Source organism: Diabrotica virgifera, chromosome 5 (assembly GCF_917563875.1).
Source record: "Diabrotica virgifera virgifera chromosome 5, PGI_DIABVI_V3a".
Lineage (NCBI taxonomy): Eukaryota > Metazoa > Arthropoda > Insecta > Coleoptera > Chrysomelidae > Diabrotica > Diabrotica virgifera.
This window is the reverse complement of record NC_065447.1, coordinates 214,273,587-214,345,675: the sequence shown is the minus strand read 5'-3', so window position 1 is coordinate 214,345,675 and position 72,089 is coordinate 214,273,587. Positions and strand designations below refer to the sequence as shown.

General features: G+C 32.9%; 1 long non-coding RNA gene across 1 annotated transcript; it reads left to right on the top strand.

Moving 5' to 3' along the window:
* The first annotated feature begins 52,144 nt into the window (after positions 1–52,144).
* On the top strand, positions 52,145–52,931 carry LOC126885283 (uncharacterized). The gene is made up of 3 exons (XR_007698366.1): positions 52,145–52,545; positions 52,611–52,715; positions 52,772–52,931. It is a non-coding gene; the product is annotated as an uncharacterized LOC126885283 (long non-coding RNA).
* The last annotated feature ends 19,158 nt before the right edge of the window (positions 52,932–72,089 follow it).

Below are 72,089 nucleotides of genomic sequence, written 5' to 3'. Positions count from 1 at the left end.
ACCAAAACCAGAAGTATTTTATAAATATTTTTATATATACAGTGTTCCCATACATCAAAGTTTGTCCGACTAGACACCGTGAATTTTCAGCTTGCTATTAATCAACTTTTTTTTGGTACGCGCGATCCAGGTCTATTATAAAAATAGATGAAATACAGAAATAAAATTAAAAAATTAAAAATTTAAGAAACTATACATATAAAGTATCTACAAACTAAAAACATATTTGTTGTTTTTAGGTAAAATATGTATTATATCACCTTTATACTTTATTAAAATCCAAATTGTATAATTAGTATACTAATCAGTACATTCATTTGTCTTTTTTAGCCTAAAATATGAAATAATTTTTATTTTATTGATTATACACTACAATGTACTGTATAATCAATATTATTACATGTCATATAATAATGTTGTTGTTAATTAATATATTTCGACAAGTAATTAAAATCGATTAATATGATTTATATAGGATAAAAAGGTATATAGTATTTTTACTACAAAAACGTTATTACGTAGGTCAAAATTTTTGACGTAAGGGAACTGTCAAAACATTAGAATGTGACTTTTCATTATTGCCATGTTTATTATAAACATGGCAATAATGAAAAGTCACATTCTAATGTTTTGACAGTTCTCTTACGTCAAAAATTTGGACCTACGTAATAACGTTTTTGTAGTAAAAATACTATAGATATGTTATCTGTATAGTAAGCAAGTACAGTTACAAGTTATAACCTAATAATTAATAATGCATATTATGCAATAATCGAATCCAAAGGGCCGGTACGGTTAACTAACCGGAGTTTAATCGAGAAAATACCGGCCCTAAGAATAACAGACTTCATAAATGGAATTATAATTATTACCTATAATTATAATAATAATTAAAATTGCATTTATTAAGTCTGATATTCTTACGGTCGGTATTTTCTGTCCCGATTAGCTAACCGGGACATAAAGTACAGTACCTAGCCGTGTCACCAAATTAAAATTTGGTAACATGAACACTAATCCACAGCAGCTTAAGAGCCATCGTGCCCGCAAAATTTTCAGAGACGATCCAGTCCTCTGACCGATACAAAGATCCTACCATCGTTGCCACTCACAGAAGTGGTAAATAACGGCGCGGCGGCGCAAGGTAAGGGCACAGTATAAACAGGGAACCTCTATATACTGTGGTAAGGGCGTATTATAATAACGTGCAACCGATTTTACATAAACTCGCTGATATTTTCGTGCTTCTAGTTGGCTATTTTACTGAATTAGGTAGATACTATTAACAAATATTTCTATTTTTAAAAAATATAAATGGAATTATTTCATAGTAGTCATAAAATATTTATTTGCAAATTTTAACTGTTACCAATGGTAACAATGGTTACATGGACGCTTCTCCAGTGCTACATAAATATAGAGGGAGTTCTATGTATGGAATACCTCAATTATGCCAGAAAAAGCTTGCACGATTTTTATAAGTTTTAGTGATTAAGGGTCTTGTGATGCGGCCGATATTATGGTGGTATTTGCATTATTGTCAGATCTTCCGTTTTCTGGAAATCTAATGATATTTCTTATTTAAAATGAGACATACTGTATAATTTTTGCGTTTTGAAGTCCTTAAGAAATACCGATTATTTTTCATGTAATATGTCATATACTTAAATGCCGTACTTTCGGAGTTTTTGCAATATTTATTTAAAAAAAAATTAAATAAACTATAAAAATCAATTTTTTCGGTCAGTGCAGATATTATTTTAGATTCTTTGAATCATTGGGAACAAAAAAGGTATTTTGTAATTTTTTTTAAGTTGATAGATTTCGAGTTTTAAAAAATAATTTAAAACTGGAGAAAAACGGAAAATGATGATTTTCAAGGCTCAAGAACACAAGTAAAAAATATAAATGTTGAAATTACTAGGTGCCTAAATTCATGTTCAAACTTTCTTCTAACAGCTCCCGACAAGAATTTTTGGCATGTTTTATTCTAAAATATTGTTTTTTAATTATTAATGAAAAGGTTATGAGAGGATGGGCAAAAGAGGATTTTTATTAATTAAAAAAGAATGTTTTTCTGAGGCTCTTATCAGCTGTGGATTGTTGTTAAACCAGGAGGAGTAAACTAAAAAGACAGATTCACACCCAATAAAGTGACTAGAAACATCACCAAACACATCTTCTTTTTTGGTTGAGCATGTCAGCCTTCTCCGGTAATGCATAGGTACATATTATATCATACTAATACGTCGCTAAATGGTTCTAAAAACAACTGTTTTTTATATAAAAGTAGACTAAAAATCTAAAAATTAAAGGAATAACGCAGAGACAACAAAAAAAATCGCCGATGTAACTTAATCAACGTATGAAATGTCAGTATGAAGTGTCAAAATTTAATAAAAGTCATTAGTATCAAAATTTCATGACAGTAGAGTAAACTTGCATGATGTTGGACCAATTACAAACAATCATTACGGCGCAGTAAAGAATTACCCCTTTTGGTTTAAAAACAAACCATAGTCTGTTCTTGCCACAGGTCAAAGCCTTTATGGGCGCAGGCGCAAAATTTCGCGCCAATGTGTTTTAAATAGGTACATACATTCATTTACTTCTGAAAACTCTCCTGAAAACTTCTATAAACTTTATTTTAATAAGTTACAAGGGTGAGAAAAAGAGAAAATTTAGTGTGATTTTTAATTTCAAATATCTCATTCAAAAGAAACTTTTTGGTTATTCTAAGGGACTTTCGGCCCTCGGTAATAAGCATTCATTATTAGTGCAGTCACTGAAGGTTTTTACCTCCGATTTCGTTGAACCTCCATCGATTTTCATGAAAATTGGTCAGTAATTAGAGGATACTTCAAGGAACAAAGGTGACATGTGACATGATGCCAACTTGCACTTTTACGCTGGGGGTGGATGCCACCCCTTCTCCGGGGTGAAAATTATTTTATTAAAAATAAAACCATAAGTCGATAGAGGGACTAATTATAAGCAAAATTTGTTATATAAAGTTATTAAAATAAATCAACACTTTTTGAGTTATTAAAGACCAAAGATTTTATTTTTTCGTAAAAAATGCATGTTTTAAATAGGTTTTTCACGTATAAATCAAAAACTATAAGCTTTTACAAAAAATTTATTATTACCGAAATTGAAAGTAATAAAAAACTGAATACATTCCTCATATAAAGAACTAAGATAATGTTAGTTCAAAGTGAGTTATTGGCAATTGAATGTGTATTTTTTTCGACGAGTACTCAAATCTAAGTATTCAAGCTTAAATAACGAGAAAACGATGCAAGGTATAAAATATTCCTGCAAAACATTTGTCAAAGTACTTCGAAATACCTATCAAATGAGCTTCAGAACAAGGTAATAGCGTCAAAATTAAGCAAGTTATAATGAAAATAAAAGAACCGTTTCGAATTTTTTAGGAAAAAGTGAAAAATAAAACATACGCCATTTCCACAAAAATTTAAATTTATAGGATTCCTTACAAAAACTTCTTTATATTAGCATAAGTAATGTTTTCGACAATTTTGATCGGTTTAGAATGCATATTTTTGAAAAAAAGATATAACTTAAAAAAATCATAATTTTTAAAATTATAGTAATTCTCATATTCTTTTGATAATAACTCCAAAAATATTCAATATACGTAAAAAATTATATATAACCCAATTTTAGTTTTTTCTGTGGCAAATATTTTACCGGTTTTACTGTTTCTATAGGGTAAAAATAACCGAGATAGAAACGTTTAAACCTTAAATTTTGCTGTGGGAACCATGCAACCGGGGTCATTTAACCTTTTATTTTTAAAAAAGTAAGTGGTTTAAAAGATTAGGTTTAACGCTCTTAAATAGCACTTGGAATTAACTTTCAAACAGTTTTTAGATGTACTTGATATCGTAAACACGAACGAAGGTTTTAAAAAAAACAATAACATTTTTTGGTAAAATTTTTAAAAGATAAATTTTGAAAAAATTTTGGAGCATAAATTTTAACGTTATAACATGTTCGGGGGCTCATTTATTAGATATTTTTAAGTACTTTGACAAATGTTTAATAAGTTTATGTTATAAAATGCATCAGTTTCCCGTTATTTCAGCTTGAATACTAAGGCATAATACATTAAGGAAACATGAAACGTAAATTACGTTTCATGGAAATAAAACACTGCTAAACAAATATACAACCGGCCATTTATGAAACTCTCCGAAAATAAAAATGTGTCATGAGCATGAATCACACTCGTTTCATTGGTAGACGGACTTTGAGATTTGTTTAGCAGTGTTTTATTTTCATGAAACATGTTTTACGTTTCATGTTTTTCGTTTCATGTTTCTTTGGTGTGCGGCTTGCCTTAGAGTTTTTTACTAGCCGAAAAAAATATACATTCAATTACCTATAACTCACTTTTAGTTAACATTAAAAGGTTTTTGTAGTAAGGTGTTTATTTCATTTTTTATTAGCTTAAATTTTTATAATAATAACTTTTTTGTAAAAACTTACACTTTTTGAGTTATTGATGAAAAATTGGTTAAAAGCATGCATTTTTCTCAAGAAAAATTAAAATCTTTGATCTTTAATAACTCAAAAAGTTTTGATTTATTTTAATAACTTTATATAACAAATTTTGCTTAGAATTTATCCGTCTATCGATTTATGGTATTATTTTTAATAAAATAATTTTCACCCCCGAGAAGGGGTAGCATCCACCCCCAGGGTAAAAGCGTAAGTTGGCACCATGTCACCTTTGTTCCTCGAGATATCCTCTAACCACTGACCAATTTTCATGCAAATCGATGGAGGTTCAATGAAATCGGAGGTAATAGCTCATATCCACCTTCAGTGACTCCACTATATGCGTTTAAATTTTTCAAAAATACTTACGTATTAGTTTTCTCAAGATTCGACAAAAATGCATGCAGTTAATAAACCACATTGCCACGAAATTTTGCGCGTACGCCCTTAAGTTTTAGTGAAAAATTAAAAGTTTATCCGATAAAAAAATCTGTTGTGGCATTCCCTAATAACTTGTATGAATTATATATATAATATAACATATAAAGCAAACCCTCGGTTTTTTAGGTAATCAAAAATTAATATTTTCGTTGCTAATTATAATTCGCAGTTGTTCTGGCGTTTCCGTTACAAAATAATTAAGTCAACATAAGGCCACAAGGGGTACCTAATTTAAAATTCGACAATAAACATCCCAAGCAGATTGGTCGGATATACAGACAGAGACACCCGGTTGGTTTGGTACGTATGAGTAGAGGAGCTGAAATGAAATGGTGCAGTGAGTTTAAGTGTTGAATTATTCGCAACATTTTTGATGGTGCATTTAATTATTACTACAGGGTAACACAGAAATGTATGCAGAATGATAAATGATGATTTTATCTTTTTTGTTTTTATTTCGTAATAGGTACTATTAAATGAGTACCGATGCATGAAAAATCGATGTACGGTGGGAAGGACACGTGGTCCGCATGCATGAGAATAGAATCCCCAGAAAATTGCTGAATGCAAGAATGCAGGGAAGAAGACCTGTTGGAAGACCTAAAAAGAGATGGGAAGACGAAGTCGATGAGGATGCCAGGAACTTCCTGGGAACGCGTTCATGGAAAAGAACAGCGGTAAATCGAAATGATTGGAGAAGCTTGTTGAAGGAGGCCAAGGCTCGATTTGGGCTGTAGTGCCATTGGATGGATGGATGCATGAAAAATATTAATATATGAATAAATAAACGAAGATTCAGGATTCATATTGACGATTTATGTAATTTTAGTAAATTGGATTGTTACTGTTTTGTTTTTTTGACTATTTATAAGCTTTGTCGATAAAATTGTAAAATTTTTCATGGCAATAAAGCATATTTCTATTCTATTCTATTCTAGGAAATAAGGAACATAAAATCAGTAATCGATTACATACTTTGTAAAAAACAAAAAATGCGACAGTTGTATTGACCAAAAATAACAAAAACGATACAAGAAACGAGTAGACACCTTGTTCGATTTAAAAACAGCAAAGGAAGAATAACATATGACATGGGGAACACTTTTTTAAACGCTATTCTGGAAGCAGCAGCATACCAAATAAAAATATAGACAAAGAAGAATAATAACAAAGAAAAGTGTGAATAATAAACGAAATTTTGCTCCTCGCGTAGAACCTCCATCCACAAGAACTCCTTCAGTGAGGGGACACGCGCGAACTCGCAACTTTTAATGACAAACATTTTCAAATTAAAATGTACACCGGCCAATTCGTAACTTTTCTATTACCTGAACCTGCCAACTCGAAACCTTCTACAGGTGAATTCAAAAACATGGATTAAATCTAATACCTCAGGTAGTTAGGTTAAAACTTAAGAAATAAATTTGAACAGTAACAGATTAAGCCAACACGGGGCCTATCGCAAATGTATACCTTTCATTAATGTTTATTGATAAACAAAGCTCCAATTCTATTTTACTTCAACTAATTTTAAATCTATTTCAATAAACTAATCGGTTCATTTTTCAGTTTTCTCTAGTAACTCTTCCAAGAGACAATACATAAATGATGAATACCTTTTACACCACCTTCAAAGAGGTTAATTTATACAGGTACATACCTGGAACACCGGTAGTAGATTATCAACATTACTTAAAAAATGAAAATTACAAATTCACCGGTAGTTAGTGGGTTATCGAAAAATTAGCTGCGCGCCAGAGTTGCCAGTTGGCCTGTAATTAGGATGGGGGATTAAAATAGTTACGAATTAACGAATTCACCGGGACCCCAGTGAGGGTATCGGAACTTACACCAGCCCAAACCTTAACTGAGCCTCTTCGACGGGTTATTCTGTCTGTAGGCAATATTGCATTGGTCAAATCGTTCTTCTTGTCTTCTCCAGATTCTTTCTCGACCGTCTAGTCGTCTAGTGACCTGAAGAAAGACCTGGGCTCATCCGAGAACAAAACATTACTCAAATCTTCTTTATCCTGATCTTCTATTAGTGTAGTTGTTGCTCTCCTACGGCCTGATCCTGACCTTCTGGTGTAGTTGTTGCTCTTCTACGGCCTTATCGTAACCTTCTAGTGTAGTTGCTGTTTTGATTGAATCACTGAATGATATTTGCTGAAGGCTATTTGAACAGCACAACGACTTATACTAGCGCCTGGACGACATAATATTGGCTACGACCGTCTTGCTTACCGCTTATCAGACTTAAATTTTTGACAAAAACATAAATTCCTATTGTTTATAAGAAATGTCATAGGTACACAATTTAAAAATAATGTAGGTATAGCAATTAATGATTGTTAAGATTGAATACATCTTAGATCTAAAGTTTTTGATGCATGCATTATTCCGATATTAACATATGGGGCACAAACATGGACAATCACAAAAAAGAATATGAATATACTCAGAGTCACTCAACACGGAATGGAAAGATCAATGCTAGGCATATCACTTAAGGCTGTTTTATCGGTGCACCAAAACCTAGGGACCGTGTTTTCTCTGTTATTTACCGACAGAATGTCTCGAAATTTGGACACGTTATTCGAAATTATGTTGCCTTTAAAATGATGTGTTTTACTTTTTTTATTTTTTTGAAAATTCTGTTAAAAAATTAGATTATAATGTTTAACGTTCTATTATAACCAAACTTTTTACTCCCATCACTTGAAAAAGTTTTTTTTTCTGTAATCGTTGATTTTTTTTACCTTTCTGTGTCCAGTAATAATCGAGAAAAGCGTGTTCCAACTTTGAAGAAAATTTGCTAAAAATATTGAAATCTAATAATGAAACGTGTTACGTAGCATTGGCGCTTAGTTTCATCGTTATCGCCTTCGTGACGACAAATCTCATGAACGTACGGTCAGTCGGTCAGTTCGCTTGAATTAGAATCCATTTCCAGTTATCAACTTGCTTAGTGTTTACAGTTTACAGTATTCTTAGTTATTTTGAAAACATTAAACTTATTTAGTTTACGGGTATTTTTAAGTACTTAATATATTATATTAGTTTAGTGGTATAAGTTACAAGTTCTTTAGTTTACGCGTATTTTTAAGTATTACATTAGTTTAGTGAATATAAACACATGGATAAGACAAAAAACCAAAGTCACCGATGTGATACAAAAATCATTAAAATTGAAATGGGAATACGCTGGACATGTAGCTAGGAGCGACCTAAACAAATGACACAGAACAATTCTAACCTGGAGATCATACCAACACAAAAGACCCAGAGGCAGATCTCCTATGAGATGGACAGATGACCTGAAACGGACTGCCGGGAAAATTGGCTACAAGTAGCGTACAATAAAAAACAATGGAAAGGAAGACTTGAAGAGACTTATGTTCAGATGTGGACGTGAATGGCTAGACGAAGAAGAAGAAGACTCGACTTGATTGACTTACACTGACAGAAACAACATTTAAGGTTTTTGGATCATGGGATCAAATAACTGGGAATCTGAATTTCAAAAATTTTGATCCAACCATATCCAAGAGCTCAGAGATGTTACTGTTCTTTCAATAGTTGGACTTACAGCAAGAACACAGAAAGCTACAGTCATTTGAAATGTGGTGTTACAGAAATATGTTTAGAACAACATAGACACAGGAGAAAATGAAAACTTAAGTATTGTGAGAAATAGTTAAATAATACGAAATAATGAACACAATAAAAATATTATTACCAATATCTGGGAGATGTACTAATGAGGGGACGGCGATATGAAATGTTAAGATTTTTATTAGGTACAAGGAAAAATAAAGGCGAAAAGAATGAGGAAAGAAAGAGAGTGTCATGGTTGAAGAATTTAAGGAATTTTTTTAAATGCAGTTCAATAGAGCCCTCTGAAGCAGCGGTAAGATAATATGTATCTGATAATGATATCCAACGTCCGATTAGAAAACGAAGACGACACTTAAAGAAGAACATTGAAAGTCTATAATTTCGAAAATTTGAAGAAAAGTCTGCGGCTATGGGTGGGAAGGAAGTCCATAATGAGGAATAATTGAGATCGGTTTAAAAAAATCTGGAATGAACATTAACAATCCACAAGGAAAAAGTTTTCCTCTAGTTGGCTGTATACCATGTAATACAAAAAACAATAAAATCCTTTATAAAAGGTATATATTTACCATATCATTATCTTAAATAATATATACCTTTTATAAAGGATTTTAGTGTTTTTTGAACATTAACAAGTTTCAAAGTCTTTTGTGACGGAAGCGTTGCGTGTGATATACAGGGTGTTTCTAAATAAGTGCGACAAACTTTAAGGGGTAATTCTGCGTGAAAAAATAAGGACCGTTTGCTTTATAATCATATGTCTGCAAACGCTTCGTTTCCGAGATACAGGATATTGAATTTTTTCTTACAAACTGACGGTTTATGCTCTAAAACCGGTAGAGATATGCAAATGAAGTTTTATAGGTTTTCAGAGGTAGTTATTGGTCATTTTGTGACATACAATTAAGAATTTTATATTTACCATTGCGTGATCAGTCATATTACACGTATGCAGTTTTAGAGCAACAAATAAATCGTCAGTTTGTAAGAAAAGATTTAACATCCCATATCTCGGAAACGAAGCCTCCCGAATGAAGTACGTGCCTCCTAGTGGCGGGATACGGGCAACAATACATTGGCTTATAGGGCAGTCCTTACAGTAGGGATCCTGGCCTATACAGAAAAATGCAGGCGGGTGTGGGGTAATACTGCACTTTGGTTGCATTGGTGGTGTATTGGCTAAACGTGCAGGACAGGGCAGGGTATGGTGCTGATAGAAAAGGCATTCAGGCATCAAATATCCAAAAATCTTTTCAGGCCATAATAATGAAAAGACCTTCTCCAAACGAAATAAAAACTTATACTGAAATGATGGCATCTCCTGAGGTAAAATGTTCCGGAAGTAAAATGAGCCTCCATTCGGATCTCCGGGTGAGGACTATCTCAGGGGGAACACCATTGCAGGTTAGAAAAATCAGGATAGGGTCTTGGAATCTTGGTAGTCTTACAGGTAAGAGTCTGGAGTTAGTGGATGCGCTCAAACGAAGAAGAGTTCAAATTGCTTGTATTCAAGAAACTAGGTGGAAAGGACAAAGGGCGAAAGAACTAGGTGATGGATATAAATTGTGGTATGTAGGGAGTAGTAACACTAGAAATGGAGTTGGTATAATTGCTGATAGTGAAATGAAAGATAACGTAGTAGATGTTGTAAGAACGAGTGATAGAATGATGTCAGTGAAATTTGTAATTGATAAAGAGGTATTGAATGTTGTGTGTGTGTATGCTCCTCAAACAGGTCTGGGTGACAATGAAAGAAGAGCTTTCTATGATCAATTGGGAGACATACTGAGTGATATTCCAGCGGAGGAGAAAGTTATAATAGGAGGTGATTTCAATGCACATGTGGGCCAAGCCAAGACAGGATATGAAACAATACATGGGGGATTAGGCTTTGGAACTAGAAATGAAGCTGGAGATGACATGCTAGAATTAGCAACAGCATTGGATATGGCGATTGTTAACACATTCTTTAAAAAGAGAGAAACTCAACTTATTACCTACAAAAGTGGACAACATCAATCCCAAATAGACTACTTCATGATAAGGAAAGAAGACATACGTGAATGCAAGGACTGCAAGGTAATAGTTAGTGAGACAGTAAGCCAACAACATAAGCTGCTTGTTCTGGACATTGAAGTAAAAAGCGAAACTAAACAAAAATATCGGAGAGGACCACAAAAAATCAAGTGGTGGATGCTAAAAGATGAGAAGGAAGGTCTATTCAGGGAAAGAATAGTAGAAAAAATATGTTGGAACATGAAAGGAAGCCCTAACACAATTTGGAGAAAAATGGCCAATATTATTAGAGAGACGGCTATTGAAATACTTGGGAAAACGTCAGGAAAGAAGTTTGAAGATAAAGAGACTTGGTGGTGGTCAAATGAAGTACAAGGAAACATAAAAGAGAAGAGAAAATTATATAAAAAGTGGCAAGAAACCAGATCGGACATAGATCTTCAAAACTATATGGTCGCCAAAAAGAAAGCGAAAGTAGCAGTAGCAAAAGCTAAAGCAGAAGCGTATTCAAACCTATACGATCAACTTGATACCAGGGAAGGCGAAACGAAGATATATAAAATAGCCAAACAGAGAGCAAAGAAAGCAAAAGATTTTAATCAGATTAGATGTATCCGAGATGAAAATAATAAAATACTAGTTCACGAAAGGGATGTCAAAAAGAGATGGAGAAAGTACTTTGACAGCTTATTAAATGAAGAATTTGACAGACAGCCTGTAGAGTCAACGGAGACAGTAGCAGCAATGGTCACCAAAATAACCAACGAGGAAGTGGCTCAAGCGCTTCAAAAAATAAAGAAAGGAAAAGCGGTAGGACCAGATGATATTCCTGGGGAAGTATGGAGAGCATTGGGAGAGACAGGAACAAGGTGGCTAGCAGGTCTATTTAATAGAATTATGGAAGTTGGACAAATGCCAGACGAATGGAGAAGCAGTATACTGGTACCTGTTTACAAAAACAAGGGAGATATACAACAATGTACAAACTACAGGGCTATAAAACTGCTTAGCCACACCATGAAAATATGGGAAAGAGTAATTGATAGACGGATACGTGAAGAAACGGAAATATCCGAGAATCAATTTGGCTTTATGCAGGGTAGATCAACAACAGATGCAATTTTCATTATAAGGCAGTTGATGGAAAAATACAGGAGTAAAGAAACAAACGCTCATATGGTATTCATTGATCTTGAGAAAGCATATGATAGAGTTCCTCGAGAGATTCTGTGGTGGGCACTCAATAAGAAAGGAGTCCCTGGTGAATATGTAAAGATTGTGAGGGATATGTATGAGGGAGTAACGACTAGTGTTAGGACAGGTGTGGGAGAGACTGATAAATTTCATGTGAAAGTAGGATTGCATCAAGGTTCTGTGCTTAGTCCGTATTTATTCTCATTAGTTTTGGACCAGATAACAGCGAAAATACAGGGTAACATTCCATGGTGCTTAATGTATGCTGATGATGTCGTGTTAGTAGGAAATAGTGAAAGAGACTTAGAACAAAAACTGGAACAGTGGAGACAAGCTCTGGAGGAAAAAGGTTTAAAACTTAGTAGGACAAAAACAGAGTATTTGGAATGTTCATTTAAAGATGGAGCTACTACAAATAAAATGGTATCTTTGGATGGTGAAATGATTGTAAAAAGCAATAGTTTTAAGTACCTAGGATCGGTATTACAGAGTAATGGAGAAATAGATGGAGATGCATGCAGTAGAATTAGGGCTGGATGGATGAAGTGGAAAGAAGCGAGTGGTGTGTTGTGTGACAGAAAAATTCCAATGAAGCTGAAGGGAAAATTCTATAAAACAGCCATAAGACCAGCTATGATGTACGGAACTGAATGTTGGGCAGTGAAAAAGAAAGAGGAACAGCGAATGCATGTGGCGGAAATGAGAATGCTTAGATGGATGAGTGGAGTGACAAAGAAGGATAAAATTAGAAATGAATATATTAGGGGAAGTCTAGGTGTGGCACCAATTGATGCCAAAATGAGAGAGCATAGGTTAAGATGGTTTGGTCATGTTCAACGTCGAGACGTTAACCACCCAATACGAAGAATAGCTGAAGTGCAGATTCCTGGAAGGAGTAGGAGAGGAAGACCAAAGAAGAGCTGGGGGGAGACGATAAGGCAGGACATGTTGGTAAAGGGGATTAACATTGATATGGCCCAAGATAGAATTGTGTGGAGAAATGCAATTAGGGAAGCCGACCCCGCATAGGGATAAGGCAAAGAGAATGATGATCTCGGAAACGAAGCATTTGCGGACATATGTTTATCAAGCAAACGGTCATTATTTTTTCCTGTAGAATTACCCCTTAAAGTTTGTCGCAGTTATTTAGAAACACCCTGTATATTTAGGAAAATTTGTAACTATAGACGTATGCCATGACATATGTTATTTCTAAATAGCAGATTCTTCAAATCGCTGGTCCGGAATAAGAATGACGTAACTGCAAAAAAGCAGAATTTCTCAGGAGAGCAAAAAAACGATTTTTAAATATTTAAAATAGGGATTAAATGAGGAGTAATAGCCCAGGAGCATCGGTCTGGCATTTATTAATACAATTATGGCTTTTATTTTTATCCCTATTGGTTCGAATTTCATTAACTAAATTTAATCCCCTGATTTCAACCCTTTCTACAGTTGCGTCATTCTTCATCTAAAAATTTTTAAATATTTAAAATAGTGATTAAATAAAGCGTAACCGTCTGGAGCATCGGTATGGCGTTTATTCTTATAATGATGGCTTTTAGTTTCATCCCTATTGGTTCGAATTTCATTGTCATAATTTAAACCCCCCATTTTCATCCCTATCTGCAGTTGCGTCATTCTTGATCTTAAATTGTTTCTGTGCAAAAAAAACTATTTTTAAATATTTTAGTAAAAGCAATAAAGCACTGAACCTCCGAAAAAAAAGGACAAGAAGGATCTTAATAATTCTTTTTGCATTCGATTCGTGAATGCGCCAGGAAACTTTGTGAACCGAAGCCATGATATAATATTGAAAAACTGCATACAACAAATGCATTCTTAAAGTGCATCTCAAACAGACAACAAAAAAAGTTCAGAACTCGTTCAGAATTATCGGCGGAAATGAGTTCAATTTTGTTACTCGTGGGTTTTGTGGTCTGAAAACGAATATGACGTCAAAAGTGATCTCAGGAGTACCTGGTGCCCAGGGTACCTACTGTGTACCTCGTCTTGTGGAGTTTTCGGCAAATTCATTAAAAATTAGTCAAAAATCATTACTTTTTTTGGGGGGATTTTTGGGGCGGCTAACGACGAATATGACATCGGAAGAAATTTCCGGAGTACCTGGTGCACATGGTACTACTGTTTACCTCGTCTTGTGGAGTTTTCGGTAAGAAATTTATTAAAAAATTAGTCAAAAATAATCACTTGGGTGTTTTTGGGGCGCTAACGACGAATATGACATAGGAAGCGATCTCCGGAATACCTGGTGCCCAGGGTACCTACTTCTTATGGAGTTTTCGGCAAATTCATTAAAAAATTAGCCAAAAATCATTACGGGTGGTTTTTTGGGTCGCTGACGACGAAAATGACATCGGAAGTGCTCTACGGAGTACTTGGTACCCAGGGTACCTATTGTTTACTCGTTTTCTGGAGTTTTTGGCAAATTCATTAAAAAATTAGTTAAAATTCATTACTTCTTAGGGATTTTTGGGGTCTCTGACGACGAATATGACATCGGAAGTGAACTCCGGTGTACCTGGTGCCCAGGGTACCAACTGTTTATCTCGTAACTAATGATGTTTGACTAATTTTTTAATGAATTTGATGAAAACTCCAGAAAACGAGGTAAACAGTAGGTACCCTGGATACCAGATACTCCGTAGATCACTTCCGATGTCATATTCGTCGTCAACGACCCAAAACCCCCCCCCCCCCCGAGTAATAATTTTTGGCTAACTTTTAATGAATTTGCCGAAAACTCCATAAGAAGTAGGTACCCTAGGCACCAGGTATTCCGGAGATCGCTTCCGATGTCATATTCGTCGTTAGCGACCGCAAAAATCCCCAAGTAATTATTTTTGACTAATTTTTTAATAATTTTTTTGCCGAAAACTCCACAAGAGAACTAAACAGTAGGTACCCTGGGCACCAAGTACTCCGACAATCACTTCAGATGTCGTATTCGTCGTTAGCGGCCCCAAAAACCCCCCGAGTTATGTTTTTTGATTAATTTTTTAATGAATTTTAATGACGAGGTAAGAAACAGTAGGTACCCTTGGCAACAGGTACTCCAGAGATCACTTTGACGTCATATTCATTTTCAGCGACCCCAAAAACCCCCCGAGTAACAAAATTGAACTCATTTCTGCCGATAATTGACGAGCTCTGAATTTTTTTATTGTCTTTTTAAGATGCACTTTAAGAATGTTTCCTGGAGCATTCACGAATCGAATGCAAAAATAATTATTAAGATCCGTCTTGTCCTTTTTTTTCAGAGGTAAGGCCGATTTTAGTGCTTTATTGCTTCGTCTATTTATTATGCCGTTTATTCTTACAGCGATGGCTTTTATTTTCATCCCTATTGGTCCGAATTTCATTATCTTAATTTAGTCCCCCCATTTTTAATCCTATTTACAGTTGCGTCATTATTCATCTGAAACAAAGTCTAAACTGGTGCGTATTTCAATAACGACGCAACTACCCTGTACTGGCTCAGCACATAATTACAGTTCTGTCGCTTTTGTATCATACGCCAGTCAATGGGAGCAAGAATAGGATATTACCTCCGATTTCCGAATTCTATCCTACTGCATGGATTTTGGTGAAATTTTGGGAATAGCCTCTACTTATCTCTTAATTCAAAGTCTACCCTATGCCAATGTGTGCTTTTTTCTTGGGGGTGGTTCCCACCCCTTCTCAGGGGTTGAAAATTTTTTGGTTAAAATAACCACGGAATTCGCTAGAGAACCTAATTATAATCAAAAACTGTTCTATAATTTTTTTTGAAAACTCATTACTTTTTGAGTTATTGGTGGTTGAAAATTGGCCATTTTCATTGAAACACAACATCTTTTCGAACGGTTTTTTGCGAATACATTAAAAACTATACATCTAACTAAGAAAACTATATAAACATTTTTGTAGGTTATAAAAAAAAACAAAGAGATAAGAGATACTTGCCTTCATAAATCTTCTTGTTATAATAAAAAGAGAGATGTGGTAGGTGAATAGAGTTTGTTTTTTGTTACATGCTGAAATTGGTGTATTCAACTTGAAATAACAGAGAAACGGTCGATTTTAGGTGTATAATGCTACCAGTACTTTTAGTAGTGCTTGAAAAGACCTTTAAAATGAGCAATATTGAAGTCCATTATATTCAAACTAAGCGAGATATGCTGGAAACAAAATTGATAACTAATGTATTTTAAGAAAAAATGAGAAGTAATATTAACCCCCATCCACCAGAATGTAAATGCATCGTTTTCCTTCTAACATACCTTTTATTATAGTGTTATTTCTATGTTCAAAAAGTTGGACGGGTTTAAAATGAATGGCTTTTGAAAAAAAAATAAGATCAAATTATAGAGCGCATTTTTAAATTTTCTTAAAAATCTTCCTTTTTCTCCATGTAACTTGAAATTGATAAGTGATACAGTAATGAAATATAAAAACAAAATGTTTATCTAAAAAACCCTATATTTTTGTTTGGTATCTTTTTTCGCATCTCTTATTATTTTCGAGTTACATTTAGGTACATGCAGAAAAAGGAAGATTTTTAATAAAATTTAAAAATGCGCTCTATTATTTGATCTTATTTCTTTCAAAAACCATTCATTTTAAACCAGTCCAACTTTTTAAACATAGAAATAACACTAAAATAAAAGGTATTGTAGAAGGAAAACGATGCATTTAAATTCTAGTGGATGAGAGGTTAAATACACTTCTCATTTTTTCTTAAAATACATTAGTCATCAAGCTTTTGTACAGCATACATCGCTTAGTTTGAATCCAATCGACATTTAATAGTGCTCATTTTAAAGGTCTTTTCAAGCACTACAAAAAATACAAGCTTCATTATACACCTAAAATCGGCCGTTTCTCTGTTATTTCAAGTTGAATACACCAATTTGAGCATGCATCAAAAAAACAAACTTTTCTCACCTACCATATCCCTTTTTGTATTATAATTAGAAGATTTATGATGAAACGAATCTCTTTGTTTTTTTTTATAAGCAAAAATATTTTACATGGTTTTTTTGTTAGATGCATAGTTTTTAAGATATTCGCAAAAATCCGTCCAAAAAGGTGTAATTTTTTAATGAAAATGGCCAATTTTCAACCACGAATAAGTCAAAAAGTATTGGGTTTTTAAAAAATAATTATAGAACAGTTTTTGCTTAGAATTAGGTTCTCTAGCCTCTTCCGTGGCTACTTTAACCAAAAAAATTTCACCCCCGAGAAGGGGTGGGAACATGGGCGCCCATACCCATGGGCAGGGAGGGGCCGTGCCCTCCTGGCTTTTCGGGTGCTGTTAACTATATATGGTTATCCAGAGTACACAACATATAAGGCAAAATATAAAGCAAGCCATGGAGGACAACATACCACTAGAAAGGACAAACCACAAAGGAATAGTCATCCCAAATGAAGTCAAGGAAATAACCAAGGACAGAAACAGAGCTAGGAGAGCATACCAGCGAACTAGAAGAGAAGAATTCAAGACATACAGCGACGAACTCTCTGCCGAAATAAGGACAAGACTTTCCAGCCTGAACGAAAACAAATGGCACAACATCATCAGAAAAGCAGAAGAAAACCACGGAAACGTCGGGAAAATGATGAAAGCCAGAAGAAGAGTAAAACAGAGGATGCCTCCAATAATAGACGAAGAAGGAACTCACCACGAAGCACAAGGAAAAGTTGAAGCCATTGCAAGAAGACTAGAAGCAACACACAGGCAAAATCAGGATATGTCGGATCAACAAACAATCGACGAAGTCAACAGAGATTACGACAGGATAACAGGAAGGAACCAGTTCGTCATAGAAGAAGAAGACCATCTACACCCAACAGAAGTACACAAGATCATCAAAAGGCTCAAAGGATCCAGAGCTCCAGGAATGGAAGGAATACACAACATCGTCCTCAAGGAACTATCAAAGAAGATGATAGTACAACTGTACTACATTTTCAGATACTGCCTTGAAAAAGCTCATTTCCCGAACAACTGGAAACACGCCAAGACAATTCCACTCCTGAAGCCAAGAAAAGATGGAAGAAGACCAGAAAACTACAGGCCAATATCCCTACTGGAACCTCTAGGAAAAATATTGGAAAAAATCATCAACAAGAGACTGAAGAAACACGCAGAAAGAAGAAGAATCATACAAGAAGACCAATTAGGATTCAGAAAAGGAAGAAACTGCGAACTACAACTAGCAAGAGTTGTCAGCGACACCAAAATCCGGTTCAACAGAAATCAAAAAACAGGAATGGCTATTCTCGACATAGAAAAAGCTTACGACACGGTCTGGAAGAAAGTTCTAATCTTCAAGATGGACAAGGCTAGGCTACCTCATTACTTAGTTAACATTTGTGACAAATATTTAACTAACAGAACTTTTCAGGTTTCAGCTGACAGAAAGATGTCCAGGATGCAAGAAGTCCAAGAAGGGATGCCTCAAGGCAGTATATTGTCCCCAATATTATATAACATTTTTGTTTCAGATCTACCAACTGACGCCAGAACCAGCACAGCTTTGTATGCAGATGATACAGCAGTCTACACTTCAGGTAAACAGGAAAGAAGAATAGTCCAAACACTAGAAAACCACCTAGAGAGGATAGCTGACTTCACTGATAAATGGAAAATAAAAATCAACACCGAGAAGACGTAGTTCATCATCTTCACACAACAAAGCGGACCACCTCCAACTGAACTAACGATGAGAGGAAACATCATCCAATCAACTCCATCAGTGAAGTATCTAGGCGTTCACCTGGACAGTAGACTCAACTTCAACCTGCATACAAAGAAAATCAAAGAAAAAGCCACTGCGGTAAAAAGACTAATTTTACCTTATATTTTCAGGACATCTCCATTGTCAAAGAAGAAGATTCAACTATACCAAGCATACGTGAGGTCCATGATGTTATATGCCGTACCAGTTTGGGAGTTCCACAGCCATCCAGGAGAGGCTCCAGCACACACCACTGAGAGAGGTGGCTGAGAAAAGGACACATTACTTCTTCCACCAGGCCACAAGAAGACTCCTAAAGACCAGGAACATCCTCGAGAATAACAGGATCCAGAGGATGCTACGAGAAAAACACCGTCTGATCGACCACATGATCAGACGATAGCCAGGTGGTTGCAAACCGGTCAGGAAAGTAGGTACGAAGCCAGAAAAAGTACCTACAGAAGAAGACGTCCAGGAAACAAACAACGAGTGAAGAATCAAGTCCCAAGGATGCAGTTCAAAGGAGGTGGTGCACATAGCGGAAGACTTAGATGAAGAAATGAAATATCTTAAGTTTTTAGAATGCACTGTAAATTTTATTAAGGCAATAAACGTTTTTATTTTTATTTTTTATTTTTATTTTTATTTTTTTATTTATACAAAATATAATGTGCAACATCTTCACGTCTGGCCCCCCCTGAAAATTTTTATATGGGCGCCCGTGGGTGGGAACCACATCGGCATAGGGTAGATTTTGTTTCTTGAACTATTCCCTACTTACTCTGAAAATACCTATCAAGTAAATAGATATAGTAGGATGGAATTCGGAGCCAAATACCCTCATTGACTGCCCTATCATCTGTACACAGTATTTTAGAAGTTAATTACGCAATAAACAGGAATTGACAAAATTTGCAGTTAGGTATTTACGTCATTCTTATTCCGGACTGGCGAAATAATAATTAACGAACGTCATAATTACACATTCCAAAATTTCTCGTTCGTCAAGGAAGTTAATTCGAACAGATAATAATAAGCGTGATAAGCGATAAACCTATTTTTTCCAAATCTAACGATAAAAACGCGTATCTATCAAGAATTTCGCAATCTGAGTTCCAACTCCAACCGCCAAAACTGGCTCGTAACGGTTTTAGCGTTTCTTAGATAAGAGAAGCCGTTCTAACAGCAGCAGGAAGTATGGCTGAAATTTGCAGTTGGCCTCGACGAGGCCAGGGGCGGAGCGAAATTAAAATTTATGGTTTTCTGGCCTTATGGACCTACTCTACTCCGGGACAGGGCTCGCTGGACTATGACCACGTGGATGCATAGGCGCACTACGGCACTTCTTACTAACTGGGTCAGTTCAGCATTTTATTATTTAAATCTGCTACAGAGAAACTGCGGTAGGCACTTAATATCCATTCGGGCAAAAATTGAAAAAAAGCAGAGTAATTTTGAAAGAAAAGAAAAAGAATGCGAAATAAAAACAATATACAAACAAAAAACTGAGGAATAAGGTTGTGTCGTGACTTGGGCTTAAACGAAATGTTTATTTATAGTAATAAGCCAACGAAAAAAATCTTTAATTGAGATAGGTCTTGAAATAGGTAAGTATAGTTTTAAGATAAAAGTCTTAAACCATTCAGGATAAAAAAGCTCTAAAATATCGTAAAAAGAGCATTTTCTTATAGTTATTTTTTGTAGATTGGGTGATCTTGATCATATCTTTTTTGAATGCACCAAGTTTCAACAGCATTCAAACTCCCTCTATAAAAATTTAATCAAATTTAATGTGTATGGCCACCAGGGCCGCCGCTACCATGTGTGCAAAGTGTGCATCGCACACGGGCGGCCGACTATAGGGTCAGCCAAAAGCAGGCCACTGATGATAATACTTTTTTTAAAACGAAAATAAATTCAAAAAATTAAATAGTAATGATTCAGATATTTCTATAAACTCTAATATTCCAAACAATCTAAACAAAAATGCCACAAGTAGTTCCGGGAATGCTTTTTAATTCAAAGTGGCTGGCGACTTTCGGACTTTAAGATATTTTTATCTACGTGGTCCATATACGCTTTTTTCAAATTCTGAACATTTATGATTTGTTAAGAGAGTGCTTGTTAACCTGCTCTCATTAAGTAATAAAAAAGTATTTTTTTATTACTCGATGGTTGCTCTATTATAATATTGTTCCTTTATGCTTATGTATGGCTATAGATAAGTTATAGTTAGTCCAAGTTGAGAATTTGATGATTTTAGACACGCTTTTAATAAACGATTTTGTATGTAATATAATAGTAGTGTGTCCGTTTCTTTTGCACACTACTTTATTTCAAATATGTATGTATTTAAATATATTAGTAAACAATTAAGCATGCTGAATGTTATAAGTAGTCTTGTAAACAAAACTTACACATGTAGGTATTAGTGCAAGATTGCATTTCTGTATATTATTATTGACATAATAATAATAACTTTTTTTTTGGTACGCGGGATCCAGGTCTAAAAGTAACGTCGAGATCAGAGCAATTATTCATATACGCGTTACGGTCTCCTGTACATTTACTATGTTTATTTTTTAAACAGGAGGAGTAAACTAAAAAGACAGATTCACACTCAAGAAAGTCATGAGAAAAATCACCAAATACATCTTCTTTTTTGGTTGATCATTGATCATATCGCCCTTTGACGATTATCCATAAATATTATATTATACTAATACGTCGCCAAAGAGTTCTAAAAACAACTGCTTTTTATATAAAGGCAGACTAAAAATCTAATAATTAAAGGAATAACACAAAAAACACAAAAAATCGCCGATATAACTTAATTAACCTATGAAATGTCAATAATGTCAAAATTTGATAAATGTCATTAGTGTCAAAATTTTATAACAGTGGAGTAAACATGCCTGCGGTTGAACCAATTACAAACAAGCATTACAGCGCGGTAAATTTGAATCACTCCTCTTGGTTTAAAAACAAAGTTCCTATGTTCAAACGACTAAAGTGTTGGAAGGGGGGCGGCAAATATTAAGTTGCACACGGGCAAGGCTCATAATGCAAGGTAAAATTAAGGGTAAAAGATCCATAGGTAGAAAAAGAATTTTCTGGCTGAGAAACTTAAGAGAGTGGTATAGTTGCAGCTCAGTAGATCTTTTCAGAGCAGCCGCCGATAAGGTACGGATAGCTGTGATGATAGTCAACCTCCGATAAGAGAAGGAACTACAAGATGAAGAAGAATGTATATGCACCATTCAATATCCAGTCTCTGCTGACTACTAAGTACAGGCACAGGCTCACAACAAATATACAATATCATTATAGATTCCTTGTCAAACCACGGTTCTATAAGATTTGTCCGCGACTCGCGACCATGGCATTTTTCATGATAGTGTAGAAATTTAGATTTGTATCCTTTGTTTATCCTAAACGTTATAACACCTTAGCCGTGGTCCAGTATTCCGTGTCTGTCTACTAAAATGTCTTGGTGGGCGCCTAGACGAGAAACACGTGACCCCGTAGTTTCCTAATCGTATTTTCTATTAATTATCCGTTAATTTTGTATTAAGGACAGTATTGTGTATTTGTCTGACTGGAGAAAATCTATTACAACTGGTTGAATGACTAACGTCTATTATACAGTAAAACCTCCGTTAACCGAAATAAGGGAGGAGGCCATTTCGGATAACAAGAATTTCGATTAAAAATAACATTGTTTTTTGCGTTCTTATCAAATCTTGGTCAAAGTTGGTATTAAAAAAAATACTATGAGGTGATTTCGTAGTTTTCTTTAATATAAGTGTTAACTAATATTTAAAAGAAATTAACATCGAATTGTTTCCACTTTGTGATAAAAATTTACTTTTTATTGACGATATTATTGAAACTGTCGTCTGTTTCGGGTAAGCGATGTTTCAGTTAAAAAGGTTTCGGTTAACGAAGGTTTTACTGAGTATATCCCATTAAAAAAATGTTTGTAGATGTTGAAAAATCATTACCAATTACCGATGTTTCCAAAATGTGAACATGTGAGTAAACCATACCAGCCCTTCCAGTGTACATTATTGCTTACCATGATTGATATTAAACATTTTTTTCACTCATTTTATAGATGCTCGGACAAAATTACTCAGGACAATTTTATATTAAAACACTGTAGTGTTTCTTGTAATAAAAAACAGTCCCTAAAGAGCTGTGAATTCATTACTATCGTTCAAAAACTTCCACAGATTTTATTTACCAGCAGAGCCAACCATACGAAAACTCTGGTAAATGTCTAATAACACTGTAACTAGAAATATAAATAATTAATCATAAAAATGCCACAAGGAAATAGCTTCAGAACAACACTGTAACTAGAAACCTGCAAGTTAAGGAATCGTTTTTCAGATACTTTTTTATGCGTCTATAAAATATAATATATATTATTACTTGCCTCGCGCAATCTAGGACTCTGGGTCAACATCTCCTATTGCTACACTAGGTTCATTAACTTAAATCCCTTCAGTTTCTCGTTCCTACATTCCCAGCGTCCTGAACTTTTCTTTTTCTTTCTCTTTCTCTTGTCGTTTCCCCATTTTACTGAAGATCGTGATTTCTTTTTTTACTAATTTTAAAACATACATACTTTTGTCGTGTTTGTCTTGATATCGTTCATTAAATTACTGAGCTGTCACATTGGCGCAATTATTGGTCATAAAATACAACGAAACGGTATCTACCCTTCCCGGAAAGGAATAAACAATGGTAATTTATTTTCAAAGACTACAAATTAATGCTTACAGCTGGTATTCACAAGAGGGTCCCCTATTTCCATGTTCTTTATTTCATATTATTTACTTAGTATGACAAATGTGACAAAAAACGCAAGAAGAAAGAAATTAAAATCTAAACCATTTTCGTACTAAATCAAGTAATTAAGCAAGTAACTACAACTTAAAGTTTAAATCGCTTTTTAAATACTTAAAATAAAGTATTGGACCGAATTTGTAAATTTAAATTCTAATGTAGAGGGAATTGCAAGGGCTTTAAAACAATATCTTATTTGAACGCATTGCCATTAAAACACGTTGGGGTGATTCTCACCATAACGTAAGTATGGATGAAAGTAAAATAATCGAAAATACCGAAAAAATCGGTTCCCCCTTAATCAAACATTGACCGGTTGTTAGAGTTTTCAAAAAGTTGTCGTTGTTGCTGGCCGTTTTCGTCCGGCCACACTGTATAATAAAGTTTCTACAACATTTTTAATCGTCTAAGTTAGGAATTCTTTTCCGTCCACCAGATGCCAAATGCCAGATACTGTATCTTATGAAGAAATTATGATAACGGTATAAATATGTTAAGGTTAATCATCGTAGACTAAAAAATATTTAAAGTTCAGGCCAGCATCAAATATCATGCAACCACTCCAATATGAACGGTACGAGTATCGGCATCGGGCATCGGCCAATAAATTACAGATCCAACAAAATACAAGATGACTGAGATGGTGACGTTACTCATTTGTCGAGATAAAACAGTAAATTACTAATTAATAGCAAAGATATTTACATAAAAATAAAGAAAAAGTATTAATCAAACTAATGATAAGGAATTTAATCTGAAAGAAAGGATTCCAAACTGAAAGTTTAGTTAAAAAAGGGTTCAAAAAAGGGTTCAAGGCAGGTTTTGTTTATATTCGATTCAGAGTTGGACTACCATCTCCATATAGTAACTATTTCAGCATCCTTATGCATCATCAGTGAAGATTATGCAGTCACAACTCTGAAGGGAATACAAACATTCTGCCTCTTTTAAAGCAAACCATCGCGATGCGATGAACCCGCCTTTTGAGACGCAATACAGCGACATCTCTCGTATTACGAGGAAAACGAAAAGTCCTAGATACAAAGTTTACTACTTTTTAAACAATTAGAATAATTGAAATAAAAATATAATAAACAATATTGTAAATCCAAGACTTTTCGTTAATAAACTGCTTTCTGGCTGCATCCCATATCTCCGGATTTTACAATATATAATCACATAGAGACGACGAAATAGGAGAAAGCAAATAGAGGACACTTAGGCCACGCATTTACCTTCTCTTCGTCTAGGAAAAGGACCGAAAGACAGTTTCTAAATACTCACAAATTGAGTAAAAATGAAAGAGATAAAAAAGGGTTCAAGGCAGGTTTTGTTTATATTCGATTCAGAGTTGGACTACCATCTCCATATAGTAACTATTTCAGCATCCTTATGCATCATCAGTGAAGATTATGCAGTCACAACTCTGAAGGGAATACAAACATTCTGCCTCTTTTAAAGCAAACCATCGCGATGCGATGAACCCGCCTTTTGAGACGCAATACAGCGACAGCCAGATGCAGCCAGAAAGCAGTTTATTAACGAAAAGTCTTGGATTTAAAATATTGTTTATTATATTTTTATTTCAATTATTCTAATTGTTTAAAAAGTAGTAAACTTTGTATCTAGGACTTTTCGTTTTCCTCGTAATAATGAAAGTTTAGTCTTGTTCGTATCTAGGTAGGTGAAAGAAAAATCATTAAGTATAATATGTATAATTAAATTCAGCATTTTTATGTCAATTACTTAATAACTTTTGACAGAGTACCAATACAAACAGTTGCAGTGATTGTATGATGATAATCATGTATTATCGTCATCAAAGCTCTGGAAAAGGTCAAATTTTCACTAGAATACATATCGCTACCTTGGAAGAAGACCGTCATATATCAAAATGTGACAATTAACATAGGTTCGAGAGGGCTAATATTTTGGTCTTAGGCTGTGTGTACTAGGCTGTAAAAGGTCAATCCCATACTTTCATAATCCTATTTTCGGATATGAAATTTTTGAGTTATGATGTTCTTCTTAAAAAAATGTGTTCTAGGATTAATAATTAGGTAGATGTTTGTATGTTTGTCTTGATTAAAAGTCTACTGCTAATTTTTAAGACATTTTTATAATATGAAATAATACCAAGTGGATTTATTTTTTAAAAACGTCATAAGTCGAACTAATTTGCAGATAGTTGGGTTCAAAAATTCAAGAAGATCTAATAATTTTCAATACTGTAACAACTCAAATTAATGCATTATTCTTCACAGAAAAGTATTGTATATTATCGTCATCAAAGCTCTGGAAAAGATCAAATTTTCACTAGAATACATATCGCTACCTCGGAAGAAGACCGTCATATATCAAAATATGACAATTAACATAGGTTCGAGAGGGCTAATATTTTGGTCTTAGGCTGTGTGTACTAGGCTGTAAAAGGTCAATCCCATACTTTCATAATCCTATTTTCGGCCATGAAATTTTTGAGTTATGATGTTCTTCTTAAAAAAATGTGTTCTAGGATTAATAATTAGGTAGATGTTTGTAGATAATTCAGTTCTTTATTAAAATTGTTTGTCTTGATTAAAAGTCTACTGCTAATTTTTAAGACATTTTTATAATCTGAAATAATACCAAGTGGATTTATTTTTTTAAAACGTCATAAGTCGAAATAATTTGCAGATAGTTGGGTTCAAAAATTCAAGAAGATCTAATAATTTTCAATACTGTAACAACTCAAATTAATGCATTATTCTTCACCTTCACAGAAAAGTATTGTATTAAGTATATCTATTATTGTATTTTTGAGATAAATATGACAATATTGTGCAAAATGTCAAACCAACTTTTCTAATAACATCTAACGGCCATAGCCATAAACTAACTTTGTGATGTTGTCACACGAAAAATATAGAATATTTGAAATCTGTTCACTATTAACATACTTACTCCATTTTTTACTTTTTTCAAGTCAAAGTCTTCAATTTTTTAAATGAAACAGATATTTCTTCTGGTTTATTTTAGATTTTGTCACCACTTTTTTCAATCTTTCACATTCTTGTACATGTGTATTATCTAGAACTTTCTTATGTCTTCTTCCAACTGTTTTTTGTATTTTGATATTTTACATAATGGTGTAGCTAGCTAGCCTGTTACTGTTCTTTATTTTCCAAGTTTTCAAAACAATCTAAAGTGTTGTGGTTGTGATTTTGATACTCTGACTATATGTATTGTTTTTTCGCCCATCCCTGTATTTCGAGAGATTAGAGAGATATAAATAATTAAAACCAAGTAGGTATCAATTGAGGCCAAAGGAAACTCCAATGGTATGATTGGTCATAATCTCGAATAAGGAAGGTCGCTGCAGGTATTTAACACCGCAGCAATAAAAATTAATATGGAAATCGTAGTCATAAAGATTAAAACCATACTTATTTATTATCAGTTTAAGCACCCAGTTAGTTCAATGCAAACTAATAATAGGAAAAAATATTAGAACAGGTCAGGGAAACGTAGTGAAGGTAAAATGTAAAGAACCCAGAAAGAAATAGAAAACTGTGAAGCAATGCAAACCAACAAGCTAATACCTAGAAATGATAAAATATATTACATATAAAATTTGTAGAAATAAATCATTAACCGCGAAAATAACAACAAGAATATTAAGATAAAGTGCGACACATATTATCGAAATAGGGTAAACAACTAAATACACATATATACAGAGTGAATTTTATGCATGGAACGCCTAAATTATCTCGGAAACGGCTTGTACGATTTTTATAGATTTTGGTGTGTAAGAGTTTTGTGATGCGGCCGATATTATAGTGGTATTTACATTGTTGCCAGACCTTCCAATTTTTTTGAAAATTAACTTTAAAATGAACTTTCTTATTTTAAATGGAACACCCGGTATAGTTTTGCGTTTTGAAGTCATTAAGAAATACTAATTATTTTTTATATAATGTTTCCTATACCTAAATGCCATAGGTTCGGGGTTATTGCTGTATTTATTAAAGCAATTTTTTTAAACAAATTATAAAAATAAATTTTTTCGACCCAAACAGATATTATTTTAGGTTTTTGGAACATTCGGAACAAAAAATGTTTTTCTAATTTTTCTCTGAAGTTGATCGTTTTCGAGTTATAATTTTACTTAAAACTGAAAAAAAAAAACGGAAAATTACGATCTCCAACTCTCACAAACAAAAATAAAAAATATTTTCGAAATTACGAGGTGCCTAAATTGAAGTTCAAACCTTAATCTATCAGTTTCCAATAATCTTATCTCATTTGAAAACACTGTTTTTTAGTTGTTAATGCAGCCCGATCTCCCATTCTCTCATAAACGCTTCATTAACAATTAAAAAACAATGTTTTAGAATAAAACATGCCAAAAATTATCATCGTAAGTTGATGGAACAACGTTTGAAATTGAATTTAGGCACTTCGTAATTTCAAAAATAATATTTTTACTCATAGCCTCGAAAATCGTCATTTTTCGTTTTTTTTTTTCAGTATTAAATTACACACATATTTATAACTCGAAAACAATCAACTTTAGGGAAAAATTAGAATAGACCTTTTCTGTTTTGAATGATCCAGAAAACCTAATTTTTGTCCACTTATCCAGATAATTAACACAATATAATAATATAACTCTCATGATTTAAGTATTTTTAATTTTTTTCAATTTTTCTCGACTTTTTTGACATTTATTGGAATAAAATTATCCTCTATTTTACTCAATATTATTATTGCTTTCAAACTTTCCTTTTAAGCAATTACATCAAATACAGATGCAATTTTATTTTCAGTGGTTGTAACAATTTTGTGAAATATTGATGCTCGAATTCTAATAAAAATTTATTTCTGAGTACGTAAGTATCATTGAATCGAGGATAAATTCCGGATCAGATAAAAAGTTACAAAATATGAAAATTATTTTTTCTACGAGCGTGCAAAAATGTCTACTTTCGCGCACGCATTTTAGTTTAGAAAGTTTCACTTTTCCGCACGCGTGTTACTTTTCCGCACGCGTGTTACTTTTCCGCACGCGGTTTTTACTTTTCCGCACGCGTGTTAATTTAGATATGTTAATATGGCCTTAAAGTAATTATAATACATGCAATAAACTAATATTTAGATATTATTTACTAATTTATTTCAAATATATCTTATTGTGTACCTGTTTTAATGAAATTAACGCGACAATTCGATGAAATAAAATTATTTTGACATAATATTCGAAAGTCAAATCGGTAGACAATAACAGTCGTTTTGAATCATCGTCATGGAAACCGAGATCGTCGTCATGCTAACTAATTATATTGAAAGTTTGGTTTTGACAACCTTGTCAAAGAATTAATTTGTGTATGTATTTTCATATTAATTAAATTAATTGATTAAGATTTGGTAATTTTTTAAAGACCCTTAGAAAAAATATTGTTCCTAACTCTTGCAGAAAGTCTCTTTTCCGCACTCGACTGCTTGCCGAACTCCCGCTTCGCGTCGTTCGGCAAACTGCAGTCGCGTGCGGAAAAGAGTGACTTTCTGCACTTGTTAGGAAAATAACTATTATATTCTTTTTTTTATTAGCCAATTAGCCAGACTTGTTTGTGATTGATTGCAGATTCATAGTCATAAATTTCTTATTTCATAACATAAGTAATAAGTACATACTACAATATTATTTTTAGATACATAGGTACATTGTGTTGCTTTTTTTTTATTTTGTTTTTTTTTAATTATTTTACTGTTCTTTTTAATATATATTTTAATTTGTGCTAAACACTTTTTTTAATTTTCTTTTTTTTATTTTTCTTATTTTTTATTTTTATTTCATTTTTTTATTTATTTTTTTTGTTATTATTATTTTACTATGTGTTTTTATATATTTTTTTTTCTTTTTTTTTTTAATTTTTTCAAACCATATTAACAAATTATGCCTAGTTAGTAGGTATATATGTATTACATTTACAACTTGTATTTACATAATTTAACATGTTGATAAATAAGATGAAGAATTTCCATATCATTTGTAAATATTAAAGTATTAAGGTTTATTGGGAAAAAACATTTTAAATTTTTTAATTCTTTATAAAGGTCGTTTGTATTATTTATTTGTAAATGACATTCTAATATGACATGTAATAGATCTCCGATTTTGCCACAAGTACAATTAGGAGTATCTGACAAGTCGATTCTATGCATGTAAGATGGCGTAAGAGCATGATTGGCTCTCAGCCGATATTCTTTCTTGTCAAGTTAAATTATAATATATTTGAAATAAATTAAAATGTACCTATAAAATATATAAAAAGTTGTAAAATATGAAAATTATTTTCGTTCTTTCTTGTCTAGCTAATTATATTTAGCCAGACAAGAAAGAATGTAAAATAATTTTCATCTTTTACAACTTTTTATAGAAATATAAGTATTTCTGTCCGATATTTTTTTATTTCTATTTGAATTATTGTGATATAATAAAACCGCTTTTAAACGTGATATTAAATTCTAATTATCCAATAAACCTGGTGAAACTACTTATTGAAATGTTATTTATGTATTCATGACTCATGAGGTGCCTTTAATTTATTCCAAAATATTCCACTGAAATATACGGGGATCGTTAAAAGAAAAATGAGCTACATCACAACCAAGACATTTAGGAAACAAATTAGCAGTGTTGCCAATCGGCATATAATTATCCGATTTGCGTATCTTTTTGAGAGTTTTCGTATCTTTTTCGTATCTTTAAATAAATCGGATATTTGCGTATATTTTTCGGTGTATCTACCAATCTACTACAACAGCCTACTAACAAAAATAAACTTTAAAAAAATCCGCTTCTCATTCATATATTCCCAACACATTCATTTTCTTTGGTTCCACCCAAATTTCTATAAATAGCCTATATATTGGATGATTTTTAGCGACATCCGATACTTTTTATGGTAATTATCTAAGTAGGGACAGATAAGAGAGGACAAAACGACCTGTGCGAATTGTTTTGCTTACAATTTGAATGCATAAATGTTTCCACTTAACAGGGATTCTGCCGTCCGATTTTATTTATGGGTTTTTAGTCTTTAAACTTATGATAGCTACTAAACGATTTAGTTTTATTTTTATTTTATGTAGTGCAGTGCTTAAGTAAACGTCTGTTGAAATAAATTTTGGTTTGTGAAAATACTTTTTTATAATGGATAAATGGTGAAATTAAAAAATGAAGCTAATATATATTTGTTCCCTATTTTAAAAAAGTATTTTCATTACTATTCGTTCTACCATTTTCAAACGTTAATGTCAACGGTGTAACCAGGAAGATCCTAAGGGGGGTTACAACTACATACTGGAGGGTCTCTTGCTAGGGGAATAGTAATGGTGTTAAGCGTATAGAGCTCAAAGTACATCCCAATGGGGGGTACAACCCCCAAAACCCCTGGTCACGCCACTGGCTAGTGTAGAAAGAGTTTTCAGTGATTTATCCAATATAAAAACAGATAAAAGAAACCTCTTAAATACATCTACAATTAGGGCTTTAGGTATTGGCGACAAAAGATAGTGTCGGTAAATACTGACTGTGTAAAATTTACACCTTAAAAAAAATGTTACAATGTAACGTATGACAAAATAAGAATTTTGTACTTTATTATATTATGTTTTTTGTGTGTTTTGCATTATGTACATGTTTAGGTTTTTAATGTTTTAACATTAAACACAAGGGGTGGAGGTTGAGACTGGATAGTTTTTGGAGGTATGGAATAGTAATGGTGTTAAGCGTAGAGAGCTTAAAGTACATCCTAATGGGGGGGTTATAACCCCCAACCCCCTCGTTATGCCTATGAGCGTATCTTTTCGTGACAAATAGGATCTTTTTAGAGCGATCATCGGATAATCTAGAGAAATGCGGTTGGCAACACTGCAAATTAGTAAATGAATCTTGTGGGATATTAGTGTTGAGTAGGCCGCGGATTATATGTAAGTTACATATTTTTACATATTTATAGAAAATGACGGAAAAAACTTCTGGACAAGAAACGATAAAGAAAGAGTGGAAGTATTTTTTTAAATCAGTTGCAAACAGTCTTGAAAATGTTTCCATCATAAATCACGACAGAAGAAGGTCATCATTCCAAATGGAACTACCAATTGAAAATATCAAAATAAGTAAAGTTAGGAAAATGATAATGCATGAAATAAATCCAAAAAAGCATCTGGTTTTGATTTGATCACAGTCAAACACTGGCGGACCTACGGAGAGGGAAATTCCCCCCCCCCCCTAACAAGGTCCAAAATTAAAGAAAAAAATTGTAGAAACATAAAAATATATTATAGCTGACATGAAATTAAACCTCAGATAGACAAATTCAACCCAATAAATACGCTTGTTTTAGAAAAATCAAGGGAATTTAATGCATACATATTGTTTTTAAAGTTCTTCAAGAAATTTCAGTAAAAGGCTTGAATGGCGACTTACATCTTCAATGCAAAATTTCGACTTTTTTATTTTCCAGGCATCCGAAAATTATCAGGATCCCAAAACCAGGAAAAAATTCTCTGAAGTTGCATCGTATTAGCCTATCGCCGGTAAGTTCAAAAGTGTTTAAAAAAAATCTACATATACTTAAGTGACTTTTAACAATAATTGTTGACTGTAATAACATCATATCCGAACTTCATTTTGGTTTTCAAGAAAATCATGAAACTATTGAACAAGTGCACATAGGCAATAAAACTACTAACGACTTAGAAAGAACAATAAGTACAAAAAAAATTTAAAATGTAATTCAAAGGTTTTTACATCTTTTCAAGTTTCTATTTAGAAATACTCAAATAGAACAAAAGAATAAAATAGGTCTGGATCCCGCGTATAAAAAAAAAGTTGATTAATAGCAAGCTGAAAATTTGTTAATACCTTAAGGGTGTCTAGTCGGATAAACTTTGATATATGGGAACACTGGAACAGGGGCAGTTTTAATTGTGGAACAGGTTAAAAATTTGGAACGGTGAGACCACGAAAACGGCACATGTATTTTGTCCGACAGAACAGACTTAAACTCTCCGAACAGAGATTAAACTCTCATGCAAAAATCAGACTGCTATTTATCACCAAATGGGCGTTTTAATGAGTGGAACATGTAGAATATGTCAAATGACAGGAATTCTGACAGGTGATAAATAGCAGTCTGATTTTTGCATGAGAGTTTAATCTCTGTTCGGAGAGTTTAAGTCTATTCTGTCGGACAAAATAAATGTGCCGTTTTCGTGGTCTGACCGTTCCAAATTTTTAACCTGTTCCACAATTAAAACTGCCCCTGTTCCAGTGTTCCCATATATCAAAGTTTATCCGACTAGACACCCTTAAGCTATTAACAAATTTTCAGCTTGCTATTAATCAACTCTTTTTTTCATACGCGGGATCCAGACCTAAAACACTGCAATAACTAAAACTTTAAACTAAACCCATAAATTCTTGTAGAAAGATTATAAAGGAATCAAAATAAACAAGGAATAAGAATTGAAGCCGTCCAGAGACTTGAACAAACATTTTGAAGACGAGAAAACTAGATACTAATTACGTATTTGAAGTATTGAATGTAAGCACACATAACATTTAACCAACGTACACATAGATCAGTGATTGAAGAAAATTTTTAAGACATATTTATGAATTGACAAATAATGTTGAAGTGCCATTTTTATACTTTAAATTGTTTGGGAACGTACCAAAGTAGTAACAATAAAGGAACGCAAGCATGAACAAGTGCCAATTAGTCAATGTCCACAAATGTGTAGTACGAAAAGAAGAAAGGTTAGCAGAAATATTGGAATTACCAACTAGTTAGCTACAACTGTGAAAGTAAAACCAGATACAATATTTAATTGTTTCAATACCTGTAATGCTGAAGAAAATAGCATAATATCTTCTTAAGATAATTATAATTCTTCGAAACATGTGGGAAAATGTTTTTAAACAAGGACTACAATATTGCACAAGAACAAACCTCAATTAGGGATTATAAACTAGGTTGAAGAAGTAATTAGTTAAATGTGAGATAGTGAGATATGTTACAGCTATAATAAACGTGTAGAAAGAACATGAACACAAATATGTATACGTTGTACCTACCTATTGCCTTTATAAAATGCTTTATTTTATTGATTAGGAATTTATTAGGAATAAAAAAAGAAGAATTGTTTGGAATGATGAAAGAACTGGACATAGAAGCTGGAAAGATAGGCCTTCATATGAATTACAGCAAGACCAAAATCATAGCAAATACTGATGAGGACATCACAATGAGGATCGAACAAGAACAAGATTAAATACACCAAGTTCACGATTATAATATATCTGGGTCAAATTATAAAACTTAACAGGGAAAACCAAACAGGAGAGATTAAAAGACGAGTTAAGCAGGCCACGCACTGAATCGGCATAGAGCGATCGGCAGATTTTGCTATACATACATGGAAATAAGCCACCGCGCACCGCCTAAGAACGTTTGACAGTCGCAGTGCGCGGTGGCTCATTTATTTCCATGAATAGCAAAATCTGCCGATTGCTCTTAGCCGAGCCGATCACTCTATGCCGATTCAGGGTGCGGCCTGCTTTAGAGTGGTAGGGGCGGCATTTGTTGGCAAACTAAGCTACATCCTTAAAAACAAAAGATATCCACAACATCTTAAGACCAAGGTATACAATCAATGCGTACGCCCTGTTCTCACTTATGGTTCCCAAACGTGGACGTTTACAAAAGAATACATGGACAAAATCATAAAGACGCAAAGACTAATGGATAAAAAGCACATAAGACTAATGGATAAAAAGAGGAACGAGTGAAGTGCAACGGAAAGACAAATGTTGCACATAAGACTAATGGATAAAAAGAGGAACGAGTGGATAAGAGGGAAAACAAAAGTGAGGGATGTTAGAGAAGAAGTTGCAAAATTGAAATTGGAGATTTGCCGAACACAATATAAAACAAAAAGAAGACCGATGAAACAAAATTCTTATAAATTGGTGACCGTGGGGATAAAGACGAGACAGAGGAAGGCCCCAAATGCGATGGGCAGATAATATCAAGAAGCACGTGGGCTCTAGGTGGATGACTGTAGCGACAAACAGAGAACAATGGGAAAGGCTACATAAGGCTACAAAGGCTGTACAATTAAAGTATTATTTATTAAATTAAATATTAAATAAAATAAAGCGTTCCTCGTCAACTTTGTGTAGATATATCAACCGAGAGTCACAAATCCCGAAGTGTGACGTGTGAAGACTGTTACAAATAGGTTTAAAAATATTTTCTCTGTCTCTCGTTTGTGTGTCAATCTCGTGTTATAAATACTTCAAACGTTTGAAAAGGGATATAAAAATAAACCCAATATATGGATATAGACGAATCTGCTTTTGTACCCCTCCCTAAATTCAACAACGTTAAAAAATGTACGACTTTCGACTGATCAGTTTCTCATGTTCCATAATATGTTATTTCTGACTTGTTTAAGTTTCATTGTGCTAGTGAAAAAAAATATGAAAAGCCCATGAAAAAATTCAAGCAGGAGAAACTAATGATTATATTTACAAAAAAGAACATCGATCCCAATGATAAAGAGACCAGATATTCAGAACGCGGAGACCATAAAAATCCAAAGAGGAGTTAGACAAGGTTGTATACTCTCGCAATCATTATTCAACCTGCACTCAGATGAGATATTTACCCGAGCTCTGGATGAGGCATAAGAAGGTTATTAAGTCAACGGAAGAATTGTTAATAACATCCGATATGCCGACTATACGGTATTATAGTATAATGTATAATAGAGCAGGCTGGAAGCGCATTTCTAAAAATGTAAAGATTTTCCGTCAACAGAGATCTTGATCTAACTCTACGATCTTCTAGTTTAACCCTTATCCGGGCAACACATTTTACTTACGTAACCGGGCAACTCGGGTCCGTTGGGCCCACTACTGTTCTTGAATGTACTATTCATATTTACCCATATATTTCTAATATTCTTTTTTGATTTTTTATTAAAGTTAAATTTAAATTATCTAGATTGAAAAAAAGGTGCTACTATAATATGCCGTCTACCTATAGGGTGCAATCTATCTGAAGGATTTGCACAAAATAATGAAATGCAAGAAAACTTTTGTAGAAAAGATATTTATTCACAAGTAATAAACATTTGGAGCCAAATAAAGACTACCTCGATACGGAACAAGTTGTTCATCTACTGTTTATGTGTTTTCCTGGTGTAGTATTGCTGAAAGTTTTGGTTGACTTGATTCCACACATCGCGTATTGCTGCTAATTTGTCGTTCCTTCTTCGTTCAGACCTCGTGTCATTATCGTCAAATCGAACAAATCTTAGCAAGTTTTTGAATCGTTTTACCCCATGGTATCTTTAAATATAGTAGGTCCATAAACTTACTCCAAAGTATATCTACATTATGGATGTTGGCACTCAGGTGCCCTGCAGTTAGTAGTAGTCCAATAGGGGCATATAGCTCTGTACAGTCGCAATATTTCCAGTTCTCTATCCCAGGACTTCTTATAGGCGTCTTTATTTGTACACTTTACTATTTCGTTCACAATGTGTTCATCCACAAACAAACAAAAGGAATTAACAGGATCATCTACACTTTGACCAGGGACTAACATTACTTTGTGCACTTTACTTTTTATTATGTCGCAGTATCGCATACGTCCTGTCGGCTGTGGTTATCTCTTCCAGTTAATTCCATCCTTAGTTTCAAAAATTAGACACTCTGAAATCTGGGAACTTGTAGCTACATTCTTCTTCATTATCACTCAATACTACTTGCTGATCATCCTTTTCACTTGCTTCCGAAAGATGATCCTTAATTTCAGAGTCACTTTCAATGCCACCTACTTCAGGAGATTCTTTATCATGGGAATCCCATAAATTATTAGCAATATCTTGCAGTTCTGCAGCTGATAATTGTTTTCGGGACATTTTATTGGCACTATCTACTTCCACTGTAATTCAATATAATTTTAGGAGTTTAGTTGTCGACACTAACATCGATATCAAGCGACTGATAGCAGATGCATTATTTATTTCAAAATATGTATAGGTACCTACCTAACAAAATTATTGCATTCCAACAATGATTATCAGTTTTTAAAATTCATTTAGAATAGATATAACACCTACTGTAAGCATCTCTTTGATGTTCACATCAAAGAGATGTTTACATTGTTTGTTATACGTTTAGACTTTATTATTGGATTTCCGGAATCATAAAAGTCGTTTAGATAATCCACAAAAACAATACCTGACTGCCAGTTTAACTTCTGTAACAAAGATTTAGACTTTAGGTATAAATAAAAACAGGGTCCGACGGGCCCGTGTTGCCCATTTACGTGACGAAATTCTTTCGACGCAATAATTTCAGAAATGATAATGAATATTTTGAATAGCTCATGACTATGTTGAGGGAAACATACTTCTAAACAAATTCAGTGATGCATAAAATTCAATAAATTTTTTTTATCAGTTTATGATAAAAGAATTGGCGTCTCGGGCCCGTTGGACCACCTTGCCCGGATAAGGGTTAAGTCCGTCCTTCAATCGGAGACGGCACTTCATTCATATCATCATCCATCACCATCTTTACTCTATCGCTGCTTGAAGAGTTCTACAGAGAACTGCATTTAAACATGTCCCTTAAATTCTTCTTACCATGTCACTCTTCTTCTTCTTATACTCCTTTCTCCTCTTATCTTTCCCTGTATTATCAGTCTAGCATTTCATACTTATCGTTAACCCCTCATAACGTGTCCCAGATATTGTAACTTTCTTATTTTTATTGTGTTTATCTATTATTTCGTATTATCTGCCCATTTCTCGCAATAGTTGTTAGTTTTTTCTGTCCATCCTTTTGTAACACCAAATTTCAAGTGATGTAGCTTATTTATGTGTTCTTGCTTCAATGTCCAGCTTTCAAGTCCATATTACAGTATTGAAAACACGTATCTCATTACTCTCAGTTCTGACTAAGGTCTGTGTTGCAGAGAATCGTTTTCATTTTTACAAACGCATTTCTCGTTATTTCGATCCTGGCCTTAAGAGGAAACAGTAGCGATCAACAGGTAGCGAAAACGTGTTCCAAGATTGCGGCTGTAATTTTGAATATTTTTTCGAGATATTTGGCACACGCATTCGTAATATAATAAAGAATGGCGGTACAGAGCCCAATTTGAAAAATATATTAATATGTGGAAATTACTCTGTAATTAAATACAATATTAAAAAAACGAGCCTGTACCGCCATTAAGAAGAACAAAAAAATACACTTTCTTCAAATAAACTTTTTTATCCGATGCCTAGATTTTGTGTCATTTTGGAACTACTAAAATTTTTTATTTCATTAGTAGTTCCAAAGTGACACAAAATCTAGGCATCGGATAAAAAAGTTTATTTGAAGAAAGTGTATTTTTTTGTTCTTCTTAATGGCGGTACAGGCTCGTTTTTTTAATATTGTATTTAATTACATAGTAATTTCCACATATTAATATATTTTTCAAATTGGGCTCTGTACCGCCATTCTTTATTATATTACGAATACGTGTGCCAAATATCTCGAAAAAATATTCAAAATTATAGCCGCAATCTTGGAACGCGTTTTGGCTACCTGTTGATCGCTACTGTATCACCTTAATTTCTATTGTTTGGTCATTATTGCCTGAAATCCAGGTTCTTAGGTATTTTTTTCTATCGGTACATTTCCATTGTTTGTATATTTTGTTTTCTTGGTTACTATCATGTATTTGGTCTGTTTTATATTTATTTTTAGTCTATATTTTTCACAGAAACTGTTTGTTTTGTTTAGTATTAATTGGAGTTACAACAATTGGATATTCTAAGACTAAGAAGTTACAACCTTAAGAGGGATACCTCTGATTTCATAGTAATTTAATTTGTGGAGCAAAATGGCATATGAAACGCAGCCAACAGCTTTCGATAAGTCGCAAAGAGAAATTGCTATGCGATTGCCGCGTTCAAGCTCCTCCGTCACCTCGCTCACCACGTTCGTGGTAGAACGAACACCTCTCACTCCATTGTGAGTTGTCAAAATAATTATTGGACTCAATAGGAATATAATTATTGTTGTTTGATAACCTTTTTAATCATTTTCCCAAAACTGAAAACAATGCTTTTGGGACTGTAATTGTCAGTTTTTGAGGAATCACTTTTTTATAGATAGCAGTACTTGTCGAGTATTTTAGCACAGTACTTAGTACCTACTGGAGTACGGAAATACTCCAGTTGATAAAATTAAATTAATAAGATGAGTGAAGGTGTTCTGCACTACTGCATTCGAACCATTCCCTTAGTTCTTCAGCCAGGATATTATTCGACTTTCAACATTTCGTTTTCCTCGGATTTTGCCTTCCATAATAAGTTATAATAATTAATATTTTTGCCCTCATCACATGTCCTAAGTACTCATGTGGTCGTCTTTTGATAGCTAATATTATTTCCGCTTCATTGCCTATCCTTCTAGTTACTTTCGCGTTTGACATTCTTTGAATTAATGATACTTAATCGTAGAATTCTTCTGTAACACCAAAATTCAAAGGCGACCGACTTATTCAGATGGACTTGTTTTTAATGTCCACGCTTCCAAGCCATAAAGAAGAGTAGAGAACACGTAACACCGAAGCATCCTTATGGAGTAGTTCTAAATCCCGACAACAAAGAAACTTTTTTAGTTTATTGAATGATATACGTGCTATTTCAATACGTGACTTAATTTCTTTGGTTTGGTCTGCATTTGATGTTATCCATGTTCCTAAGAATTATTAAGAGATTTTATTATTTGAGATCCTCCCAAACGAGACGAAAAAAAGGACTTGCTACTACTTGCTAGGAGAAGGAGAATTTCTGTAACTGAAGAGGACTTCAACAGAGAATTAGAATCGCTAAAGACTGTTAAACACCGGAAAATGTTTTAGCGGGGACATATTGTGAGGACAAATAATTGATATGCCTACTACAGCTGATTCGTGAATGTACTCGAGATTTGAAATGCAGGTTAATTATTCCATTGGAGAAGATCCAGAGATCCATGCAGAAAATCGAGAATCCTTCACAATGGTGGTCGCATAGTTCTGATATGAGACGTGCAGAAAGATTAATAAGAACTAAGGTGACATCTTATTTGAAAATTAAAAAAGATGTTGGCTGGGTGGCGTAAGGGATAAAAAATGTACTTAAACTCAATGATTTACAAATCGAGAACAGATATTTTTAAAAACCATGCTTTTCAGATACGTATACCTCAGATTTCAAATTATAAATATAAATTATATTGGAATAATAAAAACAATGACACATTCTCGAAGCAATTAGCATGGGTCAAATTTAAAAAAAAATTAATTAATTACGAAGAAATTACGTAGTATCACAAATATTATTCCAAAAACCTAACTTTTTCCGTTAGGTGTCCTTGGACAAATATTTTTTTAGCATGAGGCCAAATTGTTATATTTTGTATTCACACTTAGTAACAATAAAATTCTATATATTTCTTAGAAGAAATAATTTTTAAAATACATAATCAAAAAAGGATGTAACGCTTTACTAGTCACAAAGAAATAAATTCAAGGTTACAGAGATAACGAAACACCAGTACAAAAAAAACCGCGCGCCCATGGTTTCTAGTGCGTGTCATCGCTGTTGCCATGGCAAAGTTTGGGAGTGCCAGAATCGCGAACGCTGGTTCCTCATTGGCCACAAAAAGTTGCCTCGAACATCTCAGTTACCCTAAATGTGCACAAACCTAATACGTGGCCTGCTGTCTGTTAGCTAGAAAATTACAACATATAACCTTGAAACTTATTATATCACCCGATGTGAAAATGTTCAACCGGAACTTCTCACATTCTTTGTGAATTCATGACAATGCTAAAACCAGAAACAGGCAAAAAATGTAAATCACATTTCAGGTAGAAAAAATGTGGGATGAAATCAGTAGGGGACTGGCCGATCGGGGTTAGATAATTTCGAGGCCCAACCCCTAAAGATAAGGGGATCTTTACGACCCGCCCATAACTAGAACTACAAACTAAATAAAACTTATCCTAATTTAACAATTATTTTAGAAATAGCTCGTAATGCATAAAACTGTAATTACCTTACAAAATAACTTATTTTTTTTAAGAATCATACAATATATAGGTACGACATGCACAACAAAAAACGAAATCGTGAGGATATTTTTAAAACTAGGTCAAAGCAATTACTTTTGTTTAACCATTTCTTGAAATTGAAAAATTTAAACCTGTATTGAATTCCTAAAATATTTTAAAATTTACACTAATTGGTTGTTAAGTCCAAAGTTGTTGGTAGTTCTGGTGTTGGTTTTTAGTAGAAACACATGGATTAATAGGAGAGAGAAAAAGACTGACTATATTAAAAAAAAGTGAGCCTAGATCTTTCCCCTGTTCACCCATATTGGATAGAATCTTCTCGAACTTTGATACACTGAAATGGCGAAATTGTTACGTAATGACGTCACTGGAAAAACCGCTGCAAATTAACACAAGTTCCACTAAAAGTTGCTCAAGCTGATTCTCGGTATTCTGTTTCATCACATCTTCACTGGAACGAAAAAAGAAAGCGCGATATAATAACCGAGCAAAAATGTTGAAATAAAATGGCGGCCTAATGACTAATGCGGAAGTGGCGAAAGTAGGTCGCGATGCAAATTAAATAAAACCAATTCTAACAACGCGAAAGTTTCAACTCCAAACGCTGTACTCGTAGTGAAAGTAGTTATGAATATACTAAAACCAGTAAAACTACCACACTGCTTGAAGAGGTTCAAAAATGTTCACAACCGCGCTCTGTAAAGCGTAGTACTCGCCGCAACTACTCGCGTAAGATTAAGAAACGAGGGGACATCAAGCAGAGACTAGGCTTCGCGTGTGGAAGGGAGAGCAATCCCGCACTGCGATTGGTCGACAGAGTCCCCTATACGGCGCAGTACGCTGTGACGCACTGCGCACAACTCGCCACCTTATTTCCCCTCCGAATCTACCGATTTTAATTCGGGTTAGAATGGAGAACGAGTTACGGCCTAGTTCTTTCTCACTTGTTCTGCGACACGTGGCAGTTCAGTGACCCCGTTACACGTGGAGGCACTTTTGTTTCAGCTGCAGTGTTGCGCAATGCTATTTGTTGGAATGCGGCAATGATGCTGTGCTCAAATTCCGAATCACTTACTTTTTTTGTTTGCATCTTGCACTTGTTTTTCGAACATGATAAAATACATAATACCCGCAGTGCAAAAATTTAAAAAAACTGGAAGTTTTCAGGAAAATTTACCATGTAACTACTTCATATATAAAATACATCCAATATTTGTACAATTCGAAAAATTCTTAAATCTATGAAAATCGCAAAAGGTTATTAACTATAGAATCGAATTTATTTGGTCAATATATAAAATTAATCTTGTTTCTGACAAGCCAAAGGAACATGTGGCAATTAGAATAAACGTTTATTTAGTACTAACAATTATTTAAGAAACTAGACTACAATCACAATAAAGATGTACCTACTAGAAATAAACAAACCAAGATACGTTGGATGTTACGAGGAGTACTCCCGAATTGATTTACAATGTATAAACTTTGTAAATCATTATTTACTCGTAACGTCCAACGTGTCTTGGTTTTAATATATACAAACACACGAAGTAAAAACATGAAATATTGTCATAATAGGCAAATACCCTGACCAAAGTAGCACTATTGTGGAAAAGCTGTACTTGGGTACAGTTGCTATCAAGTTATTTCGGAAAACCTTAATATTAATCCTATTACAAAGTCGTATTTGAGTGACGTCGTTAAATTTCAAGAGGTACGCATACTGAATAGCAGGTATAATAATTAATGTACCATAGATTAACATTTTATTACTTTCTACCTAAACCACATCACTCACATGCAAATGACTTTGTAATAAGATTAAGATTTTCCCAAATAACTGGGAACTGTACTCTGTTTTTGAATTAAAACAATATTTCAAAAAGTGTGATTTGATTTTAATCTTAAACGATAATAAGTGTAGATTTTTTACTTCATCTGCCAAAGAGTTGTACAAACCAACATCAGTCGAATTTTTTATATTCTTTGTCAACTTAAAACGTTATGCTCTAATAGCATCCCCATATTTTGTATCGTGATCATGGAAGTTTTGTGAGTTTATGTTTAACTTACCTTTGTTTGCATGAATTTCAATCAGCCTCTCATATACAGCGAAGTGTTCCCTAGTTGCTTGTATCGTCTGCAAATCATACTCATTTCATAGGAAATAGTATCGTGAAATAAATCGTTCAGATAAATAAGAAACAAAGTGGGTCATAGGTCAGCTCTTCTACATCCTCCAAGAAGTATCTCAAGGATAGAAAACGTTGACGAGAATTCCATCAACCATTCCATCTTAAAAGGCATGAATCGGAGATTTAAAACATAAATAGATCCTAAAAAGGGTCTCACACACATATTTGGCATTGTAGAATTATTATTAGCCATGTGTTTAATTGTCTAAGGATACCAGTTTCTAGCTTAACAAAAGCTTTATGAACATCTAAATAAATCTCTTTGTATTTACTTACAGATACTACAGGAAGTGAAGCTATAAATTACCTACAGATAATGTTCAGATTCAGGAAAATACCCTTATGAAAACAAACTACAAGGCTCATTAAAGGAAAGAGTATGGCTATTCATCGCTGCTCATTTGTTTCGAACACTTGATCTATGACGTACATATATACTACGATATATAGATACGTCATACGTCATTGGTATACCAATTACGTGTGACGTCTATGCTTCACAACTGCCTAAAAACAAACAAAAAGAAACAGTTTTATCTCAAAGTTACAACAACCACGCAACTCAAGAGTTGTTTTTTACGTCAACTGCCACCTGTCAATTTACGACACTGTTTTAGTTGCTTTACAATTTTGGATGTTAGGTTAGATTTTTTTATGGCAGAATATTACAACGGTATTTTATACAGTTGAGTCCCTGAATCTTTACCCGTGCGTCATCATTTAAAGCGTACGAAATAAGTCGATGATAAGTCGCAAATTGAAATTTACTAAACGCAACAGCAAGTCACTTTACTGTCACTTGCTGTTGAGTTTATTAAATTTCAATTTCCGACTTATCATCGACTTATTTCGTATGCTTTAAATGATGACGCACGGGTAAAGATTCGGGAACCCAACCTACAGGGCTGTTAAAGGGTAACAAATTATAAAATTCTATATCTTCTCGAAAAAACTTATACATAAAATGCAAATAAGGCTGTCACAAAAATTACCATCAATAATGATTTTCAAATGGAGTACAGAGTACCTATAAGCCAAGGAGCAAGAAAACAAGCGAATCTAGAAAATATTAAAAATAATTTGCACAATAAAAGGTTTGTAAACACAAAAATTGTAGTACGATGCATACTTTTAAATCAACAACAGAAGTAAAAAACGGGTGTAGACCAGATTTTCATTTCCCACAGAACCCGGAAACTCGAAAACCGTTGGCAACAAAGCTTCTCAGAGTACATTGCCCTCTTGACGAATTTCCTAATTGAGCCCAAATTCGAAAGGTAGCGGGAAATGATAATATTTATTTCTAATTTCTTTGGTAGTTTACTTATGTATCTTATGTACTAGATACTTATGCCTAGTGTTATAGCTAAGTTTTAAATAAAATGTTTTTGAAGCTTTACTTGATTTATAGTTTTTGATTTTTGGCGAACTGGTTAGTAAAGTATTCTATTTAATAGAAAAATGCTTCACTGGCATTGAAAATTTTACAATTTTATGGACAAAGCATACAAATAGTCCACGACATACATGATCATGCATATTTGCAATAAATTGCAAATTGCATAATCAAACTTAGGAACTAATAAGTTTCAAGCTGCTGTAATACACCCAAATATAGATAAAATAACTGCTGTTAAGGGTACTGAAGCGTTTTTTCGACAGGTAATACCTATAAGAGCAAATTGTAACTATTTCCTGCGTAGGATCTGGCGGCCATTTTTATTTATAAACCATTAAGTGTCAAAAAATGGCATTTTCCCTTTTTTTTTAAATCAATGGAAAACAGTGAAACTTATGGTTTTTTTAGTACAAATATCTTTGAGATTATGGAAAAAGCTTTAAAATGACGTATTACAAAGTTTGATATACTCATTTATTGTTAATATAATTGCGAAGAAAGGTCGGAATTGCAAAAAAAAATTCGCAATATCTATTGTAAAAAATAGTGTACAGCTTTGAAATTTTTGTCAAATGAGGGTTCTTTGGTGCTTAATATGTGATAAAAATTTCAAAAAAATTTCAAAGTGATTCATTCAATTGTTTAAATTTTATTCAAATTGTTTATTCCAGAGAGCATTTTTTTTGGCAATAACATAAGTCAGAAAAAAATGACGTTAGAACCATTCCACAGGTGTCAAATGAAAGAGCATGAGCTATATTTTCAACTTGGTTTAAAAAAGCGAATAAGAAATGTATTTATTAGTAGTAAATAATTATGCAAAAGTATCGTAAATCTTTCCTTATAAACTTTTTATTTTGTTATATAAGAAATTATATATATTTATTACAATTTTTTATCAATTATGATATAAATAACATTACTTGGTAGTTGTGCACTTAAAACAGGGTAAAAAAGTTAATTTTTTTGGAAAAAGTTATTCAAAAAGTTTATAAGGAAAGATTTACGATACTTTTGCATAATTATTTATTATTAATAAACGCATTTTTTATTCGCTTTTTTAAACCGAGTTGAAAATATAGCTCATGCTTTTCCATTTGACACCTGTGGAATGGTTCTAACGTCATTTTTTTCTGACTTATGTTATTGCAAAAAAAATGCTCTCTGAGATAAACAATTCGAATAAAATTTAAACAATTGAATCAATCGCTTTAAAATTTTTATCACATGTGAAGCACCAAAGAACCCTCATTTGACAAAAATTTCAAACCTGTACACTAATTTTTACAACAGTTATTGCGAAAATAATTTTTTTTGCAATTCCGACCTTTTTTTGCAATTATATTAACAATAAATGAGTATATCAAACTTTGTAATACATATGTCATTTTAAAGCTTTTTCCATAATTTCAAAGATATTTGTACTAAAAAAATCATAAGTTTCACTGTTTTCAATTGATTTGAAAAAAAAAAGGGAAAAATGCCATTTTTTGACAGTTAATTGTTTATAAATAAAAATAGCCGCCAGATCCTACGCAGGAAATAGTTACAATTTGTTCCTATAGGTATTACTTGTCGAGAAAACGCTTCAGTACCCTGGCTGCTGAAGTGTCACGAACAGGGTATATTTTTGTCTTATTACCCTGGCCTAACTCGTCTACTGAATAATATGGTCTTTCAGATAGATATGCTTTTGTCATTTTACGGAAATTGGGAAAAGATGTTGCAGATTTACGTTGTAAAGGGAGATGGTTGTATAGTTTTTTTGCAGAATAATATAGATTTTTTTACTAACTCAGTGGACGATTTTGGTAAATAAACATCAAAGGTTGAATTTCTGCTGGAGTAGCCATGATTAGGTTTTGCTGGAAAGACATAGGTGTAGGTGTTTACAAATTAATCGAACAGTTTCTAAAATATATAAAGAAGAAAGTGTGAAAATCCCGTAATCTTTGAAGTAGCTTCTGCAATGTGTTGTTCTTCCGAAACCAAACGAATTTAAAAACAACATCGGGATGGGCAGCTGTACCAGAACATAAAAAGGGAAGACCATATCGAAGATGAGACTCGAACAAAGAAAAATATGTTATTTTGGAACATGCTAAATTGATTTTCTTCGAAACAGTTCTTACTGAACTTTCTTGTTCTTGATAACGGAGTATTTGTTTTCAGAAAAGGTAACGTAATAGTAATAATGATAAATCGATGATCGAATAATAGTAACTTGATTATGTCTTGTCATTTGTTGTTTAGTATAATATCGTCGCCTTAGTACTAAACTTGATAACTCCAACATTAACGTTTTTGAGATAACTAATTCACAAGATGTTTATTTGCCTCCATATTGTGTAAAAACTTGGTAACTCGCTCCAAACGGGTTGAGTATTTATTTATGATTGACGAAAATTGATAAAACTCAAATGACCCTAATATTCAGTGCTAAAACTTGACAAGATAAGTTATCAAGCTATTGTTTTTAATCGAAATAATCGTGAATACGACATAGACTGAATGCTATAACTAGCTAACTCTAGTTATATAGTTGTAGCACGTGTTTTTCTGAAACCATTGAGCTTACCACGTAATTGCTATCAGTTTATTCGGTTCATGTTAATGCAAAAATTCGAGAATTGTTAGCAGATCTGTCAACCCCCATGGCAGAGGGCCAATTTTCACCAAAATAATGCTTAAAATATTAGTTTTGTTAAAAAGTTCACTTATATTCAACTTGGCATGACATGCGACATTACCAAATTAATGTTAACATTATGGTAGTGCTAAAAGTTGATAACTTTAATTTTTCATGTTAACATTACCAAATTAATGTTAACATTATGGTAGTGCTAAAAGTTGATAACTTTAATTTTTCATGTTATTATCCATATTGGAAAACAAATTTGCACCGTATTCCTAAATAGATCAGTAGCCAAAAAGTTAAGAAACAGTATTTTAGAGCTGCAGAGCGAGTTCCTTATTTACCAACATCATGGTAGCAGCACAAATGGGAAAAATACACACATTACAAATACATATGTGATATTCTTTTTATACCATTTTCCAATTGAAATTAGCAAACATTCTTCAAATACAGAAAACAAACGGTTCTATAAACTAGAGTTTTATCTTATTCCGTTGTGTTCCGATATAGATATTGTAAAAAAGCATTATCGGACTTGAAAATGCTTTATGAACATTGATTGCTACTGTATAATATTATACTACTCTAGTGGTAACACAAAAGAAATAAAATAAAAATACAACAAAAATATAAACTAGATATTCTGTAAATATTCCTAGTTGTAGTTGTAATGACAATGACGTCAATTAGTTACAAGAAAAGTAGATGTACCTATATCTAATTCAGCAACGGAAAATTACTTATAGTAACATTAAAAAAACTTTAAGTAGATTCAAAAAACAGAAATACTAAAAGGTGCAACAACGGTACTGTTGTAATTTCAACTATCTATAAATCGAAAATTCAATTAAAACAACAAAAATTCATAGCAGGATCTAGTAACCTTCAACCATAGTTATGATATACATATTCGAAACAGTATGCTAGAAATAGACTAGAATAGTAATTGCTAGACGTTCATTTAAAATTTTTTGAAAACTTTCAAGGCTGTAACACTTCACATCACAATGGTAATTATTCTAATTATCTTTTCTACTGACACCATTCTGAATAATAAAAAAATGCAAGGTAAGCAAGTACAAAAAAGGTTTAGATAAATATAATTAGTACACAATGTTAAGGTATTAATGTTTCTGTCATTGGGAACAAATCATTCAAATGCTTGTCCTATTAAAACGAATCTTGGAACAACATATAGGTATGTCATAATAGAATTGTTGAACTGACGTTGCATTTCTAAGGTCTGTTTTTAGAGCTTTGTTCTTTGCGTCTCTTTAATTAATTTCCATCGTTTGTATAAAATGAATTTTGATATAGCTACACACTGTCCACTGATACAGGTATCTTTTCTATTTTTTTGAAGCTATTTTAATTGCGTTTGTAAAGATGAAAACAATTCTCTGCAACAAAGACCTTTGATTAAAACTGAGTTCGAGCTCCGAGATGTTACGTGTTTTCGATACTACAATATGGACACTCGAGATACAAGATGGACACTGAAGAAATAATACATACAGAAGTTACAGTAATTTGAAATGTGGTGTATAGAAGGATGCTTGGAATAGCATGGGAACAGAAGAAAACGAACACGGAAGTATGGCAAAAAATGGGCAATGAATACGAAATAATAAACACATTAAATATAAAAAAAAATACAATATCTGGGACACGTAACGAGGGGGCAGCGATATGAAATGCTAAGAGTGATAATAAAGGGAAATATAAGATGAGGAATGAATATAGGAAGGAGTGTGATGAGAGAAAGAAAGCTATCAAAAAAATAAACCAACAAAACGGAGTAAGTATCGAGGAACCAGACATAATTCTTCAAAGAACATCCCGATCATAATTCTGAATTCAGTTAGGCACAAACCAACTTGTTTCAATAGGCAGAATACTAATAATACAGCATAGTGTACGTACCTACTCAAATTATATCAAGGCCTTTTATTTGGATCTCATGCAGTTCCGACAATATCTGGAATGCATTCTTGCAAATACTGTACCTTTAGGGCTCAAATGTGACACATGTATTTATATCCTAAAGACGGGCGGGCATGTTTTCGACGCTAAAGTACCTGAGGGTCTTAAAAGTACCCGTGTTTTGGACGCTGCCAGAAAGTAAAGTTAGGACCGAAGGGTTGGGTCTTCCTCCTTTGGGTCTTTTAAATTTAGCGTCCAAATCATGCACATCCAATGGGTTGTATAAATTCCACTGATGTAGAGTAAGAGGTAGAATAGGATTTATTCGGTGAGACATTCTGTATAGTAACATCAGTTCTAACATTATCATCTTCTCGTGTAACACTAACACGCGTTTTCTGTGCGGCAGTGAAACGATTTATATGGACGGTACATTTAGTTACTGTGCTCAATATTTCAAGCAAGTTTTTACCATACATGTATTTATCAACGGACATTATATACCATTGTGTTATTGTTCACTTCCCGACAAATCGGAACAAACCTATATAAAACTATTTAATGTTTTGAAAAGCAAATGTGAAGTAATTGGTCTGAAATTCAATCCAAAAATCATTTTCTCCGATTTTGAAATTGCTATCCACAATGCTGCGCGTTTTGAATTTCCAAATGTGCACATTAAAGGGTGCCGTTTTCATCTTATGCAAGCTTGGTATCGTAATATCGGCAGTTGTGGCTTAATTCGGGAATATAAATTGGCAGACAGTGAAATATCTAAATGGCTGAAATATATTTTTGGGCTGCCATTTTTACCTCCCTCAGAAGTCGAAGAATCTTTCATATATGATTTTATGGCTATTCAACCAAAGGATGCAAAAATTGAAAAGTTTTCCGACTACTTATTGGACAACTACATTGGCGACCACGCAACATTTCCGCCGGAGATGTGGGCTACGATGAGTGAGAGTTTAGAATTAACAACTAATGCTTGTGAATCGTTCCACTCGCGTTTTAATGATAATTTTTACCATGCTCATCCAAATATTTTCCATTTTATTGATGTTTTAAAAAATTTTCAAACTAAAACTTACATTAAAATTAATAGTGTCCATGAAAGTAGTAGACTTAAAGATTCAAAGAGTAGAAAAAAAATTATGTTCGTTAGAGATAGGATACATGAGTATCAAACTAACTGTATCGATCGATACCATTTCGTAAAATGTATGTCGTATTTATTTCAAACTGACAAATAAACCTTATCAAGCTTAATCTCTAGAATTTTATTACCTGACTTTCCATTTACATTTCAATTAGACCCAGCGTCCAAATCATGTATGCAGAAACAGGTAATTTTATTTTTCAGCGTCGAATTTTAAATTTAGCGTCCAAATCATGCACGCCCCTAAAGACATTAGAATACAACCTCCCTTGACTACGTGACCTTTGGCTTATTGATCCGAAATTCAATGGTTTTTCTTAGATCTAGGGCAACCTATGTACTAACATTCTAGATTTAGTACATTAGACTCGAGTTACAGAAAATCAAATTAATGTATTCTTTACACAGTTGAGAGATATTCTACACTCACCGGCAGAGAAAACGGGCACCCCAAAAATAGGTCATTTTTAATGTCTTGTATTTCCTAAACCTGATGTCCGATTTAAGTAATTTTTTAATATGTTATAGCCTTATTCTTTATCAATATCGCTGTAATAATATTGTTGCTAGACAGGTACATTGTCATTGTATACAGGGTGTACGAATCAAACTGTGTTTTTTTCTCAAACTTTGGAACACCTTTGGAATGTTCTAGCTTTTATAAACTGAAATTATAACCAAACTATAGCCTCAGGTTTTCTTAACATTCTGTTTTTTGATTCATTCGCTTATGTTGGATAATAAAAAAGTTAAGCACTTTAACAACTACCCCTGTTTTTCGTTAATACAGGGTGTTTTTAAATAAGTACGCCAAACTTTAAGGGGTAATTCTGCATGATAAAATAATGACACTTTGCTTTATAAACGTATGCCCGCAAATGCTTCGTTTCCGAGATAGGGGGTGTTAAAGTTGTTCTTACAAACTGACGATTTATTTATTTCTCTAAAACGGTTTGTAATATGCAAATGAAATTTGGTAGATTTTAAGAGGTAGTTATTGCGCATTTTTTGGCATACAACTAAGAATTTTATATTCACCATTGGCGTGCATACGGGTGATATATCCCGTATTATATTTTAGATATATCCCGTATGCACGCCAATGGTGAATATAAAATTCTCAATTGTATGCCAAAAAATGCGCAATAGCTAAATCTACCAAATTTCATTTGTATATCACAAACCGTTTTAGAGCAATAAATAAATCGTCAGTTTGTAAGAACAATTTCAACACCCCCTATCTCAGAAACGAAATATTTGCGGGCATAAGTGTATAAAGCAAACTGTCATTATTTTATCATGCAGAATTACCCCTTAAAGCTTGCCGTACTTATTGAAAAACACCCTGTATTGACGAAAAACAGGGGTAGTTGTTAAAGTGCCTAACTTTTGTATTATCCAACATAAGCGAATGAATAAAAAAACAGAATGTTAAGAAAATCTGTGGCTATAGTTGGGTTTTAATTTTAGTATTTTATAAAATCTAGAACATAACACAGGGTGTTCCAAAGTTTGAGAAAAAAATACAGTTTGATTCGTACACCCTGTATACAATGACAATGTACCTGTCTAGCAACAATATTATTACAGCGATATTGATAAAGAATAAGGCTATAACATATTAAAAAAAATACTTAAATCGGACATCAGGTTTAGGAAATACAAGACATTAAAAATGACCGATTTTTTGGGGTGCCCGTTTTCTCTGCCGGTGAGTGTAGTATGACCGCCTCTTTCTTCAGTACCACGCCAATGATGCCGTATTCCGTTATCTGCAATTCAATTGAAGGATATATTCACCGGATAAAAAGTACATCCACTTAGTACTTTGCAATTAACGGCAAGTTATCTGTACATTCGATCGACTAACAGCTGAAAGAGGTTATGTTTACTGTGCAATAAGGCATTAAATTGTAAATACAACTCATTACAAATAAACGAGTTAAAAATTATGGAGTGCGTAGGTAGGGGAATATTTGGACCGCGTTATGCATAACTCGACTAAGCGCCAAATTCAAGTTTTTTGGAATAATGCTGCCATCTATCAAGTAATGACGTTACCTGTTTGGGAAAAAATCACCAAAGCCTAGAAATCTGTATTTTGGAAAATATTTTACTTTTAGCTAAACGCCAAATCGACTAAATGTCTGTAAACATTTGACAATACCCGACTAAGTGACTTAGATTTAGCATAATAAGACTATGCGACATAATATTGGCGCTTGGTCGCCTTATGCAAAAACGGAAATCGGCGGGATTTTGGCAGCATTGTTTCCGTCTTGTTAATTTGTTAATTCAGTTCAGTCTGTTGAGCAATATAAAAAGTGTCGCGTTATATTTTTTATAAAAGTTGTGTTTAAAAGTGTAAAAAAGCGTGTAAATATGTTGCAGAGGACTGCTCTAATTTTAAACCGTGCTCGAGAAATAACAAACGAGGAGAAGGTAAGTTATTTTGTATTGTAAAAATTACCAGGCATTATTTTTGAGGTGTAAATTAAAAACTTAAATTTTTACAGTAGTTTTGTTTATCTTTATTTACTTTATTTATAGGAAGAAGGTATTCGGCAAGAAACAAGTTCGCTTCAGACTTATACCAACTTAGAACCGTTACAGGAAGTTGATTTTAACTCAGCAACAGATATTAGTGAGGTATGTTATTATAAGTTTTAATGTTTAACTAAGTTTTGTTAATATTTACTTATTGTTATTTATAGAAAGAAAGTACTCATACAGCAGCTGTTTCCCCAAAGACTTACAGCGATTTACAAACGGTTCGGGAAGTGGAATTTAATCTAAAATTACCAGACATAATTTATGAGGTATAAAAAACCAAATAAATAGCAGATTTCTAAATTTTTATTTACTTTATTTGTAGGAAGGAAGTAATTCGGATGGATATTCAAACAAGGAAAATGAAATAGGTGACGTAAGAGTAATGGATGATAATCAAAATCAAGAAGAAGACCGACAGTCGGGTCGGAAAGAATATCGTCAAGATTTAAATTTTGTCAACAGAGATATTAATGAAGATAACAATATAGTAGAGATGGAGCAATCCGATAAAGGAGAAAATGATGGGGAAAAGAATGGCGTAAAATCTAAAGAAAAAAATATCAGGGCCGTCCAAAAAAAGGGAGAAAGAGAAAGTTCCCTAGTCAGAATAGAGAAATCCGCAAAAAACACTGCATTCAAAATAAATCATACTTTACACAAAAAGGAGAAATGAAACTAAAAAAAGAGTTTCGTCAGTATTTGTGCAAATGCGACTGTCTATCGAAAGTTGGCATTGAAAATGCTAAACAAGAATACGACAAATTTTATGAAGTAAGTTCGCATGATGCTCAACGTGCCTTAATTTGCGCCATGATTCAAGAAGGTCCAATAAAAAGAAAAAGAAAACAAAATTCTACTAAAAAAATGCACTCCAGGGTGTACAATATTAATGGCCACGTAGTTTGCAAAACATTTCTGTTGCAAACCCTAAGAATTTCGAGTGCAAAAGTGGATAATGCCTTAAAATCAAAAAAAAAGGATAGAAGGAGTTAAAGACTTAAGAGGAAGAGCAGGCGGAAAAAATAAAATATCAGAAGAACGATTGCAAGAAATATTAGAACATATTGAACAATTTCCAAAATATAAGTCTCATTATGCAAGGGAAAAAACAAGTTCAATGTACTTACGAGCAGACACTACATTGCCCATTATGTACGATTTGTACAAGCAGCAAGTTAATAATTCACCTGTGTCGTTTTCGAAGTACAAAAACGTTTTGTTAACTCATTTTAATTTCAGAAGAAAACCACTGAAAAAAGACACTTGTAACCTTTGTGACAAATTAGAAATTCTAATAAACAACAGCGCCACAGAAGAACAAGTTAAATATAAAACTGAGAGAGATAACCACATCGATTCCGCTGAAGAAGCAAGACAAGCTTTAAATGCAGACAGAAAGCGTGCAAAATTTGACGAGCAACTTGAAGTATTGTGTTTTGATATGGAAAAAACACTGCCTCTTCCCCGTATACCTACAAATGTAGTTTTTTACAAACGCCAACTTTGGCTTTATAATCTAGGTATACATACAGCTAAACATAATAAAGGCCATTTTTATGTGTGGTTAGAAAGCGAAGCCGGCAGAGGGGCCCAAGAAGTTGGCTCTTGTTTATTTAGACGTGTGTTGAAAGCTAGAGATATGGAGGCATGTAAACATTTAATTTTGTGGTCGGACAGCTGTGGAGAGCAGAACCGAAACATTAAAATAGTTTTGATGTTAAATGCCATTTTTGATGTGCATCCTTTACTGGAAAGAATCACTTTATGTTTCCTTACATCTGGCCATAGTTTTTTTGCCAAATGATACAGATTTTGGTGACATTGAATGCGCCTTAAAATTCCAACAAAGAATGTATTCACCGGTAGACTACATGAATGTAATGAGTTCGTGCCGAAAAAAAAATCCTCTAATCGTTCACAAAATGAAGAAGGAACACTTTTTCGGTACTTGTAATTTGGAAAAAAGAGTCGTCAATAGAAAAGTGGATATCTTTAATAATAAAATTAATTGGCTTAAATTCAAAGAGATTGAACTCAGAAAAGAATGCCGCGAAAAACTTTTTGTTAAATATTCTTTCCACGAAGAAGCTCATGAGATAAGTCTACAAAAGAAACGAGGAAGACCATCATCAAAAACTTTATCAAAATTTTAAAGAATCACTTGTGCTGCTATGGCCAGATGGGAAGCCAATACCAGATAAAAAACTTGAGGATCTAAAATTTTTGCTTAGCCTTATTCCAAAAGATGCCAAAGAGTTTTACAAAGAATTGACTGGTGATCCAAATATGGAAGATGATATAGATGGGTTAAATGGACCTCTTGATTTTGATCTTGAAGATGATGAACTTTAGTAAGGTCTTATACCAATTTTGTTTTTATATCAGACTACAGTTTTATAAGATAGTAACTATCTTATGATACAACACTGTTGTTATGTTTAGTTTTACAATGTAGTTTTGTCATAAAACAATAAAAATATTCTATAAACCACATGTTTTAATTCGCATAAACCTCCCAAGCGACAGTTTTGTTTAGTAAACGACTTATGCAAATTATTAAAATGCTAATAACGAAAAAAGCAATACGCGACCAAACGCCATTTTTGTCTATATCAGCTAAAATATAATTTTAAAACTTTAAATAATAATACAACAAAATTCACTTTACCGTTTTTAAAAATATATCTAAAAATCAAATTTTTAAAATGTTAAATAGATTTTTCAGAACGCCATAAACTTAAATTCATTTTTCTCAAAAAGGTAAAAGTGGCGCTTGGTCGAGTTATGCATAACGCGGTCCATTTGAAAGTATGTTTTAATAGCTATGAGTGAGAGTAGCTTGTACCTACGTCCAGTTAAGCTAGAAAGATAACTTGTACATAATACGAAAAACTATGTAAGATCTCAAAAATAGACAGACAACAAAGGATTGAATTCTACCAATAGATGCTTTAGCTTGTTTCAACTACAAACCTATAAAGAATCTATATTATAACCGATTCCCGATGCACACGAGTTAAGCCTTTGAAGACAATACTTTTGTTCTGTCTCACAAAAGAAATATATAGACAATTTACTGAAGATGTTTCATCACTGCAGTTGATGAAGTACAGTTTGTCAAATCTAGGCTCAAGTTTTACAAACTGTACATACAACTATCATAACCACATAAAAAATTACTCATAAAATGAGTATTTTTAGATTTTGTGAAAAAGACGATGAACAGAACTGAAGCTTAATGTTGTTCTGAAGCTATTTCTAAAATGTTTCTATTTACTGAAGCATTGGAAATGTGGATTCAGAGACGGATAATGAAAAACCTTGGACTGACTCGGACAGCAAGAAAAACTAATGAAGTACTAAGGAGGGTCAACAAATATAGATAATTGCTAAAGACTGCGAACGCCCGAAAATGTCTGATCTGGGACATATACCTATAGTGCGGCGAGATCGATATAGAATACCACAACTGATCCTTAAAGGCAAAATAGAAACCCTTGAAGTGTAGAAAGAAAACAAGTTTCTTGGTTAAAAAACATTCGTGAATGCATTTCGAAGTTATCAAATGCAGGAAAATAATTATTCCATATTGTAGAAGATCGAGAAGCTTTCGCAATGGTGATCGCCATTGTCGGATAATTCTGATATGGCACGTGAAGAAGAAGAAAACACCTAGGTACACAGTCGCCACTTGGTGGAATATGAGATAATTGTAAATATCTCCCCACTTGGAACTTGATTACTAAATTCAACAAGTTTTATTTTGCATTTTTAGAACGACTTCCGAAGTGGAACTCGAAACGTCAAATAAACTCAATTTAAAATTAAAACTGAGGCGTATTCCCAAAGAATACGCCTCAGTATGCGAATGTATTAAATTAGTAAATTACATTAAGATGTTACAAGAAAATCGCTTCAGAACAATTTCAAGAATACTGAATATAATTCTCGAAAATGCCACCAGGAAAATATAAATAATCCAGTATAGGGCAATCTTTGTCCTCTTTATATGATATAAAATATTAAATTACACAAACATGTGACACAATGCGGGTACAAACTTCAAAATCAAGTATACTTTGGAATTAGCAACAAATCAAAATTAGAATTTTACCTTTAATGGAATTATATAATTGCTTATTAAGGACAACATCTATAAATTATTGCAACTGATAGTTTGAGAAAATGTTGGTTCTTTGTTCTATACAAGGTTACTGATATTATCTATTAATGTAATTAGTAAACCAGCCTTTGTAGTTTGCATAACATCGACATAAAGAACTAGCATTAATAACGAATAGGAAGTATAACTTGACTTGCAAATGACACTAATTAGTGCAATTGGTCTATTAGTCTATTTCATATTAAATTAAGTGCACACTACAGAGCGTAGGCGCAAAATTTCGGACCAATGCTTTTTAAATGCGTTCATTTTTTTTTTCGAATCCTGAGAAAACTAAATAATATTTTTGAAAAATTTAAACGCAGAGTAAACAATTTCATTATTACGGAAGTCCCTTAAAATAAACAAAAAGTTTAAATTTGAATGAGATATTTGAAATTAAAAATCACACTAAATCTTTTATTTTTCACCCTTGTAACTCATTAAAATAAACATTATAGAAGTTTTCAGGGACTTTCGGCCATCAGTAATAATGTAATCTTTCATTCTGCGTTTAAATTAAAAAAAAATACTTATAGGCAGGCCCAAAATTTGTTTTCGTTTACATTTGGGTGTTATTTTTAGGAGGCACGTCACATGTAACAAACTTAGAAATGTTTCGACAATTATTTTCTTGAACAATGCAAAAATAACGGAACAAAAGAAAATACTAGCATATTGAGAATAAATATTTTTGTGATATGCATGTGACAAAATTAATACATAATAATTAGAAATTAGACTGTATTCTTAAAATTTTTAGGGGGCGTATCACGTGTAACAAAGTTTAAAAATGTTAATTCTCTTAAACAAAGCAAACATAAAGAACAAAAGAGAATAATCAATAAATTGTAGTATATTTTTTGTTTTATGCATATGACAAAATTAATACATATCATAATAATTATTAGATTGTATTCTTCAAAATTGTAGAGGGCGCATCACATGTAACAAAGTATAGAAATGTTACGACAATTCTCTTGAACTCTTGAACAAAGCAAAAATAACGAACAAAAGAGAAAATTAGGTAAAATGACAATACATAGTCAATAAATTTAAAATGCGAAACCATTTTATTTTTTTATCATGCATATGACAAAATGAATAAATAATAATTAAATTGATTATATTGTATTATTATTTTGCAAATTTTAGGGGGTCCATCACATGTTATACAGTTTAGGAAATGTTTGACAACTATCTTGAACAAAGCACAAATAATAACGAACAGAATAGAATACTAGCATAACAGTCAATAAATTTTAAGACAATTATTGTATTTTTTGTGTCATTCATATGACAAAATTAATACATAATAATTAGATGGTATTCTTCAAAATTGTAGGGGGCGCACCACATGTAACAAAATATAGAAAAGTTTGATAATTATCTTGAACAAAGCAAAAAATAACGAACAAAAGAGAATATTAGTAGAATAAGAATAAATAATTAAATTTAAAATGGAAAATACAGTAAAACCTCCGTTAACCGAAATAATTGGGGGGAGGTCGTTTCGGATAACAAGAATTTCGGTTAAAAATAAATTACTTTTTATATTCTTCTTGTATCAAATTACATAGTATTCTTGGTCAAAGCTGGTATTAAAAATATTATGAGGTGATTTCGTAATGTGTTGTATATTTAATTGCGTTCTTTAAACTGTATGAAAGCAATGTTGACGATGTTACTGAATTAACAGCGAGTTGTTTCCGTTTTCCGATAAAATTTTTCTTTTATTGACGAAATTATTAAAACTGTCAGCCGTTTCGGTTAACTGAGGTTTTACTGTAATTCTATTTTTGTGTCATGCATAATATGACAAAATTAATAGATAATAATTATTTGTGTTCTTCAAATTACGCATCACGTGTAACAAACTATAGAAAGGTTTCGACAATTCTCTTGAACAAAGCAAAAATAACGAACAAAAGACTATTAGTAGAATAACAATAAATAGTCAATAAATTTAAAATAGAAAACAATTCTATTTTTTGTCTCATGCATGTGAAAAAATTAATAAAAAAAAAGTAAGAAACAAACGTATCTGTAAAATTTTATTTTGCACGGCACTGCTGATAAAAAATCAGCAATTTCCGTTGGCCTTTAAAAACCAGTTTTACCGTTCAGTTACTCAATACTTTTTTTTAGAATCAACAGTATTTCAAGTTATGCAATAGCATCATTAAAAAAGCAACAACAACTAGTAGCGTACTTACCAATTCTAGAAGAATAAAATATAGGGATAAAACAAAAAAGCACAAAAACTGAAGGCACAGTCCTAAAAACGATTCCCGAGTCACTATAGCTCTGCAGAGTTGACCTCACAGCATTGATGAGCGAGCAAGTAGCGTCCGGCTAAAGCAGAGCGAACGAAATGAACAAAGGAAGGACAAAGAACCAAGAGAGCAGCAAACGGAACGCACGGCGCAGATCGCGTTAGAGGGGTGGGGTAGGGGTAGCGTTTGAAACTCGCTTTCAAGTATTGATCAGCTTTGTTCGGCAAAGCTCGGAACGTTAGATAGCTCGAAAGTGGGTCACTATAAGGATACACGTGTCTCTACTCGGCCTTGGCTTACATGTTTTTGATTATGATAACACAAAGGAACAGCGTTGCCGCTGGATTGCTTCGACTATGATTATTTTTATGTAATTTAATGTACATTTAATACAAATTACAGTTACCTACTTTATTGTATTTCCGCAATGAAAGTACCACCGTCACAGGTAATGCATGGAAATCGGAACTCAACTGTGAAATAACATGTGGTAGATAGGTATAAGATCATTTTAAACGTTATAGGATTTTTAAAAACACTGAGTTGTTAGACCAGCTAAGGAGTAGGAGTAGTGAGTAGTAATCAGAAAGGGCCAAATATGGTCTAGATGATACACCAAGGAAACATTGGGCAAAACCAAAACCAGGCCAGCAAAATGAAAATATTGGTTTGATCATGAGTGCGAAATGGCCACCAATAGAAAGAACGTAGCATATCAAAAAAACATCGACGCAGGTTGTACACGAAGAAATAAAGAAGAATATAGACGTCTTAGAAGAGAGGAAAAACGTATCCATCGACGTAAGAAGAGAGAATACGAACAGAACACTCTCAATGAGATACAAAGTTTATATGATAAAAATGAAACGAAAAAATACTACAAATCCTTAAGTAATACAGCCGTGTGAAGTTGGCACCTCTAAATACGATTTTTTCAAAAAAAATTTTATTTTTTGATTGTCCATCAAATGTCCACTCTTGTCCAACAAAATTTTTTTTTGTCCACCTTTTGTTTACGAGATACTAAAAAAACGTGAAATAAGGCCCAACGCCCCGAAGTCAAAAAAACGTCGTACAAACTGATACGTTTGATTGTCCAACTGTTGTCCACACTTGTCCAGGCATTTTTTTTAATTGTCCACCTTTTATTTATTTAAATTAGCAATAATTATCGTTTGTTAGTAAAAATGTCAAAAAATGAGAATTTTTGGAAATTTTTTTTCACGTTTTATTGTCCATCGAATGTCCACCCTTGTCCAGCAAAAATTTTTTTTGTTCACCTTTTGTTTACGAGATACTAAAAAAAACGTGAAATAAGGCCCAACACCCCGAAGTCAAAAAAAACGTCGTAAAAACTGATACTTTTGATTGTCCAACTGTTGTCCACACTTGTCCAGGCATTTCTTTTAATTGTCCACCTTTTGTTTATTTAAATTAGCAATAATTATCGTTTGTTAGTAAAAATGTCAAAAAATGGGAATTTTTGGAATTTTTTTTTCACGTTTGATTGTCCATAGAATGTCCACCCTTGTCCAGCAATAATTTTTTTTGTCCACCTTTTGTTTACGAGATACTCTTAAAACGTGAAGGTTCAAAAATTGTGATTTTGCGTTACGCACGTACAAAAGTCACGCTTTTGTGGCTGAAGCATGAAAATGCTTTTTTTTGGATGTGTGAAAAGTTGTGGAAAGATAATTATTCGAACACAGGCTAAAAATTTCATTTTTGAATGCTGCGGACAAAAACTCAACTATTTTACATGTAAAATAATTAAATAGAATATTTTAGAAAATGAATTGAACACTTTTTCAAATAACTATAACTGATGAGCAAGTTGCCTGTTCATAGCTTTTGCGCTATGATCGCAATTGCGATCAACAAAAAAAAAAAGAAAAATAGAAAGTGTACAAATAAAAAAAATGCCAAAATATGTCTAGACATCAGTTGGACAGTCAAATCTATTAGTTTTTACGACCTTTTTTCAAAGTCCAGGTGCTTGGCCTTATTATGGGTCAAATATATGTATCATTTTCTAAAACAATGTGTGAAAATGCGAATATTGCATCGCTCGAGCGTGTGGAAAAGTAACCTTTCCTACACGGCGTTGAATAAAAATATCATTTTTTGGAATTCGCATTCATGATCCATTGTTGCTACCAAACTAAAAAATATTGCAGAGAAAAAACCAATGTTTCACAAGTAATGAAAATGTCTGAACACGAATGGACAACTATTGGACAATAAAAAACTGTTAGTCCAAAAAATCTTTTTCAACTATTTTTTTCAAAAAAGGTGGACAAAAAACTTTTTGTTGGACAAGGGTGGACATTCGACAGACACTCAAACGTGAAAAAAAAATTCAAAAATTCTCATTTTTTGGCATTTTACTAACAAACAATAATTATTGCTAATTTAAATAAACAAAAGGTGGACAATTAAAAAAAATGCCTGGACAAGTGTGGACAACAGTTGGACAATCAAACGTATCAGTTTTTACGACGTTTTTTTGACTTCGGGGTGTTGGGCCTAATTTCACGTTTTTTTAGTATCTAGTAAACAAAAGGTGGACAAAAAAAATTTTTTGCTGGACAAGGGTGGACATTCGACGGACAATCAAACGTGAAAAAATTTTTCCAAAAATTCTCATTTTTTGACATTTTTACTAACAAACGATAATTATTGCTAATTTAAATAAATAAAAGGTGGACAATTAAAAAAATGCATGGACAAGTGTGGACAACAGTTGGACAATCAAACGTATCAGTTTTTACGACGTTTTTTACTTCGGGGTGTTGGGCTTTATTTCACGTTTTTTTAGTATCTCGTAAACAAAAGGTGGACAAAAAAAATTTTTGCTGGACAAGAGTGGACATTTGATGGACAATTAAAAAATAAAAACATTTTTGAAAAAATCGTATTTAGAGGTGCCAACTTCACACGGCTAAGTAATACCGTCGAGAATTTAAGCCAATATTAAAAATTTGTAGAGACACAAATGGTGAAATTCTACATGACGAAAACTCTTCTTAACAGATGGGCGCAACATTTCAGCGAACATCTAAATATAAACGATATTGAAGGTTACAACATAGAAAATCAACAAAATCTACATCATTAACTACACAGTGAATACCCAACAAGAGAAGAAGTGTCAAATGCCATCCTAAAAGTCAAAGACAATAAAGCCTCAGGAATCGATGAAATCTGTTCTGAAATGAATAAAAAAAGGTGGTGATCAACTACCATTTGCAGTAATCCATAAATTAATAAGTAGTACTTATATGGCAGAATGAACTGGTATCAGAAGAGTGGCTAAAGGGAATAATATATTCGTTGCATAAAAAAGGTGATCAACTGGATTGTAAGAACTATAGAGGCATTACTCTGCTAGCATCTGCGTATAAAATCTTCGGCAATGTATTGTTTGAAAGACCAAAGGATATTGCTAATCAATATCAATGCGGATTCACTGCTGGAAAGTCAACTATACATAGTGTGACCAACTAGTCCGAAAAATCCGGGACATGGCCCGAATTACGAAGTCGTGTCACGGCGTCCCGGACAAGGCTTCCGGGCCATCCGAATTTTCAACGTTTTGGTAAAATTCTATTTTGAAATTTTGAATACAGTATTCTTCTAAAAATTTACATCAAATTGAATTGGTGCCATGAAAAAAGTCGGCAATTTATAGAATGTAATAGGTATTAATACCACATTCAAAACGCATACATTTTATATCGAGGTATTATAGTTCTACGAAAACTCAAACTGTGGACTTTTTTTTCGTTTCAATATTTTAAATTTGGGATAAAGGGCTTAAGTCAGAATTTCACAACAATAATATTTTAATGTTTTGACATGCTAATAAAAAGAGCCTATTTTTTCGCCCAGAAGGGCCAAAGCCCTTTATCCCAAACATCAGAAAATTATTGTCTTCTGAAAAGACGATTCAAAAACAATAACTACTATCATGGATGCACACAATAAAATGATTATAATAATATTAAAGTTTTATATTAAAAAAAATGGCCCGATTTTTATTGAAAAGTTCCGGATTTCAGGTATTTTTTTCAGTCGTGTCCCGAATTCGACTAAATTGGAGTTGGTCACACTAACTATACATCAAATTCAAGCACATAGGCAGAATCTAGAAAAGTCACTAGAATATAACATATGTAGATACCCACCATCTCTTCGTCGACTTCAAAGCAGCCTATGACAGTGTCAAAAGAACTGCATTATATAATGCAATGATAGACTTTTTTTATCCCACCTAAGTTGGTTAAGTTGACCCAACTAACAATGCAAAATGTAAGCTCGTGCGTTGTGCTTTAGAATTCAAGGAGAACACTCGACGTTCTTTGAGATTAATAATGTTTTAAGACAGGGGGACGCGCTGGCGCGTCTCCTCTTTAATATTGCCTTGGAAAAGACAGTCAGAAAATTAAATATTAGAATGAATGGAACTATTTTTAATAGATCGACGCAAATTCTCGCATTCGCTGACGATATAGTTATAGTGGGCAGAAGTTTGAGAGACATGGTGCAGTGTTTTACAAGGCTTGCGGACGCGGCAAGTGAATTAGGACTTGTGGTAAACGAGGAAAAAACCAAATATATGTTGACCTATAAGACCTTAATAAGACCGGTTTTGATATATGGGGCTGAAACGTGGACCTTATCTCAAAGTGATGAAAGACGTCTTGGTATTTTTGAGAGAAAAATTCTTAGAAAGATTTTTGGGGCCGTAGATGAAAATGGGCTATGGCTTCGAAGATACAACTTTAAACTGTATTAGATAGATATACACCAATCCAGATATTGTGAAATTCGTTAAAGTGCAGAGACTTAGATGGGCTGGACACATTGCTAGAATGCTAGATCACGAATACACTAAGAAATTAACTTTTTCAAAACCAGAGGGCACAAGAAGTAGAGGACGAGCACGAAGAAGATGGATTGATGATGTGGAAGAAGATCTAAAGATTCTAGGAGTCAGAAGATGGAGGGAAGTTGCCTTGAAACAACAGGAGTGGCGATTTCTTTGCGAGCAGGCCAAGATCCACAACGGATTGTCGACCCACTTATGATGATGATACACCAAGGAGTTGCTGAAGCTAATAATAGTTGAAGATAACATAAAAGTAGTAGGTAGTAAAACTTTTTAATGCAATAAGTAAGTATACTTATAATAACACCGAAATGATTCCCATAGACTGGCTCAAGCCCATCTTTGTTGCAACAGCTAAAAAACACAATGTCAGAAAATGCTCAGAATATCGATCAATTAGCGTAATTAGCCTATAATGAGCCACACTCTTAAGATTTTCATAATAATTCACAATAGAATTAGACACAAATGCGAAGAAGATCTCGAAGATACCCAGTTTGGTCTTAGAAATCCTATGGGAAGCAAGACACTTTTTGCGCTAAATATCCTATTACAAAAATACCGTGGTCAAAGAAAAGATGTATTTGATGAACTTCGAAAAGGCATTCGATAAAGCATGTAAAATTAATGCAGATATTACAGGGTGTCCCGAAAAGATGGGTCATAAATTATACCACAGATTTTGGAGTCAAAAATAGGTTGATTGAACCTCACTTACCTATATACAATAGTGCACACAAAAAAAGTTACAGCTCTTTGAAGTTACAAAATGAAAATCGATTTTTTTTCATATATCGAAAACTCTTAGAGATTCTTTATTGAAAATGCACATGTGGCATTCCTATGGCAGCAACATCTTAAATAAAAATTTAACTGAAATTTGTGCACCCCATAAAAATTTTATGGGGGTTTTGTTCCCTTGAACCCCCCCCCCCCCCAAACTTTTGTGTACGTTCCAGTTAAATTATTATTGTGGCACCTTTAGTGAAACACAATGTTTTTAAAACTTTTTTGTCTCTTTGTACTTTTTCGATAAGCCACTGTTTATCGAGATATTTTGAATATTTGTCGAATCCACCACATATTTGTATATGGTTAAGTACGATTATAGAGACCTGTTAATATAATAATCTGAAAATGTATTTATAATTTACATTTTTAGGTATATTTTGAAAAAGAAGCCACATCTCGATAAAAGGTGACTTATCAAAAAAAGACTAAGAGGCAAAAAAGTTTTAAAAACACTGTGTTTAACTAATGATACCAAAATAATACTTTAATTGGAACGTACACAATTAATTGGAGGGTTTAAAGGAACAAAACCCCCATAAAATTTTTATGTAAATGCATTAAAAAATAAGCCGACTGACTTATCGAAAAAATAATGAGAGGCAAAAAAGTTTTAGAAAGTTTGGGGGGGTTTAAGGGAACAAAACCCCCATAAAATTTGTATGGAGTGGACAAATTTCACTATAATTTTGTTTTAAGATGTTCCTGCCATAAGAATGATACTTGTCTATTTTCAATAAAAAATCTCTAATAGTTTTCGATATATTGAAAAAAAATCGATTTTCATTTTGTAACTTCAAAGGGCTGTAACTTTTTTTATGAGCATTTGTACTAAGGTAAGTTAGGTTCAATCGAACTATTTTTGACCCCATAATGTGTGGTATAATTTATGACCAATATTTTCGGGACACCCTGTATAAAATATACATACCTAGGAATAGGGAATATAGATAATCGTGTTATTAAAAAAATGTACTGAGATTAAACTGGTATCGTAAAAATTGGAGATAACTACATTCACGAAATCTCCATACAAGAGGAGTCAGACAAGGTTGGATTTTGTCCCCATTGTTCAATGTTTCCTCAGATCAGTTATTTAAAAGGCACGTGAGAGACAGCCATCTGGAATAAAAATCAACTACTACTTAATGTAATTAGATACGCAGACGATACAGTAAATCTGTAGAAAATATTAAGGTGTCCAAATTCTGTTTGATCGTATTCACGAAGTAGGAGAGGAAACGTGCATTAAAATAAACTTAAGAGGATCGGTACGTATTTTCGGCTGCAATGCTATTCAAATGGGGATTCATTTTTTTCGAATCCTGAGAAAACTAATAAGTATTTTTGAAAAATTTAAAAGCAGAATGAAAGTTTACGTTGTTAGCGAGGGCCGAAAGCCGAAAGTCCCTGAGAACTTCTATAATTTTTATTTTAATAAGTTACAGGGGTGAAAAACTAAGAGAAAATTTAGTGTGATTTTTAATTTCAAATATCTCATTCAAAATAAACTTTTTATTTATTCTAAGGGACTTTCGGCCCTCGGTAATAATTTAGTCTTTCATTCTGCGTTTAAATTTTTCAAAAATATTTATTGGTTTTTTCAGGATTCGAAAAAAATGAACACAATGCCGTGGTAATATTTTCCAAATCTATCTTTGTCTTACAACGCACTCAGCCGAATATAATATTGTCAGCATATATTGTCAGTCAGACACTGACAATCAGTGACAATTTTAAATATTTGACATTTCATCGGGAATATTTTGAAATATTGATTAAATATTATTGATGTATAGTGTATATAATTGATTTAAGACGAGAACTTAATATAAAGTTATTTATTGTGTATTATTTGTGGAAGATCCAAGCAGAGAATACATCAGGATAATATATTCTGTGATCCAAGTATTTTGTTGTTAAAGATGTTCAAAATTGTAAGCGTTCCATAACAATATATTATTAAAAAATCACTTTAACACTTTTCCTCTTTTCTCGATTGAGTATTAGTTTTTGTTGTACAAATAAATTATTACAATCACTGAATACATAGTGAAAAAATTATCACATTTATTAGCTGAATTAATAATTTGCAATTATAAAAATAACAGTTATCCAAGAACCTTCAAAAGCCATCTCTTTAAATTAATGATGACATTTTCAAGTAGAATGACATTCTAGTAATGTTTACATATCCATACCAGTGTGAATTTTACTACACGTAATTTGCCGTGTAAAGACAGATAAAGTAGGGATACACGTAAAATATTTGCGAATTATGTACCCATAGCCTTAAACAAATCTAAATTTTTAGTTTTTAGTCGTAATCCTTCAAGGCAAAGTATTCGGAAGCGAGGTATAGGAAAAAGAAGAATATCATGGTTAAAGAACCTGAGAAAATGGTTCTTACTCCGGTCAACTTACACATCCGAGGTTACAAAAATTACTATCAAGCTGAAAATTGGCAGGATTTTTCAAAATACCATTATAAATGAAATCTAAAAAGTACTCATAAATCCGACCCGAGCTAAAAAATTTACGCGGGGTCAAAGGTCACCAAATATAGTTTTTACCGATTTTCAGCGAAACGGTAAGATTTATCATAAAATTAGTTCTAACAAAAAATGTAGATAAAATAATTATCTATAAAAATGTCTTATTACTTTTTTTTCCTAAGACCCACCGTTTATGAGATACAACGATTCAAAAAGTTGTAATCGTCATAATATGTGCACACGTTTCCACACCACCTTTGAGGTAGTGTACTTAGCGCGTTTTTTATCGTGGTTTCCACAATAGGCCTATTCCACGGATCTTTTATGATTCTGTTTAATTTGAAGCTATTGAATAATTGATATTGGCAAGGGTTAAAAATGATAAAAGTTACAAAAAGCGGTATAAATTAAAAAAAAAAAAAGGGAAATTTATCCAACTGGTTCATAATTTTCTAATACTTCTGCTTCCTCTTCTCCTTGTTCTTCTTCTTCTTCTTCTTCTTCTTCTTGTTCATCCTGGGTGCAAGTAAATTGTCCCAATAATGACACATCGCATGGCTCCTCGATAGAATCAAATGAATCCTCAATTGTTGGTGATTCAACACTGGAGCACGACCGGTTTTGACAATTAGTGCATGCTACCGAACAAAACAGTCCAACTTTTTTGCCACCACATTTAGCGCTACATCCCTTTTTACAGTTGCAAAAAATTGTGTTCAGGAGTTTTTCCGGCGCAGGTGGGAATAAAGTTTGAATTGGTTCTAATGAACTGTCGACTAATTTCCATCCCCAGTCTTTTGGATCTAGCTGATAACTAAGCCACACTTGAACTTGGTAATATACCCGAAAAAGATGTTGATGAGCAGCCGCTGAGGTTGGAGGAAGACAAGATAACTGCATTTGTTTTTTATTTCGAGTATGTTTAAAGAAACATGCATATCGAAACTTATCTAAGCACGTAGTTTTTTTAGGCGCTCCGTACATAGAGAGAAGAAAGCTAATTCCGTTGGAAATAACTTCTTGTGGAGTTGAATCAGTTTTTTTTAAAAACTTCAGCACATTCAAGTAAATCTTGTTTTTCAAACATTTTAAAAACAGTCGTTTGACACTTTGCAAAATCTTTTCGATGAAAATATTTCCGATTGGTGTTGAGCTTTTCCAGGTTAAAAAAAGATAGTTTTTTCGATTGGAGTTCGAGAAGTGAGTAGGTAATACGAGCAAGTCTACAACTTAACCTACAACAATAGTTGTATTTGTTAAATTGAATTGCTCTATGGCTGTTTAAATTATCATTATGTCAGTATCATTATTTATCGATATATTTACTGATATATTTTCAGCAGTAATTTTTTTTCAACAGCATATTTTCAACATTTCCCTAATTATGTTCAAACCCTTCTGAGAAAAGAATAGGTAGGGTGATTAGATTAGCCTACGTACCGATCATCTTTACAAATTGAATAAGACGCATAAGTAAGAAGAATTATTATAAGTTGATACTTTGTAATCTCAATTTACTATTTTTGTTAAGAATAAGCCGTAAAATTGAAATAATAATTCTTATTATTTTCGCGTTATATTCACTTTGTAAAGATTTTTTGTTGGCACTGAAATATAATACAGCTTATACATTGCATCCCTCGGTAGACCGCAAGCATCATATTTATAATATCTTATATTATTATGTGTAATATAAGTTAAGGTGACCGATAGAATATTATGTTTACTTGTATTACAGCTTCAGTGAAAAAAACCTATAACAAAAATCTCCAATTTCTACAATACCACCCGGTAAATACAAAGGTATCGAACAACAGAGCATTTATCATCATCATGTAATTCAAGGTACATACATAGTTGTTTTTTTTTTCAAATTACAGAGGCAGGTAATTTATTCTTACCTTGGAATTTTGTTTTGATAGATATAATTTGTAATGATTACATGTACATATGTAAAGAGAAATCCCGACATACAATATCTGCTGTCGAGATTCTCTTTAATTTAAGTTTGAAGCAAGTAGCTGAGACACTAGCCAAGTAGCAAGATAAAGTGAAGTGACAGTGACAAAATGTCATGAATAAACTTTCTTAAAATTACTTAATGTCATAAATGATTAAGAATTTTTTAACGTAGAATAATTAGCTTAAATTGTTGTTTCTTTGTATTTTCAGGTAGTATAATTTTAAGTTTGTAAATATTGTAAAATTAATAAACTTTGTATTTTCAGAGCAACATCAATTTAGTTTAAAAAAAAAGTCAAAAGTCCCAAGTCCCAGTCTATAGTGGTGTAAAAAGTAACATATTACAAAACAACAATTTTGCTTAAGTACACTCAAAAATGGAAAAATTAAGGTTTGACTTTAAAATGGTAGGAGCACAAGATGGAAAAACAAATATGATGTGTATAACTTCAATTGGCACACCAGATGGAAAAACCTTTTTATTACCAGATGAGTTTCAGCCAGCGAATTTGCACAAAGAAGTGTGCAAAACACAGGTATATGCAAGAATAAAAAACTCTATAAAGAAAAGAAATAAATCTAGAAAAGTGTGGATAACCTTAACAGAAGAATTATCAAAAATCTATCTAGATGAAGATGAAAATTTATATTTTGAGAATCAATATTTAGAAGAACTGACAGAGAGTGATAGTGAACCCACATCAGATGTTCAAGTTGACACAATACAAAAACTATTGGAAAAACTGATGGAAAATAAAGAACAAACATCTGAAATTCAGAATTTAAGCAAGATAGCAAAAGATTTTATGATTGAAAAATTTGATGGAAAAAATATAAACGCAAACCAATGGCTATCTGAATTTGAAAGAGAATGCGAACGTTGTTTAATTCTAGAAGAAAAGAAAAAGATTGAAATTTTAAAATTTTTCCTTGAAAAGGCAAGTATAGACTGGTACAGCTGTATGATACTAAAATTTACAGTAGAATCAGATTGGGAAGACTGGAAAAATAATTTTTGTGAAACTTTTGGAAGTAAAGGGTGGTCTCAAATCCGATATGCTCACACATTTAAATACCAGACTGGTTCCTTATTAGAATATGCAATAAAAAAGGAAAAGCTACTACTGCAGGTGAGTAAATCCATTGACACAAGCACATTAATAGATTTAATAGCCATTGGCCTACCAAATAATGTTGCAGATAAAATTGATAGAGAAATATTACAAGGTACCCAAGATTTGTACAATGAGATAGGTAAACTTGAACACCTTGCAACTAGAAGTCTAATGAAAAAGAAAAAATATGCAGAAAATAAATTCAAACAATCAGAGGAAAAAACTCCTTGTAAAATATGTGAAAATGCAAATAGAGGAAAACGGTTCCATTCTGAGGAGAATTGCTGGTTTAAAGAAAAAAAAGATAAAGCTGGTCAAGTGAGGACAATAAATAACAATGCAATGTTAGAAGTGGAATTGAGCAACGAGAATCCAAAAAACTTACAATAATACCATTAATTGTGTTCAACGTAAAAATAAACAACATACTGAATGTGAATGCACTGTATGATCCAGGATCCAATGTGTCACTGATAAATTCAAAAATATTGAAAATAAAACAGAAGGAATGGAATAATAAACATTCAGTTAATCTAAACACAATTAATGGTAGTTCAAAAACAAAAGGTATGGTTACATTAAAATTAAAAATTTTAGACGTTGAAAATGAAATGAATGTTTTTGTTATAGAAAATGAAGAATTTAAGTATGATTTTTTAGCGGGTTTGGACTGTTGTTTAAAATTTAATATAAGTCACAATGAGAGACTAGAGATTATACATAACAATGATAGAAATATAGAATCACCAGAAAAAAATAAATATGTCAAAATTCCTGATGTACTAGGTGACATAAACAAAAAAGAATATAAAATTAATTTCAATGAAAATTTAAATATTGATCAATTTGAAATAGAAAAAAATCATCTAGATTTAGATAAACAAGTTAAAATTGAAGAAATAATTGATAAATATGCAACGGTATTTGCCAAGGATAAATATGATGTTGGTACAGTTAAAGATTATGAAGCCCACATTGATCTAATGGTAGAAAAATACTGTTACAAACGCCCCTACAGATGCACAATGGAGGACAGAAAAGAGATAGAAAATCAAGTAACAAAATTATTGGAAAAGGGTTTAATTGAAGAATCATATAGTCCTTTTGCTGCTCCTGTTACATTGGCATATAAAAAAGAAGAGGGAAAAAAATCAAGACTGTGTATAGACTTTAGAGAACTTAACAAAATAGTCACACCTCAATCACAGCCTTTTCCATTGATAGAAGATTTAATAATAAAAACAGTAAACTGTAATTACTTTACAACATTAGACATTAACTCTGCGTTCTGGTCAATTCCAATGAAAATTGAAGATAAACATAAAACAGCATTTGTAACACAAGAGGGACACTTCCAATGGACCTGTCTACCATTTGGATTAAAGACATCACCAGCCATTTTCCAAAGAATACTGAGTAACATAATAAGAAAATATAAAATGTCAGATTTTGCAATAAACTTTATTGATGATATTATAATATTCTCTAAGACATTCACAGATCATATTTCACATATATCTACATTATTGGAAACAATTATGAAAGAAGGGTTTAAACTAAAATTCTCAAAATGCTCATTTGCGAAAAATAGCGCAAAATATTTGGGTCATATAATCGAAAAGAATTCGGTGAGACCATTAAAAGATTACCTGACCGCTGTAAAAGATTTTCCAGTTCCGGAAAAGAAAAAAAATATCCGTCAATTTTTGGGAAAAATAAATTTTCATCAAAAATTTATACCACACAGAGCAGTTATACTTGAACCGCTATATAACCTATTAAGGAAAGATGTTAAGTTCATCTGGACAAAAGAATGTCAAGAAGCCTTCGATAAGATAAAAAATTGGTTGTGTTCACAACCAATTCTGAAGATATTTGACCCAAACGTCCCAATTAAAATCTACACAGATGCATGCATGATTGGTGTGGGAGCTGTGCTAAAACAGGACG